Raw genomic sequence first — 72,089 nt, 5'->3', positions numbered from 1 at the left:
GCTTAAAAACACAAGGGCCGTGTGCAGAATTTCTGCGCCAGCATAACACCAGAATTACCTATCAAGGTCATCCGCTGTAAAAAGCGCTCACACTTTACAACTTATGACTATCAAGCTGTTGGCCGAATACGAACTCATTATGTGTATTAGTGTTCGAGAAAAGTGTGACGAAAGTATATATTGGACCAACCGTCGGACGGACGGACGGACAAGGGGAATTAAATATAACCTCTACTTTTTAGAGTATGGTTTAAAAAAAAATTGAAATAAACGATTTAGAACGAGGAAAAAATGTCATTGATAACTATACAAGGATAAATTTAACAGTAAGAGACGCAAGCCAAATCCTGTCGATACGTATATCGGACGGACGCCGAAGGAAAATGATCTATCATAATTTATATCTTTAGACAGATAATTAAATTTGCGATATATATACATTGAAATTCTTTATTTCAATTATTACATACTGTAACAAGAAATATTTATCTATCGATTCATATTATTAATGTATTAATAGAGAAACTGATATTTACCTTGATAAATGTCGGGGGAAGATAAGTTTTTATAGCACTCGAGTTAATATAGCCGAATTGACCTAATAAGCTTCAAGTGTAGATTTACTCAACCTGATAAAAAATGCTAAGATTTACCAGTACAGACGATATTTAAAATCTTAGGCGAGCGATGGCAGTGCATTGAAGACCTACAAATCTCGAAATAATTTGGCAATGGTGATAATGACCATTTCATTACATCTCCCTCGTGCATAGCTCCGATTCCTTGTTCGGGTTTGGCTTTACTTTTGGTCTTTTTTGTTTGTTTTTTCAATTCTTTAACATTTGTATTAGGTTATGGATTTTTCCAATATTTTGGCCTCAAGCATTACTGAAGAGATTGTCGAAATGTGCATCTGGTGCCGTACACTTGGTACTGTTAATGTTATTATTATAATGTTCCTTTGAATGCGTGTGTACATTTTTTTTTAAATCGTTGTCTGAATGTTTATGTTCTCTAAAACCCCGCGAAAAAAAAACAAACATATATGCGCGCGATCTAGAAGGGTTATATATTCAAAATCTTCACCTGCTGTACATCACGAAATATTAAACAAGACTATGTGCGAACATGGTTTGCTTTGTTAATCTGCAATATGCACGATTTGTTTTGCTAAACAATATTCCTATACAATGCTTACAAAAATGCATTATCTGTATTTTATAACTTCTGCCAATCTAGGCACACCTCCAGAGAGGCACACCTCCAGAATACTAATTCAACAACCACATGTACACATATAACCTTAAATTAGGATAGAGCGAAGCAGTCCACAGCTTTTTAGAAAGCTCAAACTTGGTTACAATTTTGTTCAGAATTGAGTACCTGAAACACAGGCACTTGTCTCAAATTTGTTTTCCAATATATATATATATACGCTTAATGTGTTGAATTAAGGTATATACGACAAAAAACCGGGTACTTCCATCCTAAATGAACAGAACTCAATAATGTTGTGAGTTTGACTCGCTTTGTCTATATTTACCTTCATCAGTAAATTTAAAATCGAGAAATGTATAAATACGTAGAAGCCTTAAGGGCAATATGACCAAAACGGACCTAAAAATAGTTAAATAAATCTAAGGTCAACTTTGCCTGACGGAGTTGAACATTATTGTTTCTTTTGATAATTTATTAATTTATCAATAGGAAGATTTAAAAAAAATATATTACAAATCATGTCGTTACCGAAGCACGAATTTCATTGCTGATAATTCGTACCATTGAAGGCTAACTGTTCACTAGCAGTGTATCGACGCAGAGCTATAGTAAAAGAAAACAACACTTCATCAACGTGAGCGTGACGTCCGAAGCGCTTTTCTGGATTTACTTTCATCTGGAACATTCAAACCAAAACATTTGAAATACAAATGCGTGAAAAGCTAAATACATGAAACATAAAGAAACATATGGTTTATTGTCAACTTTGCCCGAAACAGTTGTCACACTTATTATAGAAAAATTGCATTCTATACGTGTATTATAGGCACCATGTTTACGAAAATTATAAACAAAAAGAGCATAAATGTTACTTCTTTGGGACCGAGACGTAACGCACTACAACTGGAAATGTGAAGCATTTTTTACGTCTTAAAATAACTAACAATCTGTAATAGTTCTAATTCAGACCTTCGCCTATATATCACCTTATGGAGACAGCCGATAAGTTTCGAGCGACTGTCTCAAATCATTGTTTAATCAATTCAGAGCATTGCTACATTGTATATCGCCGTCAATCCTTATAATAGTGTAACTAATAGCTTTAACGGATTAGAACGATAAGACCCCACTTAGGGCCCGTTTTATGAAAGTTCTCAAAAATAGTATTGCATTGTCAACTTTGTTTTTTTTTTAAAGTCAATTTTTGAGACAAAAATAAGTTTTATTACGTAGTTTTGCTTTTAATGCGTATTTTATCGACAACATAATGCAGTCTATTTTTGCAAAATCTGGAAAATCGTTTAATATGCCAATATTATTAAGGTTGTATTTCATAAGATCCTACATATCTACGCAGCAATGCAAGATTGCATTATGCAATATAGAATTGTTGTATGCATGGGTTTCGTCGTGGGATGTCAATTTTGAGCAAGGAAAACTCTATGAACAAGTTCAATATTTTTACAAATTTTAGAAGTTCTCGTATTTTTATACATTTGTTTTTAAATTGTGCATCAAATTCAGCAATGATTAAAGTATTATTGTGTAGAAATCTATGATAGATATAAGAAGATGTGGTATGAGTGCCAATGAGACAACTCTCTATGAACCTATAATGCATATCTCATTTCAATAATTACATAAAACTGTAAAAGTACTAAAACATTATTAAGACATTCTCGAAAATGTGAGACCAGGTTCAGGCCTTATCGACCTTAACAATCTTTCAAAAGCTGGACAGGGAAACGAGACAGTCGTCTGCGTGATTTTCTTTTTGATGACCATTTAATTTTTATATATATATGGTATACCGTTGTCCGTCCGTCGTCAACACTTCGGACAATAAATGAAAAAACGCTTTGACTTATTTTTATGAAACTTTTGCGAATTGTTTATGTCTATTGATATGAGGTCTCTTTCCATTTTGTAAAATTTGAATTTTACGTTTCCAAGTTATGGGACTTAATCCATAAACAAGGTGGGATTTTCCAGTTTTCGGACAATAACTGAAAAAATGCTTTCTGCTCTTTTGTCGTGTTGTTGTCTCTTTGACACATTCCCCATTTCCATTCTCAATTTTATTTGAGAAGTTTCCATGAATCCTTCGTGACTTGTTTATATCTATTGTGGAGGTCTTTTTGAGCAGTGCTCGCAGTATTTCTAGTTGATCATACAAGTTCATTTAAATCATAAAGACTAGCTAAAAGGGCGACATGCATATCATGTGCTCATTGCGCAGCTCTTTATTAACATTGAATATGCTAATATGACTTTGAATATGCATGGTTGCAATGTGAGAGAAAATTACAATTTTACAACAGTAAGTTTGACCATTTAATGAATATCGGACGCAAGGATGGTGTCAACTTTCGGAATACTAATTTTATATTCATTTTGAATGACAGAGCTTGTAAAGTTTTCTACAAAACCACACAGGTGAATATACAAGAAAGTTTTAGGATAAAAAAAACTGAAGGCCCTTTTCAATCTGTCTTGACATACTTTATACACTTGTAACTTTATTATCAGAGTGCGTTTAGTTTGAAGTAAATGCCCTTATACAAATCCTACATAATTCAGGGTCTGAATGGGGTTTACAGAAAAGAGAATAATGGGATAACCTGCAGATAAATGGCCCAAAATATAAAGAATAGAAAGAACAAAATAAAGAAAAAAATAATAGGGTGCTAAAATAAAAAGAATAGAGAATAATTGGCAAAAATAGAAAGAATAGAAAAAAATGACCTTAAAAAATTAAAGAATATAAATGTGGAGGACTCCATCCTCCAGACCCTCATAATTCTTAGACATCGCCTTTAATTGTCGTCTTCAAGCCATTTCGTATGCCTGGTTTACTTGATGTCTAGTTATATAGTATTCAGTAATGCAAATAGTTATCCATTTTATCCGTTCAAAATTTACATATTTTTTCTTCTTTTCTTTTTCGTTAAACGGAATCAATATTTCCTATAATTTTTTAATTAAAAAACATGTTTGATGCTTGAAATAAATTTACAATGATTATTATCAAATTAAACTTGAATCAAGATGGTGTATGCTTATCTTATTGCATTGTCCATTCACAGCTGTCTACATCAGATTATGACATAACTGCATGTTTGTTTAATGCATAACTGATTGTATTAGGGAATAGTGAATCAGAATTCTTTTATAAAATAAATAAAGAAATAATAGACATTGTCTTGCCAAATATTTGATTTGATATTTGCAGTACTAGTATTTGGTTGATAGGGATATTTCTAAAAGGACATTATCTAAATATGTATTGAACGTATATGAGACGATTGTAATAAAGTGCATTAGTGATATGCACATGGAATGAATAATCAGTTGCATATCGCAAAATTGTCTCTACTTTTAAATGTGCATTTAGCGGAGTTTATGCAATGGGTCCAGACGCTTCGATTTCGTTTGAAAGCATTAACGTTTTTTCTTCGAATAAGTAATTCATTTTGCAAACATTCGCTTAGATAACTGTCTTTACGGCAACTGCCTTCAGAAATGAATATAGAATCCATGAATTTCTTACATAATTATTTATATGTATTACCAGAGACATATCATACTATATGTCTCTGGTATTACTATTATAATAATCATAATATAATCTACCCCAAGAATTGACTGGAGTATGGAAATATAATCACAGGACCTCTGCCTTCCGGTAGTAAATTTCATGCCGATTGGTGCGTCCAGTTTGTCATGGACTTATGAGTTTGAATATCCCTTCCTATCTTCCATCTCTCTTTGCTTATGTAGGATGTATAAATACGCAGCCACGTATGTTATTAAAAAGGTGGTGGATGGCTTAAAAGCGATGCTGCATGTAGGATGTGTGCCCTTTCTCTCTGCGTGATACAAAGTCCGTGCAACAACTATTCGAGTTGTCCGTAGGTAGCCTGTTGCAAGACAAAATTTCTGTCCCTATCCAACATCCCATCTTTTTCCAGTGGCAGTCCAAATTTTCCTCTCTTCATCTGTCTGGATCAATCAACTTTGCAGAACCCCCTAATTTGAGTTATTGTTGATTTGTTCTGGCATTGCTTATTCATGAAATATTTACCACTTAACGTTTATAGGACGAAAACGATAAATCATTTATATTATCTTCCCTACTCCGAAAGGGAAGATGTGCAATTTTGTAAGCTATAGGCATCCGTGAACTATCCATCATCTTTTCATAGTTTCGTCAAATTTGAAATACTACTAAGATACCTCGTGATATCGATATTTAAAACAATTTCTCCGATTAAGGGTTTTGATCTCCACCCACCCCCACCCCCACTAGGGTTGACCACTTGACAATCTTTGATGTATAAATACCTAATCACGTCCGGTTGGAATTTGAACGTTAAATCCGATGATCCCTCGTATGGGAAAAAGGGGCCTCGGTGACCGAGTGGTTTAAGTTGTCGAACTGCTGTATCACTAGCCTGTCAACACTTATATAGGTTGTGAGTTCCAACCCTGCACGTGGCAGGTTTGTTCGACACCAATCTTAATTGACTAGGATTGTCAGTTTTCCTACCGAAGGTTGGTGGTTCTCTCCAAGCACCCCGGCTTCCTCCACCAATAAAAACTGACCGCCACGAAATAGTGCTGAAAGTGGCGTTGACCACCAATCAATCAATCAATCAATGAATAGTATGGGAAAAGTACATTGATCTCTGCACGTTAAAAAACATTGCAACTATTTTTTAAGGTTCCCAATCAGTAATGTGTCAAAATTTCTGCACTTTTCCAATATACCTTCTTTCTAGTGGCCGTCAAAATGTCTTACCCTTTATCTGGGTCGAACCTACCAGATAGAGGTATCGTTGATTTGTTCGCATCCAAAATATACATGAAATATTTGCCACTAGACATTCAAACAACAACCAATCAACAACGAGAATACATTGTGTAAAATTGAACTTATACCTTGGTACTACGAATGATAATAATATATTAAATGTACTTTTAAATACGAAGGATTGGATTTATAATTATAATTCATAACAAAAACTCGTTTCCTTCCGATAGGTCGAATGGCATGACTGTCGATAGTGAATAACAATAAGACAGGCGTTATAGCAATATTCTACTATTACGACGTACCCTTTTCTGCAGCAATTATTATTTAAGTTATTTAAGAGATTTTAATAGTGTATATTGTGTTATTGGTCGGCTAGTCTATCTAATTGTGTATAGCACAGATATTGAAAAAAGTAATATTTAAAGTAAGGCTGATTGTTTGCTTGCAAAAGGATAACTTTAAAAAGAAATCAGAGGGTATTACAAATATGTCCATAGCTTTTCCCTTTCTATTTTGTAAGAAAATGTAGCATTGTTACCAATATAAAGTTGTAACAAATAATATTGTAGATAAATATCAGTTTTGTCTTCAAAGTAATAGAATCTGGAGATAAACATGAGGTTGACATTGTTCCAGTAGTGGAAATGCTTTACATTTAGAGGTACCTTTTTATAAAAGAATCGTTTTGTTCCGGTTTTTATTTACTTCCCTCATCTGGACTATTCAGGCAAAGCCAACAATTGGGACAACCAAAGATTGATAAATATATCAGGAGTTATCTAACCAAAAGCTAAAGGTTAAAAGAGAGGCAACCATAATCACGACTAAGTGTGAGAGTTTCAACCGTAGACTTTGTAAATTGTCAATAATTATCAACCGAGAATTTAAAAATACTATGGAATATATATATTAGTTAGTTCTCCCTTCGCTATCTGAGTGGCACTTCTGCCCGGATGAGGCGTCCGTTCGGTTGTGTGGGATGTATATGCAAGTCAACAAAACCTTGCAACAACTATATTTGATGGAACCATATACATAGATGGCTTTTTTCATCCCATTTGCAGTACACTATCATTTTCCAGTCCAATTTTCCCTCTATATTCATCACGGTTAAACCACTTTGGTGAGTCTACCTATTAGATTTTTTGTTATTTTTTTCCCGTCCTGAACATGTTTAAACTATTTTTATGAACTATTTTTACTGGAAATTAAGCAAAAAGCACTCAATCAATCAGTAACACGTTGGGGCTATTTTAACAAGAATATGTGTCTATTTGAAGAATTTAGAAAGTTCACATCATATAATTAACAGGTGTACTAAGCTTCAAGTTGATATGACTATGACTTCATTGTAAACTACTTTAGATCAAATTATAACATGAGAATGTACTAAGATGTCACACTAAGTCTGTTGTAAAATCATAATTTAACATGCATTTTAAACATTTCACATCGTAATGAACATGTTTACCAAGTTTCAAGTTGATGTAACCACAAATAAATGTTTATAACTTAAGATGTTTGTGACGCCTTATTATAATTAAGCTGTTAATTTGTACTGTTGTTAGGTTAATTGATATTTGGTTGCTTAAAGTCCAGTGGCAAATATAACATTCATATTTACGACAATACTGTAATTGATATGATCTGAATTTTTGGTGAACCTTGAACAGGAGTTGATATTATTAATTGCCACAAGACAATATGGTCTAATGGAAAGGAGAAGAAGTTGTCTTTTAAAAGGTCAAAAAGGCCTTCCACCATCTTCACTAGCCAATGATTGGGGTCCGATCGTTACCTATAGCTATGGCTAGTGAAGATGGCCATCCACGTACCCTTCCGAAAAGTCAAATACGAGACCATGCCAAGAAATTGCCTCCGTTGAAATTGTGCAAACATCCCATAGAGCAAATTACATGGATGATTAATTTTGACCATTTGGTATATGGCTGTGTTTTAAGTGAGACGTACACGCGGGTCATAAATTAATTTTTGAATGAAATCAAATCTTTAACTACTAATGGATGCCGTAGGAGGTCGACCGGAATTTTTAGCGAGGATTTCTTGGCATGTAACAGATAGAAAACTCAGGGTAAACATTCATAGAACCGAGACAAGGGGCAGTGGCAAATATTTCATGTATATTTTGAACACAAAGAGGATTATCCCGGTACCCTTTGCCAAAAATAATCTTCTTTTTCTTCTATTTGCTAACGGACTTCATGTTATGAATTGTAGTTTCACTTTCCATATTCGGTATTTATTCTAATTTAAGCTCCACGTAGTAAAAATCACGTGATTCAGGAATATAGTATCTTGGAGTTAAACTATTTCTTTCTTTTCGGGCGGGGACTCCAAGCAAACAACATGCATGTGTATAACGGCACTGTAGATTTTCTTATTAAATAAAAAAAAGTTGCCGGTCCGGTACATGAATAGATCGATTAGAAATCAAAGTTTTAATTTTAATTAGATTAGAGGGTTGAAAATAGAGAGCACAAAAAAAGGGGAGGGGGTGGGGGTGTTCCACAGGGAATATTTCCTTCTTATGAACTCTACATCTGAAGGGTTTATTTTTTTTTTATTTGATTGAAAGAGAGAAAAACAAATGTAAGACAAATTGTGAATGGTCTTTCTTCCTTTCTCCCATGCCAAGAAATTGCCTCCGTTGAAATTGTGCAAACATCCCATAGAGCAAATTACATGGATGATTAATTTTGACCATTTGGTATATGGCTGTGTTTTAAGTGAGACGTACACGCGGGTCATAAATTAATTTTTGAATGAAATCAAATCTTTAACTACTTATGGATGCCGTAGGAGGTCGACCGGAATTTTTAGCGAGGATTTCTTGGCATGTAACAGATAGAAAACTCAGGGTAAACATTCATAGAACCGAGACAAGGGGCAGTGGCAAATATTTCATGTATATTTTGAACACAAAGAGGATTATCCCGGTACCCTTTGCCAAAAATAATCTTCTTTTTCTTCTATTTGCTAACGGACTTCATGTTATGAATTGTAGTTTCACTTTCCATATTCGGTATTTATTCTAATTTAAGCTCCACGTAGTAAAAATCACGTGATTCAGGAATATAGTATCTTGGAGTTAGACTATTTCTTTCTTTTCGGGCGGGGACTCCAAGCAAACAACATGCATGTGTATAACGGCACTGTAGATTTTCTTATTAAATAAAAAAAAGTTGCCGGTCCGGTACATGAATAGATCGATTAGAAATCAAAGTTTTAATTTTAATTAGATTAGAGGGTTGAAAATAGAGAGCACAAAAAAAAGGGGAGGGGGTGGGGGTGTTCCACAGGGAATATTTCCTTCTTATGAACTCTACATCTGAAGGGTTTATTTTTTTTTTATTTGATTGAAAGAGAGAAAAACAAATGTAAGACAAATTGTGAATGGTCTTTCTTCCTTTCTCCCATGCCAAGAAATTGCCTCCGTTGAAATTGTGCAAACATCCCATAGAGCAAATTACATGGATGATTAATTTTGACCATTTGGTATATGGCTGTGTTTTAAGTGAGACGTACACGCGGGTCATAAATTAATTTTTGAATGAAATCAAATCTTTAACTACTAATGGATGCCGTAGGAGGTCGACCGGAATTTTTAGCGAGGATTTCTTGGCATGTATAGACAAATCGAATAGGTCACCGAGTTTGCTTTTGCGCTAAAGGTTGTGCAAAATTCTTGCCCTATAGTATTTGTAAGGATTATATATACGGGTAAATTACTATTGTGTGACTGGTAGGAAAACTAAACTACACAATTGTAAAATAAAATATAAGAACAAACCGCTTTAAAAAGCTTTCGGAAAATAGACAAAAACATGATTGTTGCTACATAACAAGTAGATAAATTGTACCTTACATTTTAAACCTAAATAATATTTATCCTTAAAAAACAGACATTTACTTTTTGGAATCAATCAAAATTTATTTTTGTATCTGCCATAAACAGGTTTTACCACAAGATAAGCTAATACAAATTTCTACATTTGAATGAAAAGTCGTCCATTTAAATTGCTAATTAAGTCTCCCAAACGAAGTTTGGGAAGACTTATTGTTTTTGCTCAGTTCTTATTATTATTATTCTTCTTCTTCTTCTTCTTCTTCTTCTTCTTCTTCTTCTTCTTCTTCTTCTTCTTCTTCTTCTTCTTCTTCTTCTTCTTCTTCTTCTTCCGCCGCTTTTAAATTTGAACTTGTCCGCACCCGTTCTCCAAAACCGCTTGTCAGATTAACTTAGGGTTTCACAATATGTTAGACTAACATGTCTAGTGGTGCAATCAGGGTTTTGTTTGTGCAATGGGGTTTATAAAGGGGTACTTTGAGGGGCAAAAAGAAAAGAGGGTTTTACTATAGAACCCTATGGGATTTTATTTTTTAAAATTTTCAAATGATTATAATTTGAAAACCGTTTGTGATAGACACAATCTTTTTAATTGAAAATGTTGTAAATGATAAAGCCCATTAAATGAAATACAGGGTTAGTCCCCAGGGGCCACCCCCACCCCCTGACATTTAAGAAAGTTCTAATATCTTGTAAGTGGTCAAGATCCCCACCCCTAAACCATATATATTTTGGTTTGTTATGCTAAGATGGTTTGAATGATATACAGGGTTAGTCCGCAGGGGGCACCCCGACCCCCTGCCATTTGAGAAAGTTCTAATATCTTGTAAATGGTGGAGATCCCCACCCCTAAACCATATATATTCTGGTTTGTCATGATAAAGCACATCAAATGTAATACAGGGTTAGTCCCCAGGGGTCACCCCCACCCCCTGACATTTAAGAAAGTTCTAATATCTTCTATGTGGTCAAGATCCCCACCCCTAAACCATATATATTCTGGTTTGTCATGCTAAGATGGTTTGAATGATATACAGGGTTAGTCCCCAGGGGTCATCCCGACCCCCTGCCATTTGAGAAAGTTCTAATATCTTGTAAATGGTCGAGATCCCCACCCCTAAACCAAATATATTCTGGTTTGTCATGATAAAGCACATCAAATGAAATACAGGGTTAGTCCCCAGGGGTCACCCCCACCCCCTGCCATTTAAGAAAGTTCTAATATCTTGTAAGTGGTCAAGATCCCCACCCCTAAACCATATATATTCTGGTTTGTCATGCTAAGATGGTTTGAATGATATACATGGTTAGTCCCCAGGGGTCATCCTGACCCCCTGCCATTTGAGAAAGTTCTAATATCTTGTAAATGGTCGAGATCCCCACCCCTAAACCATATATATTCTGGTTTGTCATAATAAAGCACATCAAATGAAATACAGGGTTAGTCCCCAGGGGTCACCCCCACCCCCTGCCATTTAAAAAAGTTCTTATATCTTCTAAGTGGTCAAGATCCCCACCCCTAAACCATATATATTCTGGTTTGTCATGCGAAGATGGTTTGAATGATATACAGGGTTAGTCCCCAGGGGTCATGCCGACCCCCTGCCATTTGAGAAAGTTCTAATATCTTGTAAATGGTTGAGATCCCCACCCCTAAACCATATATATTCCTATTTGTCATGTCTCGAACATTTGAATGACGTATACGGTCAGTCCCCAGGGGTTCCCCCAACCCCAATGTTCTAATATCTTGTAAATGGTTGAGATCCCCACCCCTAAACCATATATATTCCTGTTCGTCATGTAATGAACATTTGAATGACGTAAAGGGTCAGTCCCCAGGGGTTCCTCCCCACCCCCAATGTTCTAGTATTTTGTAAATTAACGAGATCCCCACCCTCAAACCATATATATTCTGGTTTGTCATGCCAAGATGATTTGAATGATATACAAGGTTAGTCCCCAGGCATCACTAATGCATATAACTTTACTGGACCAAACCAATTTTCACTGGACGTTGCCCAATGTCAGGCGACCCTGGGAATTACGAATTATGGGAGCTTCGTTTGGGAGACTTCGTAACAGCATCCTGTTACAATCATTTCTTGTTTGCAACAAAATTTGATAATTGCAGTAAAACTTCAGTAACCGATTGCAGTCATTTGCGATCCTACATGGTTAAACAATACCATACTACTTTATATTCTTAGCTTGTCATCCTCACAACACTTTCCATGGAATGAATGTCCCAAATTAGAACGGCCTAACAGCTGTTAGCAAGGTAAATAACCTCCTACAAACTGCTGCAGATACTTACTTCGTAATAAAATTGTATACATGGTAGGTATGTTAAGGGTTAAGTGTCATCTAGCTCCTACAATGCTCATTAAATGAAGAAATGCAGTTGTTGTTTTTTTTTCAAGATCCATTCAGCTAAGTGTATGTTGTCTTTGAATATTTACAACACTAACACATTATTAGTCTTCATTTGTTTATTAGCATGGTATAACATAGTAAGAACATCATGAATATGTGAAATGTGCTATAAAAACAGAACATGATAAAAGTGTGTAAAACATTTATAGCTCTCTTTGAACATAATGAAAGGAAGCACTAAAATGTGAAACTCAAACATAAAACCGTCAGATACTAAAACTGGATAAAAGATGCTATAACAGTTTGAAATAAAACCATAAAAGCTGATTTGTCATAATTTTTTTTTTACAGAATGCCTAAGATTACCCGGATGTTTAAATGACACACGGCTAAAAAAAGGCTATACTTGTTTGAAATAAAAGCATAAAAGCTAATTTGTCATAAAATTTGCGTTTTTACAGAATGCCTAGGGTTACCCGGATTTATAAATGACACACGGTTGTAATACTGCGCGTTAATGCTTGTGCGCATCATCTATTTTTATCCCCTAGAAGATGTGACTAGAATAATAACTTATTTTGATTCATCTTGTAGATATTGATTGATTGACAGTACTTAATGTCGAATTAACCAGCACGAGTTTTAACTAAAGCCTAGTACCTTAATGACAGTAATCCTATTATAGAACGACATGTTGGAATGACTCTCTATGTATCATGCATTCTCCGACAATGAAATGTGTTTAATCACATAAAATATGTATATTTTGCATGAATGAGTATTTAAGTTAAATTATATTATGACTTATACGTTTGGATTTCTGTTAAGTTGTAAATTTATCTGAAAATGATTAAAAAGACAAATAAAAAATTACATTTGGCACAAAAATACGTTTATACATATATATAATATTTATATATGGCAACAAAACAATAATGGGACTTTCTTATTTTAAAGAATTATACATCAGCTACATAATAAATGTAAATAAAATATGGCAAGACAAAAACAATGAATAATGAGGTTATGTTAATAAATATTGCACATAGTGACAAACTTTAAACTTTCCCAATGCTACCACTTAAACACAGTGAAAGTGAAACGGTTTCAGGTCAAAAGTAAGGAGTTCTTGTATCTAAGTATACAGCTTTGTGCTTGAAGTAGGAGTTGTGGGGGGGTATATCTTTGAAGCATTTAGTTTGAGAATTCGAGGTAATTTACTTAAAATATCTGTCTCGGTCCCATGAGTTTTATTAAAAGGAGTCAATTTAAACTGCAGCCAAACTTAAAGGTGCTACCATTTGATTTTTATGGGGGGGGGGGGGGGGGGGGGGGGCAAGGATGAAAAATGTTGTCCTGCATTTTCTTTTTCACTCTATTCGGTCCTGCCTAATCAAATGGTAGCTCCCTAATTGCATTTCTATCTCAAAATGTTAACATATTATTTTTGAAGTTGACATTGAACTGATCCACTTTCAACAAGCAGTGATAGACATTCAATACAACAACAGGCACTTCTTGGGTACATCACACTAAATATCACGTATAGATTCTCTATTTGTAATAAAGAAAAATACATCGTTTACTTATTTACAAGGTATGATATGGTAGGAGCACAGACAAGGCATGTGATATTTGTGATTAAATCATAAAATACCTAGCAAAATTACATTGGAAAGTAGACCGGTTTTCTTATGGATGGCCGTATAGTGAACAGGTGTTATCTAAATGGGCCTGATTTCAATGTACAAAAAATAATGATATTCATTGTGAAATAACAACGTTATTTTGATTTTAAATTAGGAGGGCAATATGTCTCGTCTCATACTGCACCGGACGTCTCGTTTTTTTTCTTCAACTGGCGTGATTTAAATTCATACTGGCCGCGGTTAATTGATATTTCAACAAGAATATCACAAACAATTGTTTCACTCATTTTCTCTGTTAATGCTGACATTGTCAAGTCAACACGTTAAAATTGTGAAATATTTTTTTAATAACTTTAAATGAAAGGTTATACCGGAAACATGTGTCAAGAGCACTGAAACCTGACATCTTGCAGTCGTCTGCCTTAACTTTTTGAATGAAGATGAAAAATAAAAAATGATTTCCTTTAAGGAAAATTGAATGAATGATATAGATGTTTTACAATATCTATAATTGTTATGCACGAGTATTAATGTCTTGTTGAGTATATGCATCAACATTTTACTACTTTTAAATAGCATACGTAAAATTATATTGTGGTATCAAAACCATACGGGAAAACAAGTAAATAAGTATAATTTCTTCAAATGTGCACAAAAAGCATCGTAACTCTGAATATAGGTATTTTGAGTAGAGGGACTAGGTGATAATTCTTAGTAAATCGCATACTAGTCTAGTGACTTTGTTTTCAGTAAAAAATCATTAAGTCTAGAAATTTGATTTAATTTCAGGATATTCACTTAAAGTGAAACCAGGCAAATGAGTATTCCAACTAATCTTAAGGAAAATTTTGTTTTTAAAATATCCTTCTATGTTAGTCCATGGCAACAAGACTTTAACTCCTCACACATAAAATAATTAATATTATCTGACAATTTTGAACAATTTTGTGGGGTTGTATCGATTTGTACAAAGTAATTAAGATGCAGATATTTTCTGCTTGGTTTATCAATATTGATAAAAACTTAATATTAGCTGTTTGGAGCATTCCGCAAGTACTTTGATTATATTGATATAAATCATTTGATAACATACTTAATGCAAGGGAAGAATATCTTGTACAAAATTTTCAATAGTATCACAATTTTTTTTTTATTTATTTTTTTCAAATGATAAAACAATATTTAAATTATCTTCATTATTTATAAAATAGGGAGATGTAGTGCATAAATATTGGGTATGAAACAGCTACCCAAAACACAATTAACACAAAACAGGACATTTTCACCAAGAAATTTTTCAAAAATATTAAATTTTAGTCAATTCAGAGAATCCTGCAATAGTGACATTTTTCAAAAATCCCCTTGAAATAACAATACTGTCATTTGTATCAATTTTACATGATACGAAATCAAATGGCTGATCTTGTCAAACATTTTAATAACCAAGAGTTGGTTAATTAGATTCGACTGTTGCAGGATGTTTTGTTTTGCCTCCAATCATGGTTATTTCTGTAACTTCCAATATTTGTACAATAGACATGTTGATTATCAAATTGGTTGTAACAGGATACATGTCAAATTCTAAATTCATGAAAATAATTGTTTTATTGTTATAGGACCTTTTAAGGGGACAGTTTTGAAATGTTTATCAGGACAATTTTGAAATGTTTATCAGGACAATTTTGTAATGTTTATTACTGTAACCTTTTTAAAAATATGATACAGCAATAAATATTTGTATCGATTACTATAAATGTTATACCATATTATATATGATTGGACATGATCCTGGTCAATTTATTATTCATATAATGTCTAGATATAAGGGAAAATGTCTGGGGCAATTGGTCTGTAACATGCAAAGTTCACATTACAATGAGATAATTAAGTCTTAACCAATATCATGATTGATAGTAAATGTCTTACATATATAATATGTGCACCAATTTGCCTTGGCATTCATCCATATTCGGAAGCATACAATTATTACCCACGTAACATAAATAGTCACATATACAAAAACACTTGCATAACTTTCATACATTATAAATTATAAATAATAAGCAAATTACAAGCAAAATATGGTAAAACTCGTTTATAACTAACTCAATTTATTACTAAGTGATGGCCAAAATGATGATTGGTTTCTACTGACCTAGTTTTTAGCCATTAATACTAAGTTTAGTAATGACGACTTTCATTTGTCTCTCAGTTTCATATCAAAGATTATTCCTTTAGAAATTTTACCGAAAAATGTTTGCATGTATATAAAATAACTTAAGTTCAATAACCAAGTTTTTGCTACATTACTAATACTATAAGACATAATAGATTCTACTACACTGTCCCGTTGATTACGAAATGTATCCAATCGAGATATTCGATTTTTCTAATTTTAAAATGCGAGGCTTGCCGAGCATTTTACTTCAAGTATAACCAGGAACCATAACCGAGTTTTACCCTCTCCGGGTGGGAGTTTGCTCTATCATACATAATGCCAACAAACTATGAGTCTACATCACAGTATTTTGATTTTAAAAAAGGGGAACCTTTTTGACAACAAACATTTTCATTCTAATTCATAAATCACCGGTATCATACTCAATCTGATATCCACAATACACCAAACAAATCAATCGTTCGAGTATCTATCTCCTTTGCAAAAAAAATATGCAAAGAATAGCATGAATAAATCAATAATTAGCACCATTAACCAAATGCATGTTGACCAAGCACATGTTGTTCATGTTATTTCAGTAGCACTAAGTTTATAATTCCAACAAACATTAATGGTAGAATGAACTTACTGACATAATAAGTGTTAAAATTATTGTTAATGATGGGAATAAACTGTCACTACCACTGCCTGGTGATTTAATAGCTTTGACTGACTGGTAAGAGTTTTTGTCATAAGTGTCACAACCCAACCAATGTTTCTTAATCAACTTTGGATAACCCTTCTGCACTCTCATCTTCTTGTCGTTGAACTGGTAATAAAATTGTCCTTTGAAAAAATACGTTTTACCTGAAAGAGAAATATAAATGAACAAATTTTGACCAGACTAAAGACTAGACCTAGATATCATTTCTGCTTGAAGATAATTCATCTTCTAAAAATATAACATTTCACAGCACCCAAATTAATCTAAAAGTCATTTGAAAATATATAAAAACTACGAGGATACTACAGGGAAAATCTGGTATCACAAGCCGAAGTCAGACGACACACATCAGGAACATAGCCATGCAGTCTCATAGGTTTTGATTTGTTTTGTTTTGTTTTGTGTTTTGTTATGTTTTGTGTTTTGCTTTGTTCTGTTTTGTTTTGTTTTGTTTTGTTTTGAGTTTTGTGTTTTGTTGTATTTTGTTTTGGGGGGACGGTCATGACGCCCTGACATTATTAGTCAACAAACTTTAATCACGACTTAAATAGTAACTTTGTTTTTGTTTTATAGGGATATTCAAATGGTGTGTTCATTACCAATGATAACAGCACCTACTTCTGAGGATAGATGACACCCATGATTACCAAAAACAATTTCAATCAGTTGTCCATAGAAAATAGCACTCAAATAAATGGTTGAGCATAATCACACACACCCCTCCAAATGTCAAACGGGGATAGGATTGGGAGGGATTCAGGTGCTCCTCAAGTGTAAGCAGTTGTTGCTCAACTGGTGGAATTCGTCCTATTGCTGATGTTTTTGATGTTTTTTAATAATTCGGGGATAAATGTTCATTGTTAAATTCTAGCTAAAAAAATGTTAGTAATTCAGATTTTTTGCTTATAAATATTTGTAAACAGTACGGAAGAACAGTGTGTTTCTACATCTCTGTCTATATATCAATCATTTTCTAAGATAAACCGAGTGATATCATCGACTTACTTCAAAGAATGAAACCTTAGAGAGGTGTCTAAAGAGAGATTTATATAGAAAAATAGAGTGTCTATAACAAATGTATAGCTTATTTTATGTCCTTCCTGTTCAAAGAAACATTGGTTTTAAGGTTTAGCCCTTATAATCACATTGAATGTACATTAATCTTGTCAAATTTCGGCATTCATCAGGCTATTTATAGAACTTCTTAGCTTAAAGCAGCTTAATTTGAAACACTCTTTTTCAACTTTTATTGATTTGAACGTACAGATATTACTTAAGATTGTTGTTTAATCATAATAGAAAATTAACTACTAGTTACTAGTTTGTTCAAAATGACATTCTTTGTCTCAATATTTGTTATCATTTAATAAACATTAAACCACCAAAAGCCAGTTTCAAGTTAACTGTAAAAAAAAAATTAATAAACAAAACGTAGTCTTTTTTTTTTTATAGTAAAAATATATTAAAACAATGCAACATCATCCTCCTCGAAAACTGATTTTTTTTATTACGTTTTTATTTCATTCTCTCACAAATCATTGTGAGAATTTGCATGATCATTCTATTCATACTGTATTCAAACCTACTAGACCAGTGGCAAATACATTCAATTTACCGAACTTCTTTTATTTCTACTATAAAAAGGAAGAAATATCTTACCATCCCAATATTTAAACGCAGAATCCAACGGAACCGGAACCTTCCGCCAGATGCTCATGTCACGTGGGTAGTCTGGTTCTATATAGTCGTTCTTCTCGTTGAGCTTCCAATACATGTCACCACTAATAATATAGGTCCTGTTGTTGAAACCCCAAACAAAAACTGCATCGATTTTCTTGACGTCTGCTGGAAGGCCTAGTTCTGTGAGAGGTATGCCGGTCTTTGGGTGACCTGGTATAAGACTGTTGCCATTGAATGTCCAGAACTTGTCGCCTGAAATGGTAGATGGATGTATTTTGAAACTAGGGGATTACTAAACCACAGTTTTACTTGATAATTGTCAGTACTTTAAAACTATTTAACTGATTACAATTTGCAGATCATTTCCTTTTTTAAAACATTTCCAGTAACGTTGACATGAAAATTTTTGCACTGAAATAATGATTGAAATTGAATTATGTACTTGTTTTGCATTATAATAGAGATAACTGTATTGTATTTGAAGCTTTGCGGACGTCCATCGGTAGTTTTACTGTCGCAAATACCCGTTTACCGATTGTTTTTGAATCCAATCCTTTTTTGTGGTCATGATCACACATTTCACTTGTATCGATTTCTAAATCTTTTCAATCCGAGTGTACGGTCTGCACTTTATCTTGAAATGGGTGTTGTTTTAATAAATTCATATTTTTTTTTGTTAAAGATGGATTCTGGATTTTGTACTTAATTATACTAAAGTTATTACCCAATAAATTAAACAATAAATACAATTTGTGTGAAATATGAAATCAGGACGATAACGTGATGTTTCATGAAATGTTCTTGATTTTTCTATTGGAAATTTGCCTTACAACAAGGGAGGTCTGATTATGGTACAAAAATCCCATTAAAACTAACATGTTTAGAAGAGGGAGCATGTGAATTAATTGAGGAAAGTAAAACATCTTGGAATTTGCCAGAAAATATTCTTTGCATCAAAATTTTTAAGGCAGTATTAACAAATTTATGAAAAAATACCTGCATTACAAAATTAACCTTGAGATAATGCGGTCCCTATTATATATACGTGCCAGATGTCAAACTTGTCTACATATTAAGGAAATCCTGTCTATCTAATTACCGCCTATAACATACCTAAGAAAAATAAAATCCTTCCGTCGCTCTTCCGCTCAAAAACTGCGTCAACGTGGTCAGCTGTGGCGGGAAAACCATACCAGAAGGAATGAATCTCTGTTGGCTTGCCTTGGATAATACCTCGTGAATCTAACCGCCAGAATGTCTGTAAACAGAATGCAATAGTTCAGCCAACCGAATATATTTTTTAAATGCATATACTAAACCCTTAACTGTTCACCGAGCTTAACAAAGAAAACATACAATATTTTGTACGGATTTTGATAAAAATAAAAGTAATTTTGGGTGTATAACAATAACACGGGAACCGAACATTCCTAGAAAGGAAAATTGCACACCCTTCGACAACCAACAAGCGTCTTTTGCACGTCAGGTGCGCATATTTGGTATTTTTCACTGATTTTAGCAGGATCGATTTCAATCATTTTGATTGATCATGTTTTTAAAAATAGTGCAACGATCCTATTCAATTGGCCTTACTGAAACTATAAAACTAAACGAACAACCAAGTTGTCTTCAACATTTTTGTCAATAATAAAACTTTTACCTAAGCTTCAACTACATAACATAAAACAATGTGTATATATAGCTTTAACCATGATCCTAGACTTAAGTTTACAGCAATAACATTCATTAATGGGAATACTAAATTTAGATATAAAAACGTCATGATAAGCACCTATAAAGTTACAAACGTCAACAAACACCCATAAAACTGCAAATGTCAACAAGTTTAAGGTCTCTTGATTATAATACTAAGTATATATAACTTGGAGATGTTTTATTCTACTACATGTAGTATAGCTATATTTAACTCGATTATATTATGTTTTTTTTTTCTTGTTGTTTTCTTTTTTTTAGAACTGGGGAAATTGCACAAAATTGTGCAGAGTTCTTTTATCATATTAAATCGTGTTTTTTATCATATTAAATCATGTTTTATAAGAATTTCAAGATCTTTCAAGTTATCGATATTCAAATCTACAAAATCCGTGTCAATATGAAAGATATTTTAAAAGAATTCCGTGTCTCTCTCATGTAAAAGTAGACAACAATAGGATATGCATTTGAACCAACTATTTGGGGTTAACCTTTATCCATTTAACATTAACACAACATACCTGACCCATGAATAAGAAAACTTCTTGACGAAGAACTGCAATTGCTTCAAACGCATGTTCACATGGGTTAATAGTGGTCCCATCAACATGTGGTCTCCTTGTCGTTTGACGTGGTCTAGGTGTTGTTGGTTGAGGCTGGTATCGAGGAGTGATGGGTCTGTCTTTGTGCGTTGGTCTGTCTTTTGGTGGTGGTCTATAGCCAGATTTGCCACCTGTAAATTAAATGATGTATCAAAAGCAAATAAAAATTAAATTTGTATTAAAGGTTTCAATTCCATTCAGTTAGACAAATCATATAAGGATGAGGTTTTGTAAACAATGTCAAATCTTCATTATTTATTCCTACTGTCTTGGATCCAATAAATAGAAATGTAATATTACATGGTTCACGAAAGAGTTGTTATACTTTTTGATTCTTCTTATTTTTAATTTCATTATTAACAAAAACACATCTTAGTCCTGAAAGAACGAATTTGAAACCACAGCGTATGAGCATGCCTACAGTTTAATAATGTACTACTGATATAACTCACATCAATCCTATAGTATGATTTCACTAAAAAATCTATTTTTCTATCTTTTTATTAACTCGCCCTTTTTTTTTTAATTTTCACAATATAACACTACAGTTTTACTAACAACAGTCAACAAAAGAAACTGTTCAGCTATGATATAATTTCTTGCTATCGTACAGGCAGCATGAACTTTAACCTTTAAACTTAAAACGTTTGAGTCATTAGACATCTTGGAAGTCAAAGGTTAGGGATGTTACTCTAGAATGTGTAGGTATACTTACCATAAAGAGTCTGAATCCCTTGGATATCGTCATGTGGAAGTCTAAAATTTGGAATGTAACCTTGATACCATGGATACATGAGTGCTCCAGGCTGGTTGCTATGGCTGAGACCTAAGGCGTGACCAAACTCGTGGGCTGCTACCATAAACAAGTCCACGCCTAAAATTGAAGATTAAACCATGAACGTATAATATTGAATACCATAGACTGTACAATACAAGGGACGAAACAGAAAAAAGCCAGGAAAACACAACTTTTTTTTCAGTCTTCTCCTGGCATGTCTGTTCAAGCAATACAAACACATAACTCTTTTAAGATATTTCTTCCATGATGGGAGCATGAAGTCCAGAACAGTAAATATAAGCAATCCTTTATTTCAATTAAATGACATAACTGTTCTTTAAGTCTAAATTTTAGTCTTAGATACATGATTTTTTTATTAGTTGTTATTGGCTTCGGATTAGCTGTCAGTAATTGCGAGTATTCTCAGATCTGTAATTATTGTATTTTTTGTTGTTAGGGATGAGGAGTGGATAAATACCCTGCCACGTCATGTTTGTGTTTTTGTGTGATGTTTTTCTGCTTTGTATCGATCTGATGAGTTAAGATCGCTTTTTTCAACTGATTTTTATAGTTTGTTTTTATTTTGCGCTGTTACACCACTGTCCCAGGATCGGGGAGGGTTGAGCGCTCACAAACATGTTTAACCCGCAACATTCTTTATGTGCCTGTCCCAAGTCAGGAGCCTGTAGTTCAGTGGACGTCGTTGGTTCATGTCTGTCATTTGTTTTTCGTAAATAGTTTTGTTATAAATTAGGCCGTTAGTTTTCTCAATTGAATTGTTCATATTTTTCATGTCGGGGCCTTTTATATCCGACTAATACGGTATGTGGTTTTCTCATTGTTAAAGGCCGTACGGTTGTCTATAATTGCTTACATCCATTCATTTGAACTTTGGTGGGTAGTTGTCTCATTGGTAATCATATCACATCTCCTTATTTGTATATGGTTCTACCTGTAATATTAATAAATGAACTCGGGTTACAAAAAAGAATTTTTGGGGGGATTTGTTATGTTCAGTAACGGAAAAGGCATTAAAAAAAGAACATTTAGTAGAAATAGACATTTAGCACTTTATTTGCAAAAAAGTGTTCTTTTCATATTTGGAACAAGAAGAGAAAAGGAAACTCGTGGTTAAAACGTGACAACAAATACCCGACTTTAAATTATCTACAGACATAGCATTTCATTCTACTAAAAATAATATACGAATTTGGCATTTAAATGTGTTAAAGGTATTTCAAGTGTTGTACCTGCTGTAGGTGTCACTTACTTATTTTAATGTTTAAATTTTTTTTTTAATTATAAGTCCGTTTTAAACGTACTCATTTTAACAAAAAATAAATATATATTCAGAATATGCAAACAGAAATTTGATTTTTTCTTCTTCTTCACCCAAAATGTACCTCTTACTAGTATATTAAAGATTTAACAGTACTTTTATTGGTTTCAAAACTGCTTTCTTTAAATTGTTACTTTTGACTTATGGCCTGTTGAGGTTAATCATAAGTGATGACTACATTATACACTAAACATTACTCATCCAGACAAAGGATTCTATCTGGAAACGATTCTATCTGCCAAAGTATCAAATCCAGCCATTCGATAATGAACAGATTTTCATCAAAGAAGTTTGTTTTTCTTTGTTTCTTATTTCTAATCTGTCATTTCAATTAAGACAAAGCAATGCCAACGCACTTCCTACAATTGATAAATTAGTGCCAGTTCCTGGTAGTACGATAACCTATTTCGCCAGGTATATATAAAATCAAGGTGTTTGTCTTAATAAACAGATGTTACTATTGATTTCTGCATGTTCAGTTTTGCAATACATTGTGCATACCAGAGAAAAAAACATTAAAGTCAAATATTTCATTTTTCCATCAATAACGAAGCACTCAATGTACACGACATTTATTGATAATTTTATCAATATACTAATTCAGTAATTTGATTACATGATGTCATTCCAAACTTGTCGGTAGGTGCAGTTTGAGGGTTGCAATACGCAAAAATCATTTACGTGTTAACGATTGTATTGAGAGTGGTCAAGTAAATTTAATAATTAGAAACGAATCGTGCTCACCTCGAGTGGAAAAGGGGGAGTGGTGGCGTTGGTTCTATCCCCGACCTGGTCAGTCCAAACTTTAAAATTAGTATTTGCAACTATTACGCTAAGCATGCTGCATTTAAGAGTAAGTGGTTGGCTTGGCGTCAGAATAATGTGTCCGGCGGACTGTTACCTTATTCAGTCAACTAACACGTTAAAAGCCGGGTCAGTATATCGGTCTACGGTACAGAGAAGGGTTCACATTATTCATATCACATTAACATGCATTTGTCACTAGACGTTAAACACACATATATCATCATCATCGTCAAAAATACATGTAATTACGTATTGAAACCAACTCCAATTCAAAACAATGATCAAACTCAAATAATGGCGATGTGCACTAGTTCTTAAATATTTCTATGGGATTTCTAATACCCCTGGACCCCACTACCGACTTATATTTCAATTCGTTTTCTCTCTCTCTTTTTTGTTCTATTAGTTTAATAATTGTGCTTTCAATTTTCTTCTGGATATAATTCAAAATTGCATAAGTATAGAAAAGAAGCATATATACCATCAGAATCTGAGTTGAAAGTCCATGTCTCGTCATCATCAAAATGGGTGTCACCGCCTTTATCTGAACCTGGGAAAAAGGCATGGGCTAAAACTAAACCTACAAAAAAAAATGTTTAAGTTATACATATAGGAAATGCACACAGATTCTCATAAACAAATCAAAGTTTTTTTCCTGCATGAGATTACATCGATATGACGGTATGTTATCTCAATCTGGCCTTGTTTTCAAGGTGTCGCATTGAAATTCCCTCAATCGTTTTACACATGTTAAAAAGGCACACTGTTTTCTGCAAAAATATCAAATTAATTCCCTTTGTTTCCATGTTGTTCATGGTATTTTATTTTTATCTATTAGGACAAATGTAAAATAACTAGTATTATAACTCTTCTACAGAAAGTACCACGAGTCGATGCTTAAAGTTAAAATTCCTACTTGTATAATTATTCAGTATGAGTCATTTCTGAAATGAGCAATCAAATGCTTCCTAAATGCATCCCTTATTCAATCAAAACTAAGGTCATTTCAAAATTTCATTCTATTCGCTTTAAACTTTCATGGTATTCAATAATACCTTTGCCATCGAAAGGATAACCATCTTGATGATATAGTCTGGCGAACTGTATAATGATATCGGCATCTCCACCTCCAACTTCTGTAAACCGAAGGTCTGTCACACCTTCCCATACCTTGAACGCCTCGGTTATTGCACGTCTTACTGTGCTTTGAGGTAAATCAGGAGTGTAATTGGTAATTCTGAAAAAGAAAGAGTTTGAGTGTAACTGTACGAAATGAAACAAAATAGGGGAAAATCAGAAAATCCTGACACAGCCTAACTGTTTAAAAATGTTGATGTTCTTGAATGAACTCTGTCATTATTTTGCTGAAAAGGCTTACAAACAACAACACTGTCGGTTAAATGTGATATTGTGATTTATCATACTTCTTGTTTAAATGCCAGTTTTCCATTGGTTGATACAAGGGACCTCACGGAAAAAACAGTGTCAACCTCGACTTCGACTCGACTGAATGTTTTTTCTCTCGGAGTAACGATCTGCTTATTTGGCCTCTCAACTATCACTTATTTATATAATAATACTTTAATATAACCAAAATAGAATCATCCGGTCAAGTGTGGTCAAATTTGATGTTCAGCATGGCATCTGTTTTGGCAGAGCATTTTTATTATGCTTTGAGTGTTGAATAAGTTTTAATAAAATAAGACACGGGTATACGACGAGACAGCAATCAAACGACATTTACAACCAAACATCTAGAGGGCTACATACTCTCTTCAGTTGTCAAAGTTGTGTATTAATTAAATATAAGCAATCAAAGATCTCACATCAACATCAAATTCTCAAAACAAAAGAAAAAAAACAACATTAAGATATGACGTCACATAACCACTGACGAGAGACTGGATCATGTTTCATTTTTAAATCTAATTTTTGAAATGCTTTGAAGAATAGAATAATCAATGTTATGAAATTTAAAAAAAAGTGATAATAGGTGGCCATGTTTGCTGTGTAATGCAGATAATTCTATTATATATGAACTGCAATAACTGTGTGTGGTCAGTGGGAACCTAAATGTTCTTTAAATATGTTATTATATACATTTATTTTCGATTTACACTAGAAACATTAGTTATATTACACATTGGGTGGTATAATGTTTTACAGCTTTCGTGATAAATTCTCAAATAAATCTAAGTACAGTAAACTACAATAATTTTTAATTGAACACAGAATAATATACATGTATATATCTAACATGCAAAATTATATAAAGATGTAAAAACACTTAACATGAAACATATATAACTACCAATAGTAAAATGATATTTGAGCTACTTTCGTGTAACAGGTAGGAAGGACTCATTACGAAATTTGCTTCTCGGCAGAGTATGAATCACTACATGTGTAGAATATATTGAAGTAAGATCGTGTCGCATTTTTTGATGGTTTAGAAACCACTTAAATGGTACAAGCTACGTCTTTTGCAACACGAACGTGCACGCACTTATATATCTATCCAGCAAACATGGCCACCATCTTTATTCACAAAACCTCTTTACTTTACTCTACTTCCTCCTCTTTACTATATTTCCTCGTTCATATGAATAAACAACTTTTTGAAAGATTTTAATCAAGGCGAAGCACTTTAAAATAATTGTGAATGTCTGTTTAATTTTTGGAATTGAATATTTCTCGAAATACTTCTTCCTTCTATAAATAGGGTAAAACACAGACGTTGGAGCAACCCACGTATTTATACAATTGTTGTAAAAAGTACTGTCGCTATTGCAGAGACATATATGTATTATAGGTCTCTGGCTATTGTAACTGGTTGAATTAATCTTAGGGTTCCTATTTCTTGAACATTTGCTTCCGGTGTGAGGGCGCCAAATATCTTTTGAAATGTTTATAATGTCCCGTCATCAGATAAAAGGTTTTGGAACGACCTCTATCATGTATATTGACCTTTTATCGAATAGATGTGAAATCTGTTTTCTTCGAAGATCAGCACATTGCATGAAAATCCAATAATATTGCTTGGTGATACAGCGTGACCATGTATCCACCACAATTAAACTTTTGCAAACCATGTACACATTAGATGCTTCTTCTCGTGATATGACTAGTTACATATGGTGGTAATCATTATAAACTTTGACCGGTTTTATATTACATACTAAGTAGGTTATCAGCAGGAGAGATAGCAAGTTTCTAGATTTGAGCAGAATGTTACCCTTCGTCGCTTAACTGACCAGTAGGAATAAAAATTTATAACAAGAAAGGAACGTCATTTAAGCCCATGAAAACGAGGCTCTTGGCGTTATATTAGATAATTTACTTTCAATCTTGAAAAAAAAACAAATGTTGAAATAACCAGTAGAATGGACTTGAAACGAGAATATAAAATACCCATGGCAGAATAAACAAACAACAAACAGCAATCAACACGAACAAAACTGTACACGAGACTAGTGTTTGCCTATATGTGCACTAAGGCTGTATATGTAAGGTGGACTTCGTGAAGGAAGCCGCCACTTACGAACGTTTGTTAATGTTTATAACTTCTACTATAATGAAAGGTTTGAGTTAGTTGTAGTCTAATGAATTCCGATAGCCACTGTAATGGCAAGAGACAAAGTTGGGTAACGCCTTTCCTTTCGTTGATTAAAAGAAAAATATGAATTTGTTATTGACATTGTATCTAAAAAAGTAAGAAGACTGCTTGAGTGTAAAAGATCAGTTAGTTTTATTTACCCATTAAGATTACTTTATAACTGATATATCATATACAAAAAGACTGCTTGAGCGTAAAATCAACTGGTTTTATTATCCCTATTAGATAACGTGTACCATATTATATTCATACAAACAAATTAGATTTTGTTAAAGTTTCAGTAACCAACGAGTTCAGTAACACAACTATTAGCATGAGATGATACTTTTATTTAGGGGCCAGCTGAGGACCACCTCCGGGTGCGGGATTTTCTCGTTGCATTGAAGACCCATTGGTGGCCTTCGGCTGTTGTCTGCTCTTTGGTCGGGTTGTTGTTTCTTTGACATATTCCCCATTTCCATTCTCAATTTTATCAAATTGCTCGCACGTATTACGCTTATTGCAGGACATAATAGCTTTGTTCATGTAATAGAGACAAACTCCCCTTATTCAAGACACTGACGTTTTCGATACCATTCATGACCGTTTCATATATGATAGCTTTTCTTCAATTTTTTTTTTTACATGGTCACTATTTAAACAATTTGAGATGAAGACAAGAATGCGTTTTCAAATAAAGTGGTTGCAACAAGCTTCTTGGTTTAAAACTAAAAGGAAATCACTGTTATTGATAAATAGACTCAAAAGATAACAAGATATTGAATGAAAGTCATATTTCACACCAGTGTCAGTCATGGCTTTTGTTATGGTAAAAGGATTCAATAAAAGTACTGCACTGTTTTCTTTTCTTATAGATTCCAAGCACTGAACAATCTAAATTGAATACAGGAAAAAATATGATAACTTTAACAAAATCAATAGTTTTATAGAGAGGTTTATGTGAAAATTACTTTTTTTCTAGATTGACAATATTTCATGGAGCGTAAGTGATTACTGGAAAACACAGATAATACAGAAAACATGCTAAAACACGGAAACATAAAACCGGTATCAGGGTTTCATCCAATTCTGTCCTAATGAAATTATACAATTTTATTGCTACAACAATAATTTGCACTTAGATGCTAGACACATTTCGAGACTACTAATGAAATGCAGAAGGTGGTCGACATGAATGCATATATATATACAATGCTGATTCAAGTATGAAATGTATCACTTTGTGAAAACGACACTTACACGATTACTTGTGAAACAAATTAATTTTGAATCATCAGTGGTTATCGCAATGTGTGTGTGTGTGTGTGTGCGTGCTTTTTTTCTGTCAGAAAAAAGAAAACACAAGTATGTGTTGGTTCATGTTATGCAAATAAAATCGAAAATTAAATATTAAAGTCTTTTCCCATGAAACTAATGGTAAATCGCACCTTTATGTAAACCAAATCCCCATGTGACCCCAGAAACATAAGTCTTCAACAGTTCTAATACTCATTAGTTCCAGATGTTTTCTATATTTATTTATACAGAAGCTAGGTCGAGTGTTGGGGCTCAAAACGGGGACTTTAAAACAATTTTAAGTAAAGTTTTAATCTTGAAGTACACCTTTGAACTTGTTACAACAATGACGCTGTAAGAGGTATTGTCATTTGTAAATTTTGTAAATTAAGAGAACATTTAATCAGTATTCTGCCAGTTTTCAATAACATATAATTTAAGACACGTGCACGACAGAAAAACAAAGAACTACGTATTATAAACTCCACTAAGAGAAACTAAAAAGTATCGCTACTAAAACCAAAGAAAATCTCTACAAACAACATAACTTAGCTATACTACGTTCACATAAGATTCTAATCAAATACATATAAAAGTCCATGAAAGACTCCGGTCACTCCAGATTTATTCCATTTGTCAGTAGATGGTCAGCTATTGTTGACAGTCATTGCCGTATGCCCTCATTCATGCAGGTTGTGATGTTTCTTATCTACATGACAACATGATGAACAAGGGTACAGTAGCAACAATCGTTTGATGATAAATCCCGCCTAGAACGTGACATCTTCTGTTGCTGAAACCTAAAAGCAAGATGGCGGCCCCAACTCGCAAATCACGACTGTTCTCAAAGTTGTGTGGAAGTGAAATATTAGATGTCATAAGACATATGATTTTACCATGCACGTGGAACCGAGGTATAACATGAATTTTGATTGGCTTAACTGATGCTATTTTCCCAAATCTTCTCACAGTATGAAGTGAATGTCCTTCCACATGTTACTGATTGAGGTGCTCAACAGGAGTTCTTCACCGAACGCGGTCAGCTTTTGGCATACTGAGTACCAGAGATAATTGGTGTATGATGTTATCTCATATTCTTGCAAGATATGATGAAAGTACGTTTATCAATTTAAAGATTTTTCAGATATAAATATTCAAGGATAAAATCTCTCGGTTTGTTCCCTCCTGCCTAACCATCTTGTGATTATCAATGACGGGAAATCTACAAAGTGCACTTAGCTTTCTCAAGGATTGTGTGCTTCACCATTTCAAATCTTAAGGGTAAACTTTGTAACAAGTAGGTAATTAAAATATGAAAGAAAATCGGTCCTTTTTAATATTGAAGATTTATAATCAGATGTATATACTTGTTGGTGTTTTTACTCTATAGATAAGGGCAAAAAAGCTTACAAAAAAAAGTTTTTGTACGTATACATAATGTAAGATGTACACAGCTCAGAAAGAACCATCCACCCCCTTCATGAAGACATGAACTGGAATGGTCCATTGTCAAGTCTCTCTATAATAGTTAATGACACCAAATGTCAACTAGCAACTTATCTTATCCATCAATGTAAGCACTGTATAGTATATACAACATCTTTTTTTTATAAAAAAATAAAGATCATATATAAGTTGCTTTTTTATAATTCGCTTCTTTTAAATCTAGTATATTTGCTTTTATAACGATTTTGGTTTTGATTTTAGGAGTTCCTACACTAGTACCGTTAGGACTACGTAGGAGATAGTGCTGGTTTGAAATATCGTTACCTTGGCGTCCCATTTAAGAACTTCGGGTTTTTTCGGTTCTTTATAATGTCATGATGTGTCTTAATAATAACCTAAAAAATTCAATAAAAATGCACCTTTTTTTCTAATTATTCTGGTATTGAAATAAATCTTCCTAACTATAATTAATTTGCTGATTGCAGATATGAATTTCAGTTTTAAAGACTATTTAATTAATTTGATCATTCAGTCTAGAGATTAAATAATAGCCAAAACCGCATCCGGACTATAACAAAATTATACCTATTGAATTAAGACTTACCTATACGTAAGATCTTTTTTGTCCCACTTAGATGGTGCCAATACGTAACGACGCATGCGTTCTTCTGAGTCTATAACAGTGTCTTTGTTGCCACATCGAGGTTTCTGAAGCCATTCTTTGGTACGTTGGTCTAGAACACCAGTCTCGGGGATACCGGCGAATTGCTGGAAGTTCCTAATGGCTTTTGGAAATTCTGCCGGGTTCATGAGGTTACCTGTTTCACTAGATGGACCTTCTAAATACCCAAACCGGCTGAAATAATCCTGCAAGAACAAAAATGGTTTATGTCAACTCTCTTTTTATAATCACAAGGTGAAAAATATTATATGCAACTAAAATTGTTTTATTATTTTTCCCAATTTGAGCCCATTTATGTTGAACGAGGTGGTTTACGAATGCAATTTTTGTGTATACCAAGAATATACAAATACACGGCAGGGGGCGTGCTTTTTGTAACCGTTAGGTTCTAGGCACGCACTTGATGTTTGATATTACGGTCTGGTCTACCTTAAAAAAATGACGATCATAAAAAATACCATTGGGACGCCTCCGTGGTTGATCTATTGTAGCAGTGGCACACTCTAACAAATAAGCCAGCGAATCCTAGTCGTTTTGACTAGGCACCTTATCAGTATTTTTATTAGTAAACTGCAAACTTCAAATTAACATGTCACTTTTATTAACCCCCCCCCCCCCTTTTTTCTGTCTAGCCGTCTCCTGCACACCTGTGAAAGGTATGATGACTCAGTTCCCTATATACCTTTGTTTTCTAATAATTTAATAACAGCTTTACAATTATGTGACAAATGCTAATTGGACATGCATATTTTGTTAATTCAAATGAGCATCTTGATACCTTCATCAATGATTTTTATATTTGTACTAACTTTTTATTATTTTTGGTAATCACGTAATAGGGAAACAGTGTATGCCCCATTTTATATCTTTAATAATAATGAAAATCTGCATCGATCAATCTTTTCAATGATAAATTATTACAAAAGAGGTGAAAGAAACCACGGGACATTCAAAACTAATAAGTCGAAAAGAAACTGACAATACAATGACAGAAAAACGAAAGACGACGAAGGACAAACAAGTCCACAAAACACTGCATAGAAAACTGAAGCCTGAGCAGCTGTTTATTATGTTCACTCTCCATCGAGTTGTGAGTAAAATATCTTGTATCTTTGTTTTTCATTCGAAATAGTATAACAGTGTCCCTACCATTAACCGACCCTTCAATTTTCAATCAGGCCGCTTGGCTTTCTTAGTTGGATATGTATGAAATATTTGCCATTGGACGTTTATTAGATATAATCAATCATTCGATAGTTAACCCTGTATTGTTTTTTAATTTTACTTTATTTTCACAGATACATGTAACAAACGCTACAGTCACTTACTTTGGCAGTTACTGCATACACATGTACGTCTTATATAAACACACAACTTGACGAAACATGTATGCTGTCTTCAAGACAGAATTATTTGTTACTAATTATTGTCTTATTATCTATTTATATCATTCATTACAAATACTCCTACAAACCATGCTCAACATCTGTTTGTTTTAATCAATCACAATTGTGTACTTTTCACAATATGGGGATCCCAACACTCTTTTAAAGCTGCGTTTAACATTTGATATACAAAATAAAGATGTGTACGTTAGGGTGGGGATATATGCAATTAACTATATCAATAGGTAGCTGATGTACTGTTAGTACCCGAGGAAATCATTCACTCTTTAATAAAAACATACATAGACGAATTTAGCGGGGCATGGGGACAGGGGCCCTTCATTGGGCTACATAAAATGCATATATGTAGCGTTGCTTAGTTTTGGGGCTACCCTTTTCAAAATCCTGGATCCGCATCTGTCATGTACATACAATGTACTGTATACATGCTGTACTAGTATTTGATATTACGAAAAGTGGGTGAAGTACGTATAAGGGTTTAATTTGGCATATCAATTTATTATTTTTTTATAATAGGAATATGAATGAAATATAAATACAAATCAAGTATCACAATGCAAAATCACTAGAATTTTGTCAAAATGCTTGCTCGATCACAGCCTTAATACACCTTTTTTAACTCAAAGGAAGAGGATATTAGATTTTGTTCTGAACTGTAAGAAATACTTAGTTGTTAATTTCTGTGTCATTTGGTCTCTTGTGGAATGTTGTCTCATTGGCAATCATATCACATCTTCTTATTTTTATAGTTTTAACAAGCTGGTTTGTACGAGCACATTCAAAAATGCGCGTACCATTTTTTTCCTCGTTGATGCCATATGTTGCTAGGTACAAAAATGGAAGATAAGTTTTATGCTATCAATTTCATTGCAACAAGATTCAATTTAATGTCTCATCAGTGAAACGTGTGACCAAATTTTTAAAAATCCATAATCTAAAACAAACGTTGAAGGGCTAACAAATAAAAAAGGACCAAAAATATTGCCAGACCCGGTCAATAATCAGTGCTAAGCACGAGGGAGATTCATTATTTAATTTCAAACAATTTCCTAGATTTTTAATTTCAGACAATATCCTTTATATGTTTATGGCTTTAGAATTGTGAGAGTACGAAAAGGATAACAATTTACCTATAACACAATATAATGTCTACAATCATGACAACGAACATGATGAAATCTCTGGAATTGCAAAGGAAACAAAAAATCTATGTTTTAAATAATCTTTTTAGCATAATATTTACGGTATACTATGTACAATATTTATAATTTTTACGGTTGCCAAGGATATGTTGCATGCATTTTTTGCTACATTTATGTAATTCATTACATATTACCCTGCGTATGTCGCTAATTATTCAACAAATTGTGGTTACTCATCTGAAATGAGTCGTAGTGTACTAGTAACCTGCAGATATATAAATATGTATACTCAAACTTTAGCAAATTTAATGAAAAGCTTTGTTGCTTTTATTAGCAATCTTTCAGGTAAGATCATTATAGACCATTATAAACGGAATTGTAAGTTTCGAATTTTCCACCAATGTGAATCACACATTGTAACTGAGTACCATGACGAAGTCTGCCTAGAATACACGCTCGTGACCTTTTTGACACACGCTATCACATCTGTTGTAGTAAAATTGGGTTAGAGGCCTTAAAAATACAAATTTCATACATTTTAAGGCTCTTCTGAATAAAGATGATGCAATATTAGCACTTGGGGGGAAAATGACTCAAACTTATGGACGAAAATAGAATGAAAAACAACTACAGGGTTAGAAAACATGTACCCTTGTTCTTTTCAACATCCTGCATAGATGAGATAAGGAATGTTTAACGAACTAAATTGGACAATAAAACAATAATAAAAACATTATATTTGTTATCAGAAAATTTAAACAATACTAAATATTACACATATTTACTTTCACGGTATTACAATCTGTCGATACCTATAGTTTGGATTTTGCACAAGGTCATGTTTTTCTCGGACTTTTAATGACATCTTTACACTAAATCCATGGATGTTGGATGTGTACTGATTGATCTTTTAGTCTTAGATACATGATTTTTTTATAAGTTGTTATTGGCTTTGAACTAGCTGTCAGTAACTGCGAGTACTCTCAGATCTGTACTTAGTGTCTTTTTGTTGTGGGGATGTATAAGTACCCGTCCACGTCCACTCTGTGTTTTTGTTGGATGTGTTTTCATTTGTATCCATCTGATGAGTTAAGCCTTTTTCAACCGATTTTTATAGTTTGTTCTTATGTTATACCACTGTCCCAGGTTAGGAGGAGGGTTGAGCGCTCACAAACATCTTTAACCCCGCCACAATCTTTATATGCCTGTCTCAAGTCAGGAGCCTGTAGTTCGGTGGTTGTCGTTGGATCATGTCTGTCATATTTGTTTTTCGTAAATTGTTTTGTTTTAAATTAGATCGTTAGTAATCACAATTGAATGGTTTCATATTTTTCATGTCGGGGCCTTTTATAGCCGACCATACGGTATAGGTTTTTCTCATTGTTGAAGGCCGTACGGTTGGCTATAATTGCTTACATCCACTTCATTTGAACTTTGGTGGATAGTTGTCTCATTGGCAATCATACCACATCGTCTTATTTTTATACTGTTTTAGAAATGAATCCCTACATTTCTATTGGAGATAGATCATGGATTTTTCAATTGTGTCATATCACCAATTCGGGAATGCCTATATTGCCAAGAATTACTCATAGATTGAGTTCAAACCATGCAAACTATTTAAGCATAGTACTACCATGATAATTTTACTAACAAATATTTTACAGCAAAAGTACTAGAAAAAAGTGGAGATACAACACTATAAAACTATTTTTCTCTGATCTACCGGTGCCCAACTAGATGCATACGCTATTATTATTCAATGTTAGTGTGGAAATACAACAGTTTAGTTCTGACAAAAACTCATAGAATGTAGAAATATCCTAATATATATATATAGGGAGATAGACTATTGCACCTGGATATAAAATATATAGCTATCTCCATTTTTTGTCAAAAGTGGACATACAACATGTACAATACTATAACTCACACGACGAAAATGTATTGCTGTTGAAAAAAAATTTGATGACATTTTACATGGGTTTATAACATTTTATATCGTAGGTTCGAATGACATCCTGAACCAAAACGAATTTCTTTGTATTTTAAAGATGTAACCCTAACAATGAAGTCGTTATATTCCGTTGCTCTACGATCGCTTCTTAACCTCGCGAGTAGAAGAGTCGATCACGGAGAGGGACTGAAATATTCCGGTAATTAAAAGAGGATGGTTCTACTATCGTACATGTATCAGTGCATTAGTCCTACAATTTTCAAACTTGAACTTTTGAACTTTACTTAAGTGACCTTTTCCGTGGTTTTGTTTGTGTGTCAGTCTGTGGTTAATAATACTTGTGTCCACTTAATTATGTGTTATTATCTGGCGCATCATAAGCACCGAAAGATAAACAATGGGTACGACGAAGGTCTGGAAATGGAAAAGAACGCCAACATTTGACACAAATGGCTAAATAAATATTCTGCAATGCCCTTTTATTCTCATTTATATATATATTTAAATCTTGTGTTGCTTTTCGGACACGGGGAGAATTAATGTAACAAATAGTTTGAAAGAACAGCCCTCGCAACCATTTTACACAATGTGCAACTTTCATGACTTATCCCTGGCCCTGGTCGATTTTCACTGCTGGGTAACATGCATATACTTTTCTTCTACTCAAGTTTTTTTTATCCTTTTTTTTTGTTTTATAACGAACATGCATGTATTTGAAATTCAGGAGATGCGGTGCTATTGCAACCATCAAAGATATAAACAATTATACTTCAACGTACGACCTTAAAAAATGAGCAAAACCCATACCAAATAGTAAGCTAAAAAATGTATGTAAATATGTAAATGTACATTTTTTGTACTTTTCGAATAATGATAGTTAAACTTTGGCTTCGTTTTAAATTGATGTCAAATTAATTATTGTTTCTTATTGGAAATTTTGGGGCTTCGTGTTAATCATAGTGTCCAGCCGTCCACCTGCCCTTAGACTTCTATAGCAAAATATGAACATCTTTTGTAGTAGTTTCCGATGTTCCCTTGAAACTTATTCAAGCGTAATTCTTCTTAAACGGATGGCCTCCAATGAAATAGCATACACAGGTATAGAACCTAATGCAAGATTTGCATGAATACAAATAATATTAAAATAAGGGAGATGTGGTATATGATTGCCTATGAGACAACTGAAGTGGGTGTAATCTATTATAGGCAACCATACGGCCTTCAACAACGAGAAAAACCCATACCGTATATATATAGTCAGCTATAAAATGTCCCGACATGAAAAATATGAAACAATTCAGTTGCCTTATTTATAACAAAACAATCTCATTTTGGAGGGACATCAGAAAGGGAAGTAGGTATGTGTATCGTTTGTGTACATGTTGCATCTTGTTGAGACTGAATTACATACCATAATATAACAGATCATATGTATGCACATCGTACATGCTGCAGAATGATATCTGCTGACTATTACGAAAATATAAACAGGAATTTCTATGATGAAGAAAGAATTTAACAAAATCTTGTTAAATTCCAAAGCATTACAAATCTTTCAGATAAACATGAACATGTGAAATATTATTCTAATTTTTCTAGAATTATACATAGAAAGCGGCGAGAGGAATTTAAAAAAAAAATGATGTCACCTTTTCCATATCAAAATCTGCCGCTGCGTTCGAAAAGTTAACTAGGAAAGTTCAGAACCTATAGTTCAAAGGGCAAGAACGCGTATTTAATATTAACTAGTGTGAAAAAGTGTCTAATACGTCTTGGGCATATTTGTTCATTATTTGACATTGCCCATCCTAAGGGTATCATTATAGGACGGGATAGAATATTCATTGTTAATTTTCACGCACGAAATCAAAGACAAATATGGTATGATTCAGAGACCATCAGATAGAACTTAGTCAATAAAAACTCATTATTCAGGGTGGTTTAAAATTGATTTTAGATTCACGAAGAAGTCAAATGACAATGCGGTTTGCTTGTTAATCTTTCATCGTGTCATTTTCTAATTAGAATGAGACTGGAGAGATTCTCAGATTCTTCTCTACATCATCATAAATACATCAGAGACATCTGAATACATGTAACTATAATGCAAATTATTTGACCGAGTTTAGAAGAATTTACTCATCATAGGATGCTGTGACTGAGTCAGTAGCAGCTGCATCAGTTTCGACTTCCTAGTGCACTTTATTTATAACTCTCAAATAATTGATGAGACAGCAAGGAGTGACATTTTAAAATCTATACAAGTGGAATTTTTAATCTATAGAAACAAGCTGGTGTTCCAGACAAGTCATATCACACCTTTTTTGTGAAGACTGCATTCTTCAGCATTATAATGTAACTTTTCGTGCAAGGTCACCTTTGATATTTTAAACTCTCACCGCAAAGAAACGTTGTGAGAAGTAATAGACCTTTTCAACAACTCTCGACACCGACTATTGACACCTACAGTGTACAGGAGAAATAGAGGGGTCGTATCAAACATAAAAATCATTCAGGTATAACATGCATGTAACATATACGTACACATTCGATTTGAACGGTATTATTTTGAAGAAAGGACGGATATTAAGCAAATATAGCTATTGTTGATTTTCTGTGGTCCCCCCCCCCCCCCCCTTTCTTTCATATAAAACTTATTATATGTAAGCATTTATTTATAAACCATTTCTCTTTCAATTCTATAAATTGAATAAAAAAATAATAATAATCGTCAATCTATTCACATCCGAATCCATTATCATCCCCATAGTAATTAAGTTACGGAGAGGACATTGTAACGGGACTTTCTGTCTGTCCGTTACGCGTCCAAAACACACTTGTGGACATCGTAGAGGTTACGTTTCTCAACAAATCTTCACTATACTCCTGTACATATTGAATATAATTGACTGCTATAAGTTGTCCCTTTGTTATTGATACATTTTCTCCGTTACCGGGCATAACATTTACGAGAAACACGTCTAGTGTCTTGTCAGAAGCTAGTACTGCGTAGCCTGTCGTAGCGCTTGCGTTTAAGGGTGTCAGTTTTTACTCATATAACTTTGGTTTTCTATGAGAAAATTGCCCTTTTCTCTTGTCCTGGATTTGTTTTTGTTTCTTGATTTTCCCTTTTGTTGATCTACGCTTCGGTTTTCTACTCTTATCTAGTTTCAATATACTTCCCAATTGTCTTTTTTATTTCACCTCTGACCAAACATAGTGGGAGCTGTTGGATCCAATCATATAAGTAAAACCCCCGCCGAATGTGTTATGCGACGGTTCCAAGCCCGGAATATGTTGGTCAATGTTATATTCTTTTCTCGGAAGAATTTTTATTTTACAATATTATGCTGCGGCATTTGATTTGATCTCTTTTTTTTTGTCGGAGCCGATCAGATCTCGCTGCTTGGTAATGATTACCCGACAGTATTGAAGATCACGCGGTAACTCTAAATGTCTGTTTTATGTGTTGCATTTTGAGGTTTTATGCTTTATTCATGTCGTGTCCATAACCCGTGTCTGCCTTTTCCCATTATTGTCAAAGTCTGTTATGTGCTTTTGGAATTAAAAACAAAATATAACCAAAATATGAAATAGGACATTCGCTTTATCTAAATGTTCTGTACAACTTGTCACTAAATACAGATTTAAATTGAAAATAGTATGAGTGAATTAAAAAAAAAACTGTTAAGTACGAAGGAATCTTGAGGCCAAAAATAACGGACTTTGTATAGAAATGTGCCGCCCATATCAAAAGACATAAAACAATTGTCTGTTTAAATATTTACTACATTTATTTTCCTAGTTTAAAGTAGCTTTAATCTCATCTTCTAAAAATATTGCATAGACTATTAAAGATCTCCCTTTTATTCATTCATGGGGGTCTGGATGGGATCCCTATTCTGTATTCTCTTACTTTTTAAGCCATTTTCTATTTCTATTATTTTTCCCATTGTTCTCTATTCTTTATTTTTTTTTGCCTATTTTTCTCTATTCTTTATTTTTTGTCCCATGATCCTGTAGTATTTGTCCATTTATTTCTATTCTGTAAACCCCATCAAGACCCTCATTCATACTCAATTCAAAAATGAAATTAAAGAATTTAAATCGGTAAATGGTTTACAACAACAACAAAAATATCGTTGTGGTAAATACATATAGGCAACAAAAAAATCCTTTCAATTCAGTTACTGGTAACCATTATATACAACCATTACCTCTTTGAGACGACCACTTACATCTTACCTGTCGTAGTCGTTGTCAACTGTAGGTGTAGACAATTGTTGAAAAGGTCTAGTAAGTATACCAAAAAAATTACATGTTTAATCGATTGAATGAATCAGTTATCACTTTAAGGCGATATGCACACAGGTAAATAATACAAAGATGCAAGTAAATCGTTTTATTTCTGCATTAAATTTCTTTTATGAGACGAAGGTACGCACGTGTCATTGAACCTTAATATTAAATGTTGTTGATCGACATGTCTTAAAGAGTATTGTCACACCTGTGACATGGATTAATATTTACATTGTCATCTTCTCACCTGGCTTCAATACGTAATGTCAATTATATGAAATCTACACTTGCCTGAAATATCACATTCAATACTCATCACGAATTAAAAGTAAATATTTGAAAAATTTTGGGAAGAGATTATCATAACATTTATCTACTTTAAAACCTCAATTTTGTCTTTTGACTTCTTTTTTTTAAATGTTTTAATCTCTTGAATCTGGGAAGGTATATTTGCCTGACGTCAAAATATTTTGTCTCAGATTGAATATTGATGAATCACGAAAGAGGAAATAGAAAATTCTTCCTTCAACAGCATAAAATGTACTTGTAAGTTAAGAGAAAAATTTAGTTCCTTGAAATTATGACTCAAACTAATTAAAAAATTATATGAAAAAAAAATATTAATTTAGTAATGTAATGGGATTGACTCGACGATTGCAACCTGGATAAATTGAGGATTGGCGAAATACAAATTTGCATGAAATCTAAACTACAAACATGACAAATATATATTTCTTGCATGTCTTACTAACAGACACTCTCCTTTCAATTGTTTGACATGTAGTATTTTTTACTTCTCATCAGGTGCACCATATGTTTTTACGGCCTGTTTCATCTTTGGCACGATTCAATGAAACGTTCTATGAAGATTTGTAAAACTCATTACACATAAAAATAATTGTAGGAAACATCTGGTTATAATGTTGCTTTTATAGTAATGCCAAGTTTTCCTTGGATATGAAAAATGGATAAGAGGAACAACGTCTTGATCTCATGATTTTTTTTTTGTATACAAAATTCATATTTGAATAAATTATGTAGCCTTTTTAAAATTGGGTTTTCTAAAGACTACAAGAAGAAGAAATATACAAAGAGTAACACTTATTTCGGGACATATATTTATACATTTATAATCATAGCAGTTCTACCATAGTTTTGACAGCATTCTATACAAATACATATTTTTGATTTTTTCATGATTTAGATACCATTTGACGACGTTAAAACTATGAAAACAAAAGACCAAGAGGTGTTTCTGGAATTGAAATAAAAAGTCTTTTCTTTAAGTCTTCATCTGACATAGCCAGAATAAAATATATGCATATTCCTTATTTCATGTATTAAGAGGGATAAAATCGCTTATATCCCGTATCCCTTAAACTTCCCTAGCATTAACCCCAATGTCCATTTCTGCCAAAATAATTCCAATAAAGAAAGAATGAAAATAACCAAGACTAACAATTATTAATATCCTTAAATATGGAATATCGTTGTAGCTGGGAATAGTATACTAGATGTAACATTATATAACCTCAGCCCTGTATATGTACATATTTATTATATATAAATAATCTTACCAATGCCTGTGTTGATGCCTGATCTTGTTTTGTAGGAGAACCCGTCAAACATGGAAATATACTACATAATATCACACATATAACTATAGTTACACTAAATAAATTACTGCATGAAATATACATCTTGGACGAAGAATATGCACAACCTGTACGATGAGAGTTGGTCCCTGAAGTCACAGAAACTGGACTTACAACACGTTTAGTCCGAACGGAATGGTAAGAACACAGAAAATCCAACAAGTTCATTTTAATTATATCACATATAGACAACACACTTCCAATCCCTATGAAATTCAGATGCTGAATTAATGTAATAAAGCGTAAATCCGTTTATCTGGTTTACGAACTTTCTCAGCGGGTGTTATATTACCTACTGACCCCGATTTTAATAAACTGATTACTTATAATCCTAGAAATTATTGTTTATCTTTTTTGAAGATGCTTTAAACACATCTGTAGTTTACGTTATGCTTGGATTAATAATTAACCAATGAGAAAACATTATTTCCTGTACACTCTGATAAGCTAATTGTCAGTGGAAGAACAATAAAGAAGGTTTCCGGAGTCAGCCCCTTTGACACAGATGTTAATTCGAAGTAAGTATAATGTTTTGTTTATTAAATAGTGTCATCGCTCCTAAGTGTCATCTTCTGTTTGTTTACACAAATACTATACTTGTCAACATCATCCGGAAACTGACGCGCCGTTTTTATCCTGTACATAAATTGATTTTTCAAAGATTATAGATTAATAAATAAAATACTCCATGCATACACTACATTTACACTAAAAAGCACATGTACAAGTTAATTCACACATCAAATATTTTTTTAATCTTCTTTTAATGCCATCGTCTGACGTAGCATGAGTCATTCATTGTAATCAAAGCGCAACATCTTCAACAGAACTGCCACGCGAACACCAGACGATAAATAGCTAAAGTCGTCTGCACGTTACATACATTGTAACGTTTAATAACAAAATGAAATCGATTATGATAGACCTATGTTGTTCTTTTCATATTAGATAATTGTCTGAAAGAATTTTTATTGGGGCAATTCAATATCAATTGTATTACTATTTAACTTTCGTTTCCTTAGTAACTGATGATGCTTATCCAATTTGGCATAATCAAATAACTGTTTCATCTTTATTCGGATCGACTGATTGATACTTTTACATAATTTTAACACACCTATAATTTATTTCCGATGATTAACTCTATATCTACCCCAAAGCCATTTAAAACGGGATTGTTTTTTCACCACAAATTACACATTACTAAGTTTAATCGTTACTTATACAATGTTTACCTTTATAAAGTACCAATAAACTGTCGTGTGCTGTCTTAATATCTCGGGTGAACATTGAAGTGTACCCCTTCCTTTTCCTTTATATATCTATTGCGGTTGGTAAATTCTCATTTGAAGTGAATACCTGAATTAATTCCTTATTTATTTTTGAAAATCAGATACTTTAAACTTTAGTAAAAAGGGTGTTGGAAGTAGTGTAGACGTAACATCAGTCGATTAAAAAGTAAAGCAAACAAAAAATAATAAGTAATAATATTATTTTTTTTAGTTGAGAATTTTTATAGCAAGATACAAATTCTTGTTTTTAGGAGAAACAACCCTACACCGTGTACTTTTAAAATCATATGTAAAATCAGGAAAAGGGACAGAATGGGTATATCTTGTCATGTGACTTTTAAAACGTACCACATCTTCTTATTTTTTTTTAAAGACAGAAATTTGTCAACACAAAACAACATCTGTATCCATATCAAATGTTGTTATTATATATTTTCTGATTCATAGTTCATAAAAAACCAGGTGCGAATTTATACACCTTGAATAAAGTCATTAGACATTCAACACCTTGTAATACAAATAATGTACTTTATTTGTACTCGGGTCGGACGCTTCGTTTTTATTGTTAACGCCATTACAGATCAGTGATTCAGAATCTAGTTTCGTTTTTCTGTAATTTTATTAATTTTAAAACAGTTATTAATCGATAATATGGACATGTTAATCATCACATAAAAAAGCCATATGGTGACAATACAACATCTTTTACGAGATACACGAATCACTGGAGTGTAAAAGTTTTAACGGTTTCATTATTATTAATAAATACAATCTCCTTTTATCTTTTTATCAATTTTTGGCGACATCGAAAAATACGAGAAACGCTTGAATTCGCCGCGAGTTTGTTGTTTTATTCAAGAATAAATGTTGCTGAATTAAACTGCTTTTCAGTAAAGCTTTGAAAAATCTTAACAAGCTTTGCATCATTATGAAACAGGATACAGCTGCCTGTCGTTTATAAAGCTTCTTAGTTTGTATACAATTTTCAAATAATATGCAAAGTTAATTCATAATTTTAATATAACCAAACTGCTTAAATTATAGCTTATTGAAAATAATACACTATTATACCTCAATGGGATTGATGGTATACATGAAAACAAAATAAATTATACGAACAATTTCTCCCAAATCTGATTAAACATGAATGTAGAGACAGAAAGGTCACAAGAAAAAAGGCAACGGAAAAAGATATAAATTAAAAAATAATGAGAAAAATGCAAAGAAAAATATTGTGAAATTTTTATTTATTGTAATTATTCAATACAGGTTAACACAACATTGAAATCATTATAAATCTACTAGAGGTTTTAGATGGCTTTCAATTATTTATGATTTATATTAGCATCTTTGTTCACTTTGTTATGAGAAACCACCAACCAATCAATCGGTTTGTGAATTCATTTCTGTGTTCTTCCCTCATCTCCTTGACTTTTGGACAGTAACCTGTTTAATGTTTGTCGTCGATTCATCATTGGTTTTATGTCATCTGTTTATGATTAAGAAAAATAAACAACCTTATGGTCAGCATGAGAACAGTGTTCACCTGAAAACCTTAGGAAATGCCCTATAAAGGATGTCAACTTAAGATGAAGTGGTTCCGAGCATCGTACTACATTCCTACACTGCTTGACATCGAATGAACTCTTTAAGTCTTAGTTAATTATTTCCTTTAAAAATACTTATTATTAGAACATTATGGTACGACAGGTCAAAAGACTGCCAATTATGGCTCAGGTTAACGTTAAGATTAACTTAGATCTCTGCTTCCTTTTGTTAACAAGACAACCAAAAATTAGGCTAGATTTACAGCGGATAAGCATTTTCTATGTCAATGGGCATCGCACGTGACATTTTATACAGTACATTTAGGTGACGATTACCAAATGCATAAATCTTATGATTATAAAATGTCACCTACAATTTTAGGCGCAAACAAATAATTGATTTACATTGGCGGTGAAACAAATTATCCACGTGACATTGGACGTGCAACATATTCTGTTTGCACTCTTTCTTTTGTTTTAATTATTTCGAATAAATGTAAGCAAACTTGGCATTAATCGATGCAAACAGATTACCGTTAGAAATGCATGTATTAAGTCAGGAATATGACAGTTGTTTCCATTCGTTTGATGTGTTTGAGCTTTTGATTTTGCCATTTGATAAAGAACTTTCCGTTTTGAATTTTCCTTGGATTTCGGTATTTTTGTTATTTTACTTTTTAGCAGCTGTATTTTCCTCAATATGTTTTTGCGTTATCCCCCTTTCAATATTTCTTGGTCGACAGAGTTATCTGTGCATATCAGCTGAGAATTATGGCATCTCGTACCATTTTTGTTATTCTTATTTTGAACCGCACATGATGGACATCAAGTAATTACGTTATGGCCATGATGCTATTTTGTGTAAGTAATATCAACTACTAAAAAGATAGGAATTGGTCAACTATTTCTACACAAGTTATGTTTACAGTGGCGGATCCAGAAATTTTCATAAGGGGGCCCCGCTCCAGTCATGCTTCAATGGTTACTAAATAATCAACCAATTTTTCCCACATTAAGGGGGGGGGGGGGGGGGGGGGCACGCTGCTCCCCCTAAATCCGCCTCTGTGTTAATCAAGGGATTTATTGTAAAACGCAGAAAATGATAATAACAATGATACTAAGAAATAAGACAGAAGAAACCAAAGACACAATATAAAATTCGAATAAATCAAGGTCACAAAAATAAAAAACTAAAAGATAAACAAAGACGGATCAACATGAACCCTCTGCAACTCGTGGATGATCTCAGGTGCTCCGGAAGGGTGGGCAAGTTCTAACAGTAATAGCGGTAATAAAAATCAGAAGAATATGAAATGTCATTAAACCTTTACTAAAATTCCCTGTGCCACAATTTCATTCGTGCTCTTTAACTTTCAGGCACCATTTATGTCATATTCTTGAGATTTTAAGAAATTTATGGATTTGTATATATTTAAAATTGCAATTTTGGCAGATGTTAGCAAAATTTGAATCTTTCTGAATTGACCTTCTTCGGGAACTCTCAAAACAAAATTTGAAAGCTATAGATGCTGGCATGTCTAAATACGTATATATAAACTTTAGGAGCTATATGACCAAAAGGGACAAAAAAGGATAGCCAAAAAGACAAATAAATGCTATGTAATAATGTTGTTTTTCATAATTCAGACCTGATGACAATTCAATGGCAAATTAAAAACAAAAATATGTAAAGTTAAGATTTAAAAAAAAAATGTGTTTAACAGCTGTGTTTACGACAGAATTTATGAATATTTATAAAAATGTTTAAATACCCTTTTAATTTTAAGCATATAAATATTTATAACACTTAGTGTAGTATTTCATATTCAAATTCCACAAATTCTGACACACTGTAAGTGTAACAAATACATGGGAATGAAGTCAGAATTAATTAAACTGTTTTTGAGAACTTGAGAAAGTAAATCTTTTTTTGTTTCTATCGCCCTTATTTTGCAAGTTTTCGAAAGACCTTTAAAATAATAGCAAAAACGGTTACTATAGGAAGAAAATCTTGGATTAAGTTTTGCCTCTGCGTATACGCGACATTATATTGATTTCTGTAGTCCGTATCGTTTCCGATTTCCCCTAAATTTCGTCGTTATCCATGCGGTAAGAAGCCGCAAAACATGAGGTTCCGAGAATAAAAACTGGAACAAATCAAAAGTCGGAGTTTACTGCATGCGAAAACACAGGAACTGTAAGTGGGTATGGTTTACGGCGTGTAAAATCGCCATGTGGCGGCAATCATTGACAACACAAATATGTTGATACTTCTTACAACAGGCAGACTGATATTTTCCATCCATATTCATACTATTTTGTCGGATTTGGTCACAAAAAAGACGAACAGATAAACAAAGACTGGTCAACATGAACCCTGCACTGCACATGCAAAAGATTAATTTTTGATACTGTGATACGCACAGATGAACTTGATATGACTGACTTTTTTGTTATCCTAGCTCATATGGAGAATTTGTACCATTGCTTGATGGGGATAAACACATGTCGATCTATACATGTATAACACAGTGAGAGTACATACTCTGCAACTCGTGGATGATCTCAGGTGCTCCGGAAGGGTGAGCTTGTCAGTTCAATAAACTTATCAACCAAAAGCAAATGCATATACATCCCAAATATCGGTAGGAAATATATATAGTATATGTATCTTCCAATCGACACACGACACATGCTGAAACAAGCGACAGTTCGGCTGTGTGGGATGTATAAATACGCAGTCACGTCTAGAATGTATGTACATGAACTATAAATAAGAACCCGAGCAACAATTTTTCTTCAGATTACTATGGGGATCTGTTCTTATAGGTTACATTTCTGATTTGCACATGCAAAACATTTTCAGAATCCAATGAGGAGCTCTTAAATAGGCTACATGTCTTAATTGCACATGCGACACAGCTCTGAGAAATTGTGGCATGCCACAGTGTACCAAAAGATGTAGACAAGTTTGAATGTACCTGTAGAAAAATTATTTCAAATGGAATAGCACAACCTAAATTTTACGGTGATGTTGTAAACCGAGCCCGGAAATGTAGATACGATCCGGGTAAACTTATCAATCCTTAAATAAACTTATTTTAAAAGTTACCTATATATTCAACACTGTAATTAAATCTTTGAATATTGTTTTTATTGATATAAATATTGATTTTGTTATCAGTAAATTAAAACAATACTAAATGTTACACATATGTACTTTCACGGTACTACAATCTGTCGATACCTATAGTTTGGCATTGCACAAGGTCATTTTTTTTCTCAGACTGTTAATGACGTCTTTACACTAAATCAATTGGATGTTGGATGTGTACTGATTGATATTTTAGTTTTAGATACATGATTTGTTTATATTATGTTATTGGCTTTGAACTAGCTATCAGTAACTGCGAGTACACTCAGGTCTGTATTTAGTGTCTTTTTTGTTTTGGGGATTTATAAGCTCCCGTCCACGTCCACTTTGTGTTTTTGTGTTAGATGTATTTCTATTTGTATCCATCTGATGAGTTCAGCCTTTTTCAACTGATTTTCATAGTTTGTTGTTATGTTGTACTGTTACACCACTCTCCAAGGTTAGGGGGAGGGTTGAGCGCTCACAAACATGTTAAACCTCACCACATTCTCCATGTGCCTGTCCCAAGTCAGGAGCCTGTAGTTCAGTGGTTGTCGTTGGTTTATGTCTGTCATATTTGTTTTTCGTAAATTGTTTTGTTATAAATTAGGTTGATAGTTCTCTTAATTGAATAGTTTCATATTTTTCATGTCGGGGCCTTCCATAACCGACCAAACGATATGGGTATTTCTCATTGTTGAAGGTCGCACGGTTGCCCATAATTGCTTACATCCACTTCATTTGAACTTTACATGGTGGATAGTTGTCTCATTGGCAATCGTACCACATCTTCTTATTTTTATATATGTCCACTATCCATGAATAAGACATGAAAGATTGCATACACACAAGTCATATGAAAATAAAATAAATTTATGAAATAGAGACATCAAATCGATGTCTTGAATTTAGTTTCAGCCATCGCAAACAACACATGATCAGGAGTTTTGCCATCATCTCGCCTATGCAATTTCATCAGATTTATATAACGCCAGATTTTTCAAAATCTTATCGAGTGATCTTAACCTTTGAGATGCAATCTCGTTATAGAGGTTTCTCAACATCTTACGAACGGACGAAACTCTACGAACGTATCGTTAAGGAGCAGTAATTTTGTTATAATAAAATCCACGATAAATGTCTACCGATAGTGCAGTGTGTTTAAAGAAAACAGTTAACAGTTGCATAGTCTTTTTGCCACCTTGCATTTTATTTTTATGGTTAAACATCGGTGTTCCAATTTATTTTCTTTTGTTGAATGTTACGTATTCTTACGTTGGGTTTCGTTTGTTTACATGTCGAATATATGCGTTCGATTTATCTCCCTTGTCCATTTAAACAGAACATTGTCAGTTTGTAATGCAGTTAAAAAAAATCCCCGCGTCTTGTTTGCATTTCATTTGATTGATGGTTGGGTGTTTAGCGTTCTGTTGCAAGTATTCCATGCTTGTCACGACGAGATTATCGGTTTGTTAAAGGATTGAAAAGTGATTGATCATGATATGACACGAGTTTAGTATTTTTCATTTATTATATCCTGGCATAGGCGGATCCAGGGGTAGGGGGCCCACCTTTTGTGGGAAAAATTTGTTGATTATATAGGGAATCACTGTAGCATGACTGGAGGGGGCCCCCTCGTAGGTCAGTCAGCGGGCCCCCCTTATGAAAAGTTCTGGATCCGCCACTGTATTCACACATTCTTTATAAATATGGAACGAATAAAGGAGAGTGAGTTTGGGTAAATTCTGTCTCCTAGAATAAAGCACTCAACAGAAAAGTCTCAATGTGCACTAGGTCCAATTGGTCCGACTTGCTGTTAAATCATTTTTAGGGAATAAGTTACAGAAATATAAAGGTGCACTCGATCAATCGTAAAGTTATAAAGTTTTGTGTATTCTTGTTGAAAGTATGAGTGCTACAACACTAACAAAACTGATAGTTACATAGTTTTTAAAAGGTACATTTTCTGTAAATTCTATAATAAAAACCGAAGAAAAACATATACAGCATTCCATATAAACTCCACGAAAGCAAAAAAAAAACCCCACAAAATAATTATATATATATACTAACAAAGAAAATAAGAGCTGCAATGAAAACAAAACAAACCAAAAAACCTAAATACATTACAGAACATCTTTTTAAAGTGTTATCTTTTTTTTTTTGCTTTTTTTCAAATATTTACTTCAATGTTTCCCTTTAGTTATCTTCTTGACTTTATCAGTTTAGCTAGAATATAAATCAGTTATAATCATTTAAGGTCAAGAAGTGATCATTTGGATTTTAGAGTTGGGGCAACGAAGTTACCCCGGATCCGAGGATGTTTTTTTTCAAATTATAAAATCTAGAGGCGTTCACGCGTAGATTAGTTTTAGCTCATGTTTGCGCCATAATTTATTGATCAATTAGATTTTCAACTGTTTTGATTAAACCGTAAATTGTATATCATTACGACTCAAAATGGTCTTACAAATTCCAAAATGTATATATTTTTTATGTAAAAGAAATTTCAAGGGGAAGAAGATCACAACCGATAGTCCAAAATTATTGAATAAATTACTGCTCCCTCTTTTTTCGTTACGGCAAGTTACGTCAAGTTAGGTCAATTTTCGTTCGTTCGTAAGATGTTGAGAAACCTCTACTATGTGATTCGTCTTCTCGTGGAGAACCGTTTAAATCAGGGGCGTATTTTTTGTTCTTCGGTAGTGAACCAGAAGAGGTCCATTTCTGTTTTTTTTTAATAGGGAAGATCTTCTGGCTCTCTTCCACCTCTTCTTTTTTGATAGGTAGTTTAGACGGCAGAGGCACATAACAAACATGGCGTCGTTTAGTCTAAATGACATTAATAAATTTATGAATGCAGATATATTAGAATGTGAGCTGTGTTATAAACGTTTTATGGTATGACAGCCTTAGTAGGACATCCCTGTAGGACGATAAGCTGGATAAATATAAGAACTACACGGACAATAACAGTTAAGGGACGACTGTTTGATATTCTAGGGAAGGGATTTTGATTAATTGGTGTTTAACGCTACTTTCAACACTAAGTTGGGCTATTCCGTGGTGGTCAGTTTAAATTTATAGATGAAGGATGGGGAAGGGAAGAGGGCATTATTAACTTTTTTAATCTGTCGCTAATTATGCCTATTTTTCAGCTCTTACCAGTCAACCATATTCATATATGAAATCCTCCTGTCCCCCACCCCAATAAAAGGAATAAATATCAAATGATTTTTCTTCTTATTTAACACAAGTTTAAATTGATTGATTGTTCGTTGCTAAATTTTAATGCCCAGTGACAAATATGTCATGCATGTTCAGGTTCAGGTAAACACAAGTTTAAAAGTCAGGTATATAATATAAAAACGAAGAGATGTATGATTGCTAATGAGGTAACTATCCACCGGAGTTCAAATATGAAGTGGATTTAAGCAATTATAGGCAACCGTAATTAAGGCCTTCAATAATGAAAAAACCCGATACTGTATTAAAAGTCGTCTATAAAAGGCCCAACGTGAAAAGTGTGAGAAACAATTCAAACGAAAAAACTAACGGCCTAATTATACATAACAAAATAATTTACAAAATATCAAATATGAGTCGAGACATGAACCAACGACAACCACTAAACTATAGGCTCCTGACTTGGTACAGGCACACAAAGAATATGGCAGGGTTGATATAAAAACGAAGATTGCCAATGAGACAACCCTCCACAAGAGACCAAATGACACAGCAATTAACAGCTATAGGTGACCTGACGGCCTTCAGCAATAAGCTAAGCCCATACCGCATAGTCAGCTATAAAAGGCCCCGAAATCACAAATGTAAAACAATTCAAACGAGAAAACTAACGGTCTAATTAATGTTAAAAAAAATGAACGAAAAACAAATATGTAACACAGCAACAAACGACAACCACTAAATTACAGGCTCCTGACTTGGGACAGGCACATACATACAGAATGTGGCGGGGTTAAACATGTAAGTTGGATCCGGCCCAACCCGCCCCCTAACCTGGGACAGTGGTTTAACAGTACAAGAACATGTTTGTGAGCGCTCAACCCTTCCCGAAGCTGGGACAGTGGTGTAACAGTACAATATAAGAACAACCTGCACAAATCAATTGCAATTAGATATAACTCAAAAGATCGGTACGAGACACACAAAAAAAAACTTACATTAAGACAATAGACACATAGCACCGAAATAAGAGTATTTGCAATTACTGGAAGTTTGTTCAAAGCTAATAACAACTATTACTGAAATAAATCTTGTTCTCCCAGACTGAAGTATCAATCAGTACACAACCAACGGATTTATTAAAAAAAAAAGAAAGATAAAACAGTCTGAGAAATGTCTGGTATACATTGTATACTTGCATATTGATACATATACAATGAAAATTTTTGAAAAGTGGTGGTCCGAAGGTTTTGACCATCGAAATTTTGCAATAGAAATAATAGTAAGGACCAGAAGATTTTCTTCAAGGACCACCAGAGAAAAATGATTTTGAGAACTTTCCGATATCTTTGCTTTATACAAAAATAATCCAGTTTGGTTACTTAAAAAAAATTGGATAGACAAGATGTCCTTTTTGATCATATTCGAGACAAACATTGACGAATTTTTGCGCAGTTTAAGATTATTCTTAAAAATCAAATAGTTGGGGTTTAAGCCAGATTTGTCCAGCAAAATTGAGTTAGAGGAAAGAACAAAGAAATGTCACGAACAGAGCACACTTTTACAGTCATGTCTACCGGACGTATCTTAATTTTCTATAAAAATAATCGTAAACTTCATTTATGTCATCCAAAATAACAAAAATCTGCTATATTCGACGGCAAATTGAATTTTTGTTTTATTGATCTTCCGTAAAATATCTCCAGAAGAGGTCCAGATTCATTTTTTTTTTACTCTTCACCAGAAGACATTCTGGAGATGTGCAGAAGAGACAAATAAAACACGCCCCTGTTCCATGTTGACAGGATGCTAGAGATTAGCTTTGCACTGCACATGCAAAAGCTTAATTTTTGATACTGTGATACGCACAGATGAACTTGATATGACTGACTTTTTTGTTATCCTAGCTCATATGGAGAATTTGTAACATTGCTTGATGGGGGATAAACACATGTCAATCTATACATGTATAACACAGTGAGAGTATACACCATCCTCAGTCGCCCCAATCCATTATTGTGAGCAATACCATGCGAAACCTAATTTAATTTGCATTTACAGTGAATTAAGTCTTAAGACATTTTTACTACCTATAGGTCATTTGCATTCCTCAAACCATAATTGATAAACATAATTGTCTATAAGTCAGCTGGTTTGTCGGTATTACCTTGGTTTGATTATTTGGGGAAACGATTTATTTCATACTTGTCCCTTATTTATACTTTTGAAAAATTCAATTATATAGTTTTGCTCACCACCATACATTATATTCTTTTAATATTTTTTAAAAAATCTTTTCCACAGAAAATCAGAAATAAAAGAATATTTGGTGGTTGTAAATGAAGTGTCAACCTTATGAAGTACTATAGACAATGCCTAAGTCGAAAGCGAACTTACCATGCCATGGCAAAGAATAAAAAACGACCAAAGGACAAACAACAGTCTACAAATCACAACATAGAAAACTAAACACTAAGTAACCCGAACCCCACCAAGGACCAGGGTGATCTCAGGTACTCCGGAAGGGTTTACGAATCCTGCGCCAAATGTGGAATTTATTGTGTTGCTCATGAAAGTACAAACACGGTGATAAGTTTAATTCGGTAGGTCACATTCTAAGAATCACCATTACTGCTCTTCATCTTGATCGTTGCTGAAGTTATATTCTAGTTACTAAAAGATGGACTTCACAAGACATCCTTACAACAGAATTAAGACTGGTTCTTATGTTGACATAAGCGCACTGTTTGATACTCATCGAAGAATTCTACATAATTGTATGTCTTTGAGAGAGTAGTAAATAAACCGCATATAAAAAGTCTTCAAGCAAATTCTTTAGTAAGTTGCCTGACAACAAAGGCTTAGATACATGATTTTTTTCATGAGTTGGTATTGGCTTTGAACTAGCTGTCAGTAACTGCGAGTACTCTCTGATCTGTACTTCAACTTTTGTTTTTTGGATGTATAATTACCCGTCCACGTCCACTTTGTGTTTTTGTTAGATGAATTTCTATTTGTATCAATCTGACGAGTTAAGCCTTTTTCAACTGATTTTTATAGTTTGTTGTTATGTTGTACTGTTACACCACTGTCCCAGGTTAGGGGAGGGTTGAGCGCTCACAAACATGTTTAATCCAGCCACATTCTTTATGTGCCTGTCCCAAGTCAGGAGCCTGTAGTTCAGTGGTTGTCGTTGGTTCATGCCTGTCATATTTGTTTTTCGTAAACTGTTTTGTTATAAATTAGGCCGTTAGTTTTCTCAATTTAATTGTTTGATATTTTTCATGTCGGGGCCTTTTATAGCCGACCATACGGTATGGGTTTTTCTCATTGTTGAAGGCCGTACGGTTGCCTATAATTTGCTTACATCCACTTCATTTGAACTTTGGTGGATAGTTGTCTCATTGGCAATCATACCACATCTCCTTATTTTTATATTCATAACCATGGTATAAATGCAAAACAGAAAATCACAAGAGTTTGTAGGAAAAGGATGATGCTAACAGTAACTTTGCAATGTGCAATCGAACATATATAATTTACGAAACAACAACTATGCTGAAAAATAAAGTCAATGAAGTTGTACATAACCAAGGTTAATTTGCTCTTTTACAAACATTCCATAATAACTAGTAGATTTTTTTCCATATGAACGTATATAACGATGAAACTGTTCATCTACACACGAAAAACGCTATATAGTATAAAAGAAAACGAGATTAATGATATAAAAATAAAAATGAAGCCCGATGCTGTTTAAATGAACTTATGTCTTGAGATTGGTTTATTGTGTAACAATTGAATCTCCTTACACCAATTTCTATAACTAACTTTATTTTTAACAAATAGTATATAATACACAATAATAAGAACACCCGACCCTTTGGGTCTGTAAGTCACTTTAAACATTAATGTCAACGGTACGACGAACAAAATAAATCAATTTTTAATGAAAATTTTCATTTAAAAAGTGCTTTCTCTTACTGAAAGCTTGCAATAGATATTTAGCAGTTTTTTCTCGGATGTTGACATAGTAAACATTTAAACTGTTCATCTTTTGATAGAATATATAAATTTTCAATTTGTGAGAAATTTTGAACTCGTAGATTGTTGTAAAAACTACAGTTTATGAGGATATTGAATTCGTTTTCCACACAGTTATCATCACGCATTTTACACAATCTGTCATCTTTTGCTTTTATAATATAAACTTGCAATTGTTTGTTTGCACCTGTCCTAAGTCAGGAATCTGATGTTCAGTAGTTGTCGTTTGTTGATGTGGTTCATAAGTGTTTCTCGTTTCTCGTTTTATATATAGATTAGACCGTTGGTTTTCCCGTTTGAATGGTTTTACACTAGTAATTTTTGGGGCCCTTTATAGCTTGCTGTTCGGTGTGAGCCAAGGCTCCGTGTTGAAGACCGTTCTTTGACCTATAATGGTTTACTTTTATAAATTTTGACTTAAATGGAGAGTTGTCTCATTGGCACTCATACCACATCTTCTTATATCTATTGACATGAGTATTCTTTGCTATCTTTATATAGAAGTTCTACCATGCAGTCTGGCTTACGTCTAAATTTTAAATGAACAAACTCTTAAGATTATGAATCAGTAGAGCTCCTATATTCATGAGTACGTTTTTAAAACAATAGTTTGCACATTAAGAAAGAAGAGTAATAAGAAAGATTTGTTCAAAGACTAAGATTACAATGAAATTCGATGTTCAAATTGATTGACCCAAGGGGTTTCTTGCTTATAAATGTCTGAATGACAAAGCAAAGAGGAGGGCTTACAAATTATTAATTTATTGATGCTGATAAGCATAATCAATAAAAGTTTTCCCTATACACATTTGTCTTCTATACAATACTTAAATGGAGTCTGACATTTTAAAACTTTCCATATTTAAATGCTGTTATACGATACGCAAGTTTTGCCGAATTGGCGTCTTATTTCTTAGAAGACTGTCAAAAACCACAGAGACATCAATAACCGATTCAATCTGTGCAATAGAACTGATCAGAGTAAATGTCAAAACGAAATAGTTTGTTACACCTCAGAAGAATGAATTTCTTGAACGTATAATTTATAGGTGCAGTCTTAACTTCTTGTTGCTACTGACATCGAATATTTCAAAAAAGGATTTGTGGAGTGTACGCCAATTAGACAAAAACCCAACGACATAAACATCCGAAGCAATTCTACAGGTCTAAAAACAAGTTATGAATGATTTCGACAGAGACTATAAACGATCTGCCATCACTAAATTCCCCAAATGACACAAATGTTCAGATTTTTAAAAATCTATTTTATAAAGTTGAAGTATTTGAAAATTAAAACAACACGACATACACATACACACACTTACTCAACCAAACACATTTCCACATTTTTTATACACAATCATAAAGGAAACACCGATATATGGCCCTATTAGAAAATACAGTTCCCTATGCCAGAAAAATAGAAAAAGAGAATGCCGTCAAAACTTGAAGTTTTTTTCTTATGAGTAATTTTTTTTTCGATTTTTTTTTTTTAATGAAATAAATTTGCACTGTATAGAAATTTAACACTATATATCTCCATTACATATTAGTGCAATTTCTCGATGATAATCTATATGATACCGTGTTTTGAAAGTAAATTCTAATATAACGTGTAACACTTGGAAGTTTATGTCGTACCTTTCCCGGGCAGACTTTTAAAGGGTCTATTAATGTCTTATTTTGTACTTTATTCTCAAGTTATGTTAAAAATCCTATTATCTTTAGGATCATTTTAACAATTCTTATAAAATGCCGCAGTGTATTTCAAAATTTAAAAGGATGCTTTATTTCTTTCAAAGTACATTAACATTGTTATCTTTCTATACTTTATATTTTTTATGGAAAAAAAAATGTGTGAACCTTCAATGTTCAAATACAAAATGAAAACAACCCTTGTAAATGTTATGTCAATAACTAACAATGTCCATACAGAAGACTTTTTTATTGTGTGCATTTCTGTGGTAAATGCCTTCATGATTCGCTGCGCATGATTCATCTTTCTGAAATCTAAGATTTGCATATTCAGTCGCTGAAAACCTATACACATACATATACATAGATATATTTCTTTATAACACAAATATATATAATGACTTATACATTTATATATGCAGCATTTGTTACTCTTTAACTACACTATTCACAGTGTTGGATAGTTATAAAGAGAGTGTAGGTGGGGGTTAACAGAATAGGGAATAATGGACAAACAATATAAGGAATAGAAAAAATGGGCAAAAAAAAAAAGAGATAAGAATATAGAGAATAACCGGGTGCTAAAATATAAAGAATAAAGAAAATGGACAAAAAATATAAAGAAGAGAGAAAAATGGTTTAAATAATTAAAGAATACAGAAATGAAGGACCCCTCCCCCAGCAATCCAGACTATTATAAAAAGAGGTAACCGAAAATCGTATTGTAAAAAAATGGATTTTTTTTCAAACAGACCGAATAAGAAATCTCCCAATGCAACAACCAGCTCTGTTTAAAACATCTCTTAGTTTTGCCAACCAGACAAAGTACGAAAACAAGTAAAGTGCCTTTCAGACATTACTATGAAATAGATATTCAGCGAAAGTATTAGTCATACATCCCTACTATATGTTTTAGATATCAATCATTGTTCTCAACTCCTCAGAGAGAAAACATCAATATTTAGGAGCTGTCTGTTTCATGTGAAATTTGTGCAAATTGGTTTCACCCCTACCTCTATGATATTGATTACCCATCCATCAAACTTCTGTGCAACAAGTCATGATGAAACGGAACAAACCACGCCGATCTATCTAATTATATAATTGTGTATTGACATTTTTAAGCAAGTAGCAATTTAGAAATGTTAGAAACCTAATAGAAGATCACCAGAAATGAATGATACCGTTTATGCTCATTTAGACGAGCTTTTAGATCCCAGATGATTACATAAATGGAAATGACGTTTTCTAAGCCAATGCATCATTGTGATATTGACTTATGACATCCATTTCTAACAATTGAGTGAGTTTGGATACTTTATTAATCCAATTTGTACAAATTACTACGCAGAGTATTAGATTCGGTAGTTTTGACAATTTGTTCGTCCATCCTTCAAGTCTTGTCCGTAATCGACCCATCGATTACATGACTCATACGGCATAAGAACTGTTGATATTTCGGAATTTGAATTTATATGATTTCGGTTATAATTAATTTTATCATAACAATAAAACCCGCATATTTAACAGTGTGCAATTATTTCTTTTAATCAAGTATTTTACAATATTCAAATTACAACGAATATTAATGACAGTTATTCATAATCTCCACAGAATACAGGGCTTCAATCATGCCAAAAACACAAAGCTGTCGATATGACAAGTTCTGATTTTTTTTAACCTAGAAAGAACAAAATGCATGTATAATTCATAATACATTTTGTTTTATTTGTAGATCGACAGATAATCTTCAAACTACTTCTTGGTGTTAATGTAAAGCGGAAAAAGAGAATTACGCATGAGTTTTAAATAATATATAAAATAATCCACACATTTTATTATTTTTCTGATAAACAAGTACGTACAATACATCAACCGAGCCTTGTTTACTGAAATATTGCCACGTAGAATTCATTATCATAATATGGGTAGATTCTGTATCCTGAAATGTGTTCATGTAAATGTATTATTAGCAAAATGAAACTAAGGTATCTTCATTTGTAGCTGGAAACACTTTTATTGTCTTTTTATAAAAAATATTTATTAAGTTTCACCGAACACTTTCACCATAGAGGTAGAGGCGTGAATGTTAATGTAATCTAACTTAATCCTACACCTTTTTACTGATATCATATAGAGGGAGTGGATGAACATGAACAATGAGCTCATGACTAGTTGCAGAGACATGTATAGTATAGTATAGTATATGTCTCTGCTTGTTGGTAACACAAATACATATATTCCATTAAATATAACAAAACAGACTACTATAACAAATCTAATTTGTTTCATCAGATTTTATATTGTTTTAAAGTGATAAAATGTATTATTTGCCTATTTTGTTCTTGAAATGAAAAAAGGGAGGTTTGTACGCACGTAAAACTAATTTGATTAACCCCACTACCTTGTATCTGTACAAGGTGGGACTATTTGAACCATATGTTGTCCGTTGTTGTTTGTCTTTATTTGTAGGTCTATATATTCCGAGGAGTCGGAGGTTGGTGTGGTCTGTTAACTAATTTTTGTAATTACTGTTATCCTTTAAAACATTTATTGAAATTCTTGCCTTTTTATGTGACATAATCCTGATATTTAACATTAATGATATTGTAATTGGTTCCAATAAAAAATAAGCTTAAAGTTTTTTCGTTTTTTTTTTGTTATTTGCATTGTCCCGGTTTATATTTAGTTATTTAAAATAGTTTAGAAAATGCACAAAATCAGCGTCTCATTAGACAACTTTGGTTGGGTATATTTTTGTCTTATTTTATTACTGAAAGATTTACATTATACAATTTGTACATATATATTGACAAATATGTGACGAAATTTTATTAATATTATTATAAAATGTCACCAAAGACAGCATGCTTACAATTTGGTTTGGAACGCTAGATACGTTTCGTCTAAAAAAGCTCAAATCAGAACAGGTGGAACGCCAAATCAAAACAGGGGGAACGCCAAATCAAATACGAACTTGAAGAGCTTTAAAAAAAACGTGAATTCCGAAAAGTTTAGACAAATACGAATAAGCCAATCTATGACTGTGGTAGAACTTAAAATACATATTAGTTTTTCGAATAATTCAACATTTTATAAACAGAAAATTTACAGAAATTGAACATATCAATGCTATTTCAAGTCAACACAAAAATGATTACTCCTGGGCTGGTGGTATCCGCGGAATATAACAGAAACACATTGATGTGGAAACAATTGTAATCACAGGGGTCATTAAAATCATAAGTCAAATAAAACCAGACAAAACTATAGACAAGAATAAAATTGACAATGAGAATAACAATGACAAAACACAAAAAAGATGAGGCAACACAAACCTCACTTAAAAAAGGGGTGCTGAGTTGATCCGGAAGGGTAAGCAGTTCTCGCTTCACTATTAGTACCCGTCGTGTTGCTCATTCAAGTATAAATCCGGCAATAAGTAAGGAGTTGCAAGTTTCCAACCCAGGAAAATATCTGATTTTAGTTGTTTTTTGTCGTAACCTCACTCGAAGCCTTGTATTTAAAATTTTATACTCAGATTCAAAATGTTAATAGCATATCTATTGTGAATTGAAATTATTGAAATACTGTGAAACTGTTTACTCGAGTAGTGGTATTAACTATATGTGGATTCTAAAAAAAACTCTAAAGAACTTCTGAATAATTCTAAATCTCGATCATCCTCTGAAATTAATTCTATCAAAACTTTTGATTTTTCAACCCTGTATACCACCATTCCCCATGTGAAATTAAAAAATCGTCTAATAGAAATAATCCACAATGCTTTTCAATATAAAAATGGTAGCATACGCTATAAATTTATTACTTTGGGATACCATACGGCATATTTGGTTAAAAGTGAACAAAAAGGCAAAACATGCTACACAGAGGAACACGTGATCAGTTTGCTGGAGTTTCTTATTGACAACATATTTGTTGAATTTGGAGGTAGATTTTTTCAACAAATTGTCGATATTCCTATGGGAACGAACTGTACGCCTTAACTTGTCTACCTCTTCTTATTTTCATATAAGTCGGAGTCCATTCAGACACTTGCCAAAACAAGAAAATCAAAGAAGCCAGATCATTCATTTAATTTCACATTCAGATATATTGATGATGCTCTTTTCATTAACAATCCAAACTTTACTGATTGGGTTCCATTAATATATCTTCCAGAACTAAAAATTAAAGAAACAACAGACACGACTTCCTCAGCCTCATTTTTAGACTTATTCCTAAATATGACATAAGCGGTCATCTCAGTATCAAAATCTATGACTAACGAGACGGTTTTTATTTTGAAATTATCCATTCCCCCCACCTTAGTAGCAATATACCAACTTCACCTGCATATGGGATATACATTTCTCAACTCATTCGGTATTCAAGAGCTTGCAGCTGCTTCTCAGACTTTATAAAACGTCACCAGTGTCTGAGCAGAAAGTTGATGAACCAGGGTTATGTCAAAGAATGTCTCGTCCTTTTTCTAAAAAAGTTCATCGGAAGATACCAAGACCTTGTTGATAAATATTCCTTATCAACCTCACAAATAATACAAGATGGTCTTGAAGTATAGATTCTAGGTATTGACGTTGTTTATCATCTTAATTACGTGTTATAGTGTTCTTTTATTTGTGTTTGTAAATTATCAACCTTTACTGTTTAGTCCATTTTTGGTAATATCCTTTTGGCGTGGCTCGGTACTTATACATCCTGCCATTGTGTTATTGTGATATGGTCATTTTTTGTATTCTTGTCTTTCATTCTTGTTTATGTGCTTTGTCTATATGCCATTTAGTTTTACTTTGTTGACATATTTGTTTGTTTTATAGTGAATAAGATTATAACACAATGTTGACTGTTGTACCCCTATTTTTGACATTTTTACCTATTATGTCTGTTTGTTTTGTTCACACATTGCTGTCAATATAATGGAATTTATGCGACTGTCGTACAAGTGAGAGGTTTAGATAGCTATAAAACCAGGTTTAATCCACCATGGTCTACATAAGGAAATGCCTGTACAAAGTCAGGAATATGACAGTTGTTTTCCATTCGTTTGATGTGTTTTAGCTTTTGATTTTGCCATTTGATAAGGGACTTTCCGTTTTGAATTTTCCTTGGAGTTCGTTATTTTTGTTATTTTACTTTTTGTTATATCTAAGATCTGTAAATATAAAAATTGAATGATGTGTTTTTTTTAAATTTATACGAAATGAAAGCAAATGACGATCGCTGTTTTAAGCAAAATGCGAAGATAACTTGCTTTCATTTCGTGTTAAAGACAGTATTGAATTCCATAGAATATTTGACAGATGAAATTCTGTATATTTCATTTCTTTCAAATTCACAGTTTTTCAAATGGGTTATTGGAATGCTATCTCATTGACGTTTTATTTATATATATATAAAATATAGTCGAACATCGCCAATTCATACATGCAACAAATGTTCCATTGAAAATAAAATCGACTAGAATTTGTACTGTTGTTTGGTCTAATGTTAGTGCTGGAGATCTGTACAGATGACAAAGTGATCAATACACCAAAAGTTTTAATTACATCAAATGAACAGTTACACCATAAGATATGGTGATATGGTATTTGGACAAGTAACTAATACTAGTATAGCAATTTGTCTTATTGTCATTTTTACGTTACAGAGCCGATATTAGACATAACTATGTCCATTTCATATCTAAAATTGGTCTGGGTAAATAACCATTGTAAATAAATCTGTATTGAGGCAAGTTAACAACGTCAAATAAACATAAAGATGAATATGATCAAGCTCTTGGTAGATATTGATCATTGCTTCAAATTAGACTTTATTTATGGCATATTAGATTTACTTCTCATGGTGTTTTGCCAAATAAATATCGTTATAGATAATTTGCCATAACAAAAACCACAGTTCCAAAATCAAATTTAAGCAATCAACTTATTGGAGTAAGAATTATATCTTATTTTATATCTGCATCGTCAGCTGCACGTCTGTATGATTCACATCCGGAGCAAAACAGGTTCGATCTTATAAAGGAGTGAATGTTTAAAATCTGTTGTTAGAGTACAATTATGATGATCAAAGTAATATTTGACATAAGATCAGAGAACAATTGATAATTGAATACATTTTATTAGTGGTAGGCATATCCGCATATGCAAAGGAAGTAGGCAAGTGGCGAAATCATGTTTGTTGTCTCATGTTTTAATATTCATGTTTACATATTAAAAATCAGAAATGTTCATCCTCCTGAAAGCTTTAAATAATTATTTCTCTTGTGAATTTGGAGGTAATTTTGGCTGTAATATAGTGGGGTTTTGCTGTAATTTGTGTAGGTTTTTATATTCGGAAACGATATAATTGAATAAGTGCAAAGTAGACGGCCAGATGTCCCTTTTAAACCTTCCTAGCCTGACTGAGCAGTTTGAGCTACTGCACTATATACAATAACCCCCTCCTTGTTGTCATCCATCCAAATTTTAATAATTCAATTTTAGAACCATGCATTCAAAGTTTTATTGATTGACGGAATCGTCTTTTTAGAGTTTGCTCTCCAAAATCTATTCCAACAATCTTAAAATCATAACTACGTATATGATTGGCTGATACATTTTTGACATATTTGAAACCACTCGGAGTTATACTTTGGGTGTTCTCTATCAGAATAATATTCTATGTCCAAGATGACAATTTAAGTTGCACGGTAGTATTTACTTTCCAGGAGCTCTTTTGTATACCCTACTTAGGTCAATGTATTTAAACACTGTGATTGAACAAAAATTACAGCATCTACTAAACATATTTTCCCAAGCTTACGGATGAATCAGGTTTAATTGAAAATTATTTTGAATTTTTTTTTATTTACTGCATGATAAAAAGACTAACAGCACTATTGGCCTTAGGTTTATAAAGATAGCAGAAAAAGCAAACAGCCATCATACATATAATCATTTATTTCTGAAGTGAAGTACTTCAGTAAACTGTGTATGTACGTTCTCTGGGTCTATTAAAAAGTAGTGAAAATTTTAACAAGACTATCATTATCCCAATGGCCCAGGAAATACTACCGTATCACTTATATACAGTCTCATATTTTCTCAGGTAAATTGAAATATCTTCTCAGAAAATACCTTGACAAATGTAGTAATAATATTGGTGAAATGGTACTTCCCCTTTTCATATCCGAAAGCAAAGTGGTTCATTCAAAATTGTTTTTCACTGATTTCAACCATCTCATCTGACATAGCTTTACTGAATAAAACCATCATGTTGTGCTTCCATAAGAAGATAATCAAAAGGCCATTTCTGTTATCTGCCAGGGTCAACACAGTCACAGACTGCTTGATACATTTAATCCATTTGTTACCATGAGTTTCATTTTCTAACGTATTCATTACATTTAAATACCTTTTGTGGGGTTGGTATTCCCGAAAAGAAGTTATCACAATATCAAAGTGATTTTTTCTATAGGAAAATGTCTTCGAATTTGAAAAATAAACAACGTCGATTAAATACAGATTGTGACCCACCTCATTACAATGGTGTTTGGTTTCTAAATCAAAAATATATCATGAAACTGAAAGTCATAGTTTAATATTTACAGTTTGCAAATAGAATCAGTAATATACCAGGATCATTGTGAACTGGCATCAAATTAAGACTGATACGAACCTACGAAGTTTGCTGTCAAGCCATTCATCTTGGCTCTATAGAGTCATACAAATCCCTCGTGATTGTCTACATGTCTTTTTACCAGCTCTTTCATACTGTTATCTGTAAGACAGCAATTATCAGAGAATTAAAAAAAAACCAATCTACATTCAAATATATTACTCTAAAATAAAATATTTAAACCATGTGTTAGAGAAAGGAGGAATTTTTCAAAGACTTGAGGACCAGAAACTGTTTTGCTTTTAATTAAGTTAATAAACGTTAAATTAAAAACAAAAGGAATTAAAAATTAAGTTAGAAAGAAAAGCTTTATATGAATCAGATGATCAATTCATTCTGGCGGCTCAAAAAGACCGTGGCATGTTTTCTCTGAAAAAAGATATCCTATAAAATATGGCTGTGAGTGAAATGTGGTAAAGGATTCAACGAATTCAGGAAAATTAAAAAGACTATAATATATACCACTGAGTGAAAAAAAAAATGCTGTTGCAGTTATTGCGCTTTCTGTCCACTTGATATACACTATATAAAAAAGCAGGTATATGATACTGAAGCAACTTAATTAAAAAGTGAACCAAAAGAGAGGCGAAAGATACCAAAAGAATATTCAAACTTATCAGTCAAAGACTAACTGACAACTGCTGCGAAACATGATATAATCAGAATGCAACACCCGTCGTATGACTCGTGATCGCTAGAGAGTAAAATTGGTAAGATTCAAATGAGGTAAACGAACGTGTAGTAAGTTGTGTTTTTTTATTATTTGTGATGCACTAACCTCATAAAGATAGACCAACTCCTAATGGCAACTATATAGTTCGATGGACAGTAATTATGGTATCTCATATGGGTGAAGCAACTATAGGGCGCAAAAGCTTACTACTATATATAACAGTGATAAGAAAACACCATTTAGATGATACACGAATTCAAAAAAAAAGAACATTCACTATTTGAAAAATATTATAACCATGTTTTTCAAAGTTATTTGCTCAAACATCCTGCCATGTCTATTGATAGGCATATGTCTAGATAGTTATTCTGGTCTTAACAGAACTTGTATTTCATCTCTTATGTTTTGTCTTAACCATTAGTATTTACAGAAATGTTGTTTCATTGCATTGATTAAATTAATTTACATGGAATGGTTCGCATTTGGTATCCATGATAATCGTCTGATAAAAAATCTAACCATCAAGTTAAACAAAAACTTACAGATAAAAAAGCTGCAGATATTCGTACACATCCTTTTTTTTATGAAACCTGCGATGTTCCTTTCAAAGAAAATAGTTTGTCATTCTGAGACTGACCTCACGGGTTTTCCGAGGTATAGGTATATTGTCATCTAGACTTCTCCGTTCCAGCAACATGTTTGCTGAGGGAGAGGTGCGTCCGTTTGCTGTGTGGAATTTATTTTTATGCAGACATATATACGTCGGAAACGGGATGTTAAATCTGTTGCTTCGTTTTGGGAGTGTGCATGCCACGCTTGTTAATGATGCTATGAACTTGATCTTGGATATGGACATCAGCAATGTAAAATGCTTTTAAAATTATTGATAAATCATTCCAATTATATCCTCAACATTTAACTTTGGGCTTAAAAAGAACAAGTATTGCAGTTGTATTGAATTTTAATTGTTGATTGTATGAAGTGAAGATATGTCAATAATACTCTAGATGAGAATCTGAAAACAATGAATTTATTTAGTAAGTCTGCAAAGCGGGCCTAAAGGGATGAAAGGCAGAAAACTGCCCTTCGAATAAGATGTTGTTTTTATTAGCGACAGAAGTTTTGCCTTGTAACAAATAGCATACGAAGTTTATTCCAACCTATCGTAGAGATGTATTTATACACCCAACACAGCTAAATAGACGCTCTTTCAGCACATGTATGACTTCCACATGGTAAACACATTTCTAAACTCAAACGACGTAAAGGTTTGTTGCATTTACAAAATAAGCTGATACATAGGAAAATTATACAGAAATCATTTGTTTCTACTACCCGGATTTGTTTTCTCTCAATCTATTTATGACTTTTGAACAGCGGTATACTACTGTTGCCTTTATTTAGGACTATAAATGAAAATAACACTACAGATTTCATGCGTCCGATACGCATGATTTACCTTCATCAGGAACGTTCAAACCCCAACACTTGAAAACCAGTAAAGGATATAAATACCTAAAACGTTAGAAGTTATATGACCAAGTGACCTAAAAGAAGTAGGCAAATTAATCAAAGGTCAAATTTGCCTGAGGGAGTTGGAGACTTAGTTTCTTAGTAAATTCTAAGTTATCAGCCGTGGATTTTTGAAAATATGTTCAATATCATGTACGCGTACGTTGTGTTGTACATGTACAGTATGCTGTATAAACGGTATCATGGTATATATTACTTGTTAGATAGGAATATGATCATGAGATATAGGGAAAACATCAGTTTGACAGAAACCAAAGATCACTACTGAAAAAAATCCGATAAAATAGCTGGAGTAAAATCCGAAATATACTTACTCTTTGGTCGGGTTGTTGTGTCTTGGACACATTCCCCGTTTCCATTCTCAATTTTATTAGTATAGTATAGAGCCTGACATCACTAGACTCAATTCAGTGTATGTCTTCATACGGGTAGAATATGTTTATAAGCTCGGTATCTTTAGTGATAGTTGTTGATAGAGACCAATAATGTAGCAACAACAAAAAATGTTAAAGATTGAGAAACATACTTTGATTTGTTTTAACAGTATATGTTTAATGTTTATTTCTTTTGCGTGTGAAGGTTAAGTAAGAACCTTGAACTTGTTTAAAGTGGTAATATCACTATTTAAGTAGGAAAAGGGTTAGTAATGTACACTCTCGGATATTGTCATCGGTCTTTCAAACAATCATAGTATAAGTCAAGTAGAAAATAATAAGAAGACGACCTCAAGCTACGTATTAGTACAACGTGATCATTTGTCAGATGTTTCCGTCAACAGTTGTCGTTCCTCTTCCGTACAGTTACCACAACTGCATACAAGATAAATGTTACTATTGGTCATATGCATAACTACGAAAATATATGTTTTTTTTCTGCTCCCCCGTGCACTTTTACAACAAACAGAGCTTAAAATTTCCAAATATGGAAATTATATATAAAATTTCTTTTTTCTTTAAAATATTTGTAATTAAGCGCTTTTGGCAATTTCTTTAAGAAATAAAAATATCAAGATTCATAAATTTTATACGAATTTTGAAGAATACTATATATTAATTCATGTATTCGTATGAATTAGCTGAAGTCTTTATCAATTCATGTCTGATTTTTAACAGGCTTTAATAGAAAAAGAGATATAAGATAAACTGAAATGAGAAAGTAACGGAACAATAGATATTAAATGAAATTAGACATTTACATGTTTTAGTTATGGAAAAACGACGAAGAAGTATAAATATAAAATACACTTGTCTCAGCAATTCAAGTTCTCAATATCAACAGTAAATTCACCGTGCTTGAATATAGAAATATATAAGGCCACCAGAACTTCTCCCGTCCAAAAGACCAATACTTAAGGGTTGCCAGTTTGCCTGTTAGGGATGTATAAATACGCAGCCACGTCCTTGGACCGGAGTCCTTACATTTGACTGTATAGTCGGCTATAAAAGGCCCCGACATGAAAAATAAACACACTTATAAAAACCATGCAATGGACGATAAAGCTGATTGAAGAGATAGACAAGAAATGAATGGGGCGTCAAAAGCTACTACATAGCATTTACATAACGTACCATGGTATTTTGTCATAAAACATTTACAGCCTATTAATGTTGCTCTAACTTTCCAAATAATAGTTCACCAAACACATTGTTTTTAAATAAAAAAAATACTGGTATTGAATGTATAAAGGTGCAGAAGGTTATTCTTACGGATGGACAAAGTAAAACGACACTACTGTTAATTTTATGTTTTACGTTCAAATGCTACTGAAAAACAGAAAGTTAAGAATGAAATAAACCGATTTATTTGCCCAAAATTCATTAGAACAGTTGTATTAAGGTAATGTATATACTAATTAATTCTGCTTTAATCATCTCCCTTCGATTATCCAGTCCCTACGTTCTACAAACTTATGAATAGTGCAAAATTTATTCAGGCATTTGTCGATTATCGCATAGGAATAAATTAAATCACATACAATGTTCACGCATTAATGGTCAAAATTGGGAATCTGCAATTGTAACACCCTTCAAAATCACGCAACAAATAATGTCACTTTAAGTCGTCGAATTCAGCTGACAATACTGTGTTTTATATATCTCAGAATTCAGAAATTAAAATGTCATATAATTAAATATCAATAAAATAATCTTCATCTCAGTTATGGTACAAAATATTTTGTATCTTTGAATTTGGTGGTTTTCTATAAAAAAAAACCCCAATTTTATTGAAATCGAGCCACCATATAGATTCCACATAAAATATTTAAAAAAGAGAAAAATAAATCATCCGGCTGCTTTTTAGTTCGTGTTCATTAAATGCTTTAATGTTTCAAGTAAACATTTGAAAACCCGCTTTCAAAGATCATGATCTTAACACAAATCGATGTTTTTGTGGCATCTCGTCCCCTTGATGAGATTAACATAGTTGCGATAGTTCTCAATTTCAAATTATCATTAAAAGAAGCATTAAAAGCCATATACATTGTATTTACTTCATTTGAAGAAAGACTGATTTCCGGGCGTGTAAGCTAAAACGATAAATCCTGAAGATTATCATTTACTTCCAGATGTCTACACACACACAAACACAAGACAAAAAGACAACAAACGTTTTCGCTACAAAAACATACTGTTGCTGTATATCATATTTGTTTTTCGTTCATTATTTTGTACACAAATCAGGCCGTTAGTTTTCTCGTTTGAATTGTTTTACATTTTTCATTTCGGGGCCTTTTATAGCTGACTATGCGGTATGGGTTTTACTCATTGTTGAAGGCCGTACGGTGACCTATAGTTGTTAATTTCTGTGTCATTTTGGTCTCTTGTGGAGAGTTGTCTCATTGGCAATCATACCACATCTTTTTACTTTTATACCCTCTACAAAAACCAACAATAAATTGCTTAATACTTAGAAGATATTAATAAAATTATGAACAAATTAAACTCTTCAGGAAAAATTCATTGTAGCCATTTTTCCTTCTTTGCGATCATTAGTCGAGTGATGAACTTCCATATGTTTATTTATAGTTTTCGTATTACATACAAAACTAACATCTCTCGTGATATTTTCATTCGCCTGTTATAATAGAAAAAAAATATGAAATTATACTTACGCTGCTTTTTGAATCCAGTTTTTCTATCCATTTATAAAAATTCGAATATCGCAAATGGAACCAAATAAAAAGTTAACGTTATAAAGCCAAATAAAAAGTAGCGTTAAAAATTTTCGCAAGAAAACAAAGTTACCCTCTGCGCACATTAATGAATCTATGTCAGTCATAACTGACAGGACTAAACAAGTAACATAGGAACCGATAATTCTGTTTCTGACATTTAATGACTTATGTAAATCAGGTGTTTGGGGATTCAATGTTTTCCAGGGGAAGTTAAAGGGACAGTTTAGCCTTCATATATTCTTTGAATGTGTCATAATCAATACAGCTCATTAATGGATGAGTAACTGTAAAATAATGAGAAAGACAGGGAACCCGTCAAAATAAACTCTGACAAGACAGCTTAGTATATAGGTCTGATTTTCTATATACAATGTAAGATATATTATACAAAACAAATTCTGATAAGACAGCTTAGTATTACATGTATATATCAGTACCTTATTTTTATAAACAAAGTAAGATGCATCATACAAAAATATATTTGAAAATAATAATATAAAGGTTGCATTCACTAATTTGCTTTGGTTTTGAGAACTTCTACTAATTGAAAACGGATTTTATGCATTAATTTGCATCAGTTATGAGAACGAATTGAAAACGGAATTGTGTGCACTAATTTGTTTTAGTTTTGAGAAGAATAATTGAATAGAGATGTATGCACCAATTCGCTTTAGTTTTGTGAATTCATTCAATAAAAAAAAATTTACGCACTAATTTGCTTGAGCATGGATAATTTTTATAATAACATTAGTGGTACTAATTGACTGTACGATATGCGCATTTCGACAATTAATGTTTCTTCAGGGATACCCGACGCCAAATATCTGAAAATCCGAACCCTAATACAAACGTCGAAGAGCTACCAAAACCAACAAAGGGTCAAAAGCAAAGACAGACTTAAAGAAGAAATCAGAGCTATGCGTGTATAACAGCTCGGTTTGGAGACTTGAACATACTTTTAAAAACTTCTCGTCTTATTCAGAGTAAAAGCCACTAAGTTGTGAACAATTTGAAATGTATTTCACACTTCACATTCAGAAGTAGGGTATTTGTCAATTATTGACACAAAATAGACATACGATACGAGCTTGAATTCACGCCGAATTGTGAGCCCAAAACTAGTACTACACAATAAATTTTGCATTAACTCTACGAATGCAATACAACATCTGAAACCGACCTCAAATCTAAACAAATTGAACGGATGCTATATAGTCATTCTATAAAATAAAAAAATATACATTTCTTATACCTCACACCATGGAAGTAAAATGAAAAGTCATTTTAATACTTCTATGCTCACAACTAGTAAATAAAGATATTTGCAGTCGGTTTGTAGTGCGTCCAATAACTTTTTTTTTAAATCTCCACTATGATTTAAATGAAAGAAAAATCCAGGACATTTCATAAATTTACCAAGCAAGTAAAAATTAGTTAATATTTTTAAACTCACTAGTGAAACTATTGTATTTTTTCTCTCTACAGTTTGAAATCGTATCAGATTAAAGTGACTTCTTCGGTATAAATATGCTTTTGATAATATACTAAGTATATTTTATTTTTCATTTTTTGTTTAATTGATTTAGCCCCGTTTCGAATAGCTCCCTATTCCTAATATTATCTGGAACTATTTCAGTCATCCTATACTTCACGAAAGGTATTAGTATAAAGTTGTTGAATGCAGACATTTAAATAATTGCTACATGTTGTTTTTATTTCTTCTCTTTTTTGCAATCTTTTTACAATAAATCCGTCATCTTTAATACTGATTTGATATTTTAAACGATGCCAAAAAGGAGTTATTTTGATTTAACTATTGTGTTTTTGCCATGTCATTTCGTTATTCTCAGAATAAAAAAGTCAAAAAGTTTGTAACATTATACTATAAATAAAACAGATCAATGCAAACTTTTGCATGTTCATAGCATTTAAAGAGGAAAATGAACATGAAGTATTGTATTTTGATTTACATCTCTCGAACTACTTTGCGGGCAATTTATTTTAAAGTTTTTTTAATGTATGAAACACTAAATATAGATTGTACTTATCTAAATGATTCTAAACCTATACTTGAATATTTTTTGTATATCTTATATTAATACGAGATTAATAAGATACTAAACCGAAAACTTCATACGATCATTTTAAATACGAAAAATAAAGGTAATACATGTGATCATGCAGGCTTCTATAAGTATCAGTACTGAAATTTAGTATATAATTTGTATATCGTACACTTTCACGAAACAGGGTAACATTTTGGTTTTGTTCTGTGTAAATAACATTATCATTTATTTGTGTAGTCGATGAAAAATAGAAGTCAACTGATACAAAAGACTAACAGAATAAAACACTTTGAAAAATTAGATTGTGTGATTTTTTTTATCGCTAAAATGTATAATATTAATAACTTTAAGTGAAAGCACTAAGACTCATTGATAAAAATTAAGACCTAATTTTAATTGTTCTGATAAAATTATTTTTATCTTATTTTTAGTCTGAAATGTAATTGTTGAACTCAAGTTTGATTAATGAGTTTCTTTTCATATAGTACTTATGGCTAGGTGTTTCGTTTTTTTTTTATAGTTACGTGATAAAAAAAATAATTAAGAATAATAGAAAATTCATCTTATGATGTGAACAAATTAAGAAAAAAAGATAAATGCATCAAATAGCTGATATCAAGTTATTTCTTAAATAATAACCCCGCATTAATACAATCATGGAAAATCATATAAATTACTTTATATTTTTATCTATTAATGCCTATTATCTATATTGAATATATATAATAATCTATATCAGACACTTATTATATATATTTACATTAAATATACAATACTACATAAAACATGTAGGCTTTTTATTCTGATATCCAATGAAAATTGTGACAATGAAACTAACCTTTCGATGACATCTCTTAGTACT

The 72,089-nt window shown here is 32.8% G+C and overlaps 1 protein-coding gene across 2 annotated transcripts; it reads right to left on the bottom strand.

Annotated features, from left to right (window-relative positions):
* Window positions 1-12,373: 12,373 nt before the first annotated feature.
* Window positions 12,374-63,880, bottom strand: LOC127712787 (matrix metalloproteinase-2-like). 2 transcript variants are annotated; one of them, XM_052219403.1, is made up of 9 exons: window positions 63,781-63,880; window positions 30,667-30,929; window positions 24,781-24,962; window positions 24,207-24,305; window positions 21,517-21,675; window positions 20,721-20,932; window positions 19,600-19,744; window positions 18,466-18,738; window positions 12,374-16,949 (listed from the first exon to the last, which is right to left on the bottom strand). In XM_052219403.1, exons 2-9 carry the CDS (start codon window positions 30,870-30,872, stop codon window positions 16,711-16,713), a joined length of 1,515 nt encoding a protein of 504 aa, XP_052075363.1. In that variant the 5' UTR covers window positions 30,873-30,929; window positions 63,781-63,880; the 3' UTR covers window positions 12,374-16,710. The 2 variants fall into 2 exon arrangements, with proteins under 2 accessions (XP_052075363.1, XP_052075362.1); XM_052219402.1 differs by lacking the exon at window positions 63,781-63,880 and adding an exon at window positions 41,126-42,095.
* Between the last annotated feature and the right edge of the window lie 8,209 nt (window positions 63,881-72,089).

Source organism: Mytilus californianus, unplaced genomic scaffold (assembly GCF_021869535.1).
Source record: "Mytilus californianus isolate M0D057914Y unplaced genomic scaffold, xbMytCali1.0.p SCAF_8, whole genome shotgun sequence".
Lineage (NCBI taxonomy): Eukaryota > Metazoa > Mollusca > Bivalvia > Mytilida > Mytilidae > Mytilus > Mytilus californianus.
The sequence above is the reverse complement of the archived record's forward strand: the minus strand, read 5'-3'. Positions and strand labels throughout refer to the sequence as shown.

Excerpts from the sequence above, each read along its gene's own strand:
- LOC127712787 (XM_052219402.1), bottom strand. The coding sequence starts at position 41,371 with ATGAACTTGTTGGATTTTCTGTGTTCTTACCATTCCGTTCGGACTAAA. Across the intron at positions 19,745-20,720 it reads TTTTCTTATTCATGGGTCAG|ACATTCTGGCGGTTAGATTC; the intron begins GTATGTTGTGTT and ends TTCTGTTTACAG. Across the intron at positions 18,739-19,599 it reads AAGGATTTTATTTTTCTTAG|GCGACAAGTTCTGGACATTC; the intron begins GTATGTTATAGG and ends CTACCATTTCAG.